Raw genomic sequence first — 72,089 nt, 5'->3', positions numbered from 1 at the left:
GTTATATAAAGGCTCCCTTGAGCCATTCGGGCTGACGAGCTCTGGACCAGCACCTGCGCGCCATGAGAGATACTCTACCTGTTTTTACGTTACTGGCAGTCAACGCGGCACCCCTTTACACTTACCTGCTCCCTGCTGACGAGAGGCAACTACCTCGAAACACGTGTCCAGGGATGGCTAATGCGACACATACTTTTTTTCAACACTGTGGCATAGGCGTACTCGCCGTCGCCACTACAATGACCAGAGTTCCTTGGGGTAACATGCTGGTGTGACGAGCAGTGTGCGACCAACTGGATTTGTTATATAAAGGCTCCCTTGAGCCATTCGGGCTGACGAACTCTGGACCAGCACCTGCGCGCCATGAGAGGTACTCTACCTGTTTTTACGTTACTGGCAGTCCACGCGGCACCCCTTTACACTTACCTGCTCCCTGCTGACGAGAGGCAACTACCTCGAAACACATGTCCAGGGATGGCTAATGCGACACATACTTTTTTTCAACACTGTGGCATAGGCGTACTCGCCGTCGCCACTACAATGACCAGAGTTCCTTGGGGTAACATGCTGGAGTGACGAGCAGTGTGCGGCCAACTGGAATTGTTATATAAAGGCTCCCTTGAGCCATTCGGGCTGAGGAGCTCTGGACCAGCACCTGCGCGCCATGAGAGGTACTCTACCTGTTTTTACGTTACTGGCAGTCCACGCGGCACCCCTTTACACTTACCTGCTCCCTGCTGACGAGAGGCAACTACCTCGAAACACGTGTCCCGGGATGGCTAATGCGACACATACTTTTTTTGAAAACCGTGGCATAGGCGTACTCGCCGTCGCCACTACAATGACCAGAGTTCCTTGGGGTAACATGCTGGTGTGACGAGCAGTGTGCGGCCAACTGGATTTGTTATATAAAGGCTCCCTTGAGCCATTCGGGCTGACGAGCTCTGGACCAGCACCTGCGTGCCATGAGAGGTACTCTACCTGTTTTTACGTTACTGGCAGTCCACGCGGCACCCCTTTACACTTACCTGCTCCCTGCTGACGAGAGGCAACTACCTCGAAACACGTGTCCAGGGATGGCTAATGCGACACATACTTTTTTTCAACACTGTGGCATAGGCGTACTCGCCGTCGCCACTACAATGACCAGAGTTCCTTGGGGTAACATGCTGGTGTGACGAGCAGTGTGCGGCCAACTGGATTTGTTATATAAAGGCTCCCTTGAGCCATTCGGGCTGACGAACTCTGGACCAGCACCTGTGCGCCATGAGAGGTACTCTACCTGTTTTTACGTTACTGGCAGTCCACGCGGCACCCCTTTACACTTACCTGCTCCCTGCTGACGAGAGGCAACTACCTCGAAACACGTGTCCAGGGATGGCTAATGCGACACATACTTTTTTTCAACACTGTGGCATAGGCGTACTCGCCGTCGCCACTACAATGACCAGAGTTCCTTGGGGTAACATGCTGGTGTGACGAGCAGTGTGCGGCCAACTGGATTTGTTATATAAAGGCTCCCTTGAGCCATTCGGGCTGACGAGCTCTGGACCAGCACCTGCGTGCCATGAGAGGTACTCTACCTGTTTTTACGTTACTGGCAGTCCACGCGGCACCCCTTTACACTTACCTGCTCCCTGCTGACGAGAGGCAACTACCTCGAAACACGTGTCCAGGGATGGCTAATGCGACACATACTTTTTTTCAACACTGTGGCATAGGCGTACTCGCCGTCGCCACTACAATGACCAGAGTTCCTTGGGGTAACATGCTGGTGTGACGAGCAGTGTGCGGCCAACTGGATTTGTTATATAAAGGCTCCCTTGAGCCATTCGGGCTGACGAGCTCTGGACCAGCACCTGCGCGCCATGAGAGGTACTCTACTTGTTTTTACGTTACTGGCAGTCCACGCGGCACCCCTTTACACTTACCTGCTCCCTGCTGACGAGAGGCAACTACCTCGAAACACGTGTCCAGGGATGGCTAATGCGACACATACTTTTTTTCAACACTGTGGCATAGGCGTACTCGCCGTCGCCACTACAATGACCAGAGTTCCTTGGGGTAACATGCTGGTGTGAAGAGCAGTGTGCGGCCAACTGGATTTGGTATATAAAGGCTCCCTTGAGCCATTCGGGCTGCCGAGCTCTGGACCAGCACCTGTGCGCCATGAGAGGTACTCTACCTGTTTTTACGTTACTGGCAGTCCACGCGGCACCCCTTTACACTTACCTGCTCCCTGCTGACGAGAGGCAACTACCTCGAAACACGTGTCCAGGGATGGCTAATGCGACACATACTTTTTTTCAACACTGTGGCATAGGCGTACTCGCCGTCGCCACTACAATGACCAGAGTTCCTTGAGGTAACATGCTGGTGTGACGAGCAGTGTGCGGCCAACTGGATTTGTTATATAAAGGATCCCTTGAGCCATTCGGGCTGACGAGCTCTGGACCAGCACCTGGCACCATGAGAGGTACTCTACCTGTTTTTACGTTACTGGCAGTCCACGTGGCACCCCTTTACACTTACCTGCTCCTTGCTGACGAGAGGCAACTACCTCGAAACACGTGTCCAGGGATGGCTAATGCGACACATACTTTTTTTCAACACTGTGGCATAGGCGTACTCGCCGTCGCCACTACAATGACCAGAGTTCCTTGGGGTAACATGCTGGTGTGACGAGCAGTGTGCGGCCAACTGGATTTGTTATATAAAGGCTCCCTTGAGCCATTCAGGCTGACGAGCTCTGGACCAGCACCTGCGCGCCATGAGAGGTACTCTACCTGTTTTTACGTTACTGGCAGTCCATGCGGCACCCCTTTACACTTACCTGCTCCCTGCTGACGAGAGGCAACTACCTCAAAACACCTGTCCAGTGATGGCTAATGCGACACATACTTTTTTTCAACACTGTGGCATAGGCGTACTCGCCGTCGCCACTACAATGACCAGAGTTCCTTGGGGTAACATGCTGGTGTGACGAGCAGTGTGCGGCCAACTGGATTTGTTATATAAAGGCTCCCTTGAGCCATTCGGGCTGACGAGCTCTGGACCAGCACCTGCGCGCCATTAGAGGTACTCTACCTGTTTTTACGTTACTGGCAGTCCACGCGGCACCCCTTTACACTTACCTGCTCCCTGCTGACGAGAGGCAACTACCTCGAAACACGTGTCCAGGGATGGCTAATGCGACACATACTTTTTTTCAACACTGTGGCATAGGCGTACTCGCCGTCGCCACTACAATGACCAGAGTTCCTTGGGGTAACATGCTGGTGTGACGAGCAGTGTGCGGCCAACTGGATTTGTTATATAAAGGCTCCCTTGAGCCATTCGGGCTGTCGAGCTCTGGACCAGCACCTGCGCGCCATGAGAGGTACTCTACCTGTTTTTACGTTACTGGCAGTCCACGCGGCACCCTTTTACACTTACCTGCTCCCTGCTGACGAGAGGCAACTACCTCGAAACACGTGTCCAGGGATGGCTAATGCGACACATACTTTTTTTCAACACTTTGGCATAGGCGTACTCGCCGTCGCCACTACAATGACCAGAGTTCCTTGGGGTAACATGCTGGTGTGACGAGCAGTGTGCGGCCAACTGGATTTGTTATATAAAGGCTCCCTTGAGCCATTCGGGCTGACGAGCTCTGGACCAGCACCTGCGCGCCATGAGAGGTACTCTACCTGTTTTTGCGTTACTGGCAGTCCACGCGGCACCCCTTTACACTTACCTGCTCCCTGCTGACGAGAGGCAACTACCTCGAAACACGTGTCCAGGGATGGCTAATGCGACACATACTTTTTTTTAACACTGTGGCATAGGCGTACTCGCCGTCGCCACTACAATGACCAGAGTTCCTTGGGGTAACATGCTGGAGTGACGAGCAGTGTGCGGCCAACTGGAATTGTTATATAAAGGCTCCCTTGAGCCATTCGGGCTGAGGAGCTCTGGACCAGCACCTGCGCGCCATGAGAGGTACTCTACCTGTTTTTACGTTACTGGCAGTCCACGCGGCACCCCTTTACACTTACCTGCTCCCTGCTGACGAGAGGCAACTACCTCGAAACACGTGTCCCGGGATGGCTAATGCGACACATACTTTTTTTGAAAACCGTGGCATAGGCGTACTCGCCGTCGCCACTACAATGACCAGAGTTCCTTGGGGTAACATGCTGGTGTGACGAGCAGTGTGCGGCCAACTGGATTTGTTATATAAAGGCTCCCTTGAGCCATTCGGGCTGACGAGCTCTGGACCAGCACCTGCGTGCCATGAGAGGTACTCTACCTGTTTTTACGTTACTGGCAGTCCACGCGGCACCCCTTTACACTTACCTGCTCCCTGCTGACGAGAGGCAACTACCTCGAAACACGTGTCCAGGGATGGCTAATGCGACACATACTTTTTTTCAACACTGTGGCATAGGCGTACTCGCCGTCGCCACTACAATGACCAGAGTTCCTTGGGGTAACATGCTGGTGTGACGAGCAGTGTGCGGCCAACTGGATTTGTTATATAAAGGCTCCCTTGAGCCATTCGGGCTGACGAACTCTGGACCAGCACCTGTGCGCCATGAGAGGTACTCTACCTGTTTTTACGTTACTGGCAGTCCACGCGGCACCCCTTTACACTTACCTGCTCCCTGCTGACGAGAGGCAACTACCTCGAAACACGTGTCCAGGGATGGCTAATGCGACACATACTTTTTTTCAACACTGTGGCATAGGCGTACTCGCCGTCGCCACTACAATGACCAGAGTTCCTTGGGGTAACATGCTGGTGTGACGAGCAGTGTGCGGCCAACTGGATTTGTTATATAAAGGCTCCCTTGAGCCATTCGGGCTGACGAGCTCTGGACCAGCACCTGCGTGCCATGAGAGGTACTCTACCTGTTTTTACGTTACTGGCAGTCCACGCGGCACCCCTTTACACTTACCTGCTCCCTGCTGACGAGAGGCAACTACCTCGAAACACGTGTCCAGGGATGGCTAATGCGACACATACTTTTTTTCAACACTGTGGCATAGGCGTACTCGCCGTCGCCACTACAATGACCAGAGTTCCTTGGGGTAACATGCTGGTGTGACGAGCAGTGTGCGGCCAACTGGATTTGTTATATAAAGGCTCCCTTGAGCCATTCGGGCTGACGAGCTCTGGACCAGCACCTGCGCGCCATGAGAGGTACTCTACTTGTTTTTACGTTACTGGCAGTCCACGCGGCACCCCTTTACACTTACCTGCTCCCTGCTGACGAGAGGCAACTACCTCGAAACACGTGTCCAGGGATGGCTAATGCGACACATACTTTTTTTCAACACTGTGGCATAGGCGTACTCGCCGTCGCCACTACAATGACCAGAGTTCCTTGGGGTAACATGCTGGTGTGAAGAGCAGTGTGCGGCCAACTGGATTTGGTATATAAAGGCTCCCTTGAGCCATTCGGGCTGCCGAGCTCTGGACCAGCACCTGTGCGCCATGAGAGGTACTCTACCTGTTTTTACGTTACTGGCAGTCCACGCGGCACCCCTTTACACTTACCTGCTCCCTGCTGACGAGAGGCAACTACCTCGAAACACGTGTCCAGGGATGGCTAATGCGACACATACTTTTTTTCAACACTGTGGCATAGGCGTACTCGCCGTCGCCACTACAATGACCAGAGTTCCTTGAGGTAACATGCTGGTGTGACGAGCAGTGTGCGGCCAACTGGATTTGTTATATAAAGGATCCCTTGAGCCATTCGGGCTGACGAGCTCTGGACCAGCACCTGGCACCATGAGAGGTACTCTACCTGTTTTTACGTTACTGGCAGTCCACGTGGCACCCCTTTACACTTACCTGCTCCTTGCTGACGAGAGGCAACTACCTCGAAACACGTGTCCAGGGATGGCTAATGCGACACATACTTTTTTTCAACACTGTGGCATAGGCGTACTCGCCGTCGCCACTACAATGACCAGAGTTCCTTGGGGTAACATGCTGGTGTGACGAGCAGTGTGCGGCCAACTGGATTTGTTATATAAAGGCTCCCTTGAGCCATTCAGGCTGACGAGCTCTGGACCAGCACCTGCGCGCCATGAGAGGTACTCTACCTGTTTTTACGTTACTGGCAGTCCATGCGGCACCCCTTTACACTTACCTGCTCCCTGCTGACGAGAGGCAACTACCTCAAAACACCTGTCCAGTGATGGCTAATGCGACACATACTTTTTTTCAACACTGTGGCATAGGCGTACTCGCCGTCGCCACTACAATGACCAGAGTTCCTTGGGGTAACATGCTGGTGTGACGAGCAGTGTGCGGCCAACTGGATTTGTTATATAAAGGCTCCCTTGAGCCATTCGGGCTGACGAGCTCTGGACCAGCACCTGCGCGCCATTAGAGGTACTCTACCTGTTTTTACGTTACTGGCAGTCCACGCGGCACCCCTTTACACTTACCTGCTCCCTGCTGACGAGAGGCAACTACCTCGAAACACGTGTCCAGGGATGGCTAATGCGACACATACTTTTTTTCAACACTGTGGCATAGGCGTACTCGCCGTCGCCACTACAATGACCAGAGTTCCTTGGGGTAACATGCTGGTGTGACGAGCAGTGTGCGGCCAACTGGATTTGTTATATAAAGGCTCCCTTGAGCCATTCGGGCTGTCGAGCTCTGGACCAGCACCTGCGCGCCATGAGAGGTACTCTACCTGTTTTTACGTTACTGGCAGTCCACGCGGCACCCTTTTACACTTACCTGCTCCCTGCTGACGAGAGGCAACTACCTCGAAACACGTGTCCAGGGATGGCTAATGCGACACATACTTTTTTTCAACACTTTGGCATAGGCGTACTCGCCGTCGCCACTACAATGACCAGAGTTCCTTGGGGTAACATGCTGGTGTGACGAGCAGTGTGCGGCCAACTGGATTTGTTATATAAAGGCTCCCTTGAGCCATTCGGGCTGACGAGCTCTGGACCAGCACCTGCGCGCCATGAGAGGTACTCTACCTGTTTTTGCGTTACTGGCAGTCCACGCGGCACCCCTTTACACTTACCTGCTCCCTGCTGACGAGAGGCAACTACCTCGAAACACGTGTCCAGGGATGGCTAATGCGACACATACTTTTTTTTAACACTGTGGCATAGGCGTACTCGCCGTCGCCACTACAATGACCAGAGTTCCTTGGGGTAACATGCTGGTGTGACGAGCAGTGTGCGGCCAACTGGATTAGTTATATAAAGGCTCCCTTGAGCCATTCGGGCTGACGAGCTCTGGACCAGCACCTGCGCGCCATGAGAGATACTCTACCTGTTTTTACGTTACTGGCAGTCAACGCGGCACCCCTTTACACTTACCTGCTCCCTGCTGACGAGAGGCAACTACCTCGAAACACGTGTCCAGGGATGGCTAATGCGACACATACTTTTTTTCAACACTGTGGCATAGGCGTACTCGCCGTCGCCACTACAATGACCAGAGTTCCTTGGGGTAACATGCTGGTGTGGCGAGCAGTGTGCGACCAACTGGATTTGTTATATAAAGGCTCCCTTGAGCCATTCGGGCTGACGAGCTCTGGACCAGCACCTGCGCGCCATGAGAGGTACTCTACCTGTTTTTACGTTACTGGCAGTCCACGCGGCACCCCTTTACACTTACCTGCTCCCTGCTGACGAGAGGCAACTACCTCGAAACACATGTCCAGGGATGGCTAATGCGACACATACTTTTTTTCAACACTGTGGCATAGGCGTACTCGCCGTCGCCACTACAATGACCAGAGTTCCTTGGGGTAACATGCTGGAGTGACGGGCAGTGTGCGGCCAACTGGATTTGTTATATAAAGGCTCCCTTGAGCCATTCGTGCTGACGAGCTCTGGACCAGCACCTGCGCGCCATGAGAGGTACTCTACCTGTTTTTACGTTACTGGCAGTCCACGCGGCACCCCTTTACACTTACCTGCTCCCTGCTGACGAGAGGCAACTACCTCGAAACACGTGTCCCGGGATGGCTAATGCGACACATACTTTTTTTGAACACTGTGGCATAGGCGTACTCGCCGTCGCCACTACAATGACCAGAGTTCCTTGGGGTAACATGCTGGTGTGACGAGCAGTGTGCGGCCAACTGGATTTGTTATATAAAGGCTCCCTTGAGCCATTCGGGCTGACGAGCTCTGGACCAGCACCTGCGTGCCATGAGAGGTACTCTACCTGTTTTTACGTTACTGGCAGTCCACGCGGCACCCCTTTACACTTACCTGCTCCCTGCTGACGAGAGGCAACTACCTCGAAACACGTGTCCAGGGATGGCTAATGCGAGACATACTTTTTTTCAACACTGTGGAATAGGCGTACTCGCCGTCGCCACTACAATGACCAGAGTTCCTTGGGGTAACATGCTGGTCTGACGAGCAGTGTGCGGCCAACTGGATTTGTTATATAAAGGCTCCCTTGAGCCATTCGGGCTGACGAACTCTGGACCAGCACCTGTGCGCCATGAGAGGTACTCTACCTGTTTTTACGTTACTGGCAGTCCACGCGGCACCCCTTTACACTTACCTGCTCCCTGCTGACGAGAGGCAACTACCTCGAAACACGTGTCCAGGGATGGCTAATGCGACACATACTTTTTTTCAACACTGTGGCATAGGCGTACTCGCCGTCGCCACTACAATGACCAGAGTTCCTTGGGGTAACATGCTGGTGTGACGAGCAGTGTGCGGCCAACTGGATTTGTTATATAAAGGCTCCCTTGAGCCATTCGGGCTGACGAGCTCTGGACCAGCACCTGCGTGCCATGAGAGGTACTCTACCTGTTTTTACGTTACTGGCAGTCCACGCGGCACCCCTTTACACTTACCTGCTCCCTGCTGACGAGAGGCAACTACCTCGAAACACGTGTCCAGGGATGGCTAATGCGAAACATACTTTTTTTCAACACTGTGGCATAGGCGTACTCGCTGTCACCACTACAATGACCAGAGTTCCTTGGGGTAACATGCTGGTGTGACGAGCAGTGTGCGGCCAACTGGATTTGTTATATAAAGGCTCCCTTGAGCCATTCGGGCTGACGAGCTCTGGACCAGCACCTGCGCGCCATGAGAGGTACTCTACTTGTTTTTACGTTACTGGCAGTCCACGCGGCACCCCTTTACACTTACCTGCTCCCTGCTGACGAGAGGCAACTACCTCGAAACACGTGTCCAGGGATGGCTAATGCGACACACACTTTTTTTCAACACTGTGGCATAGGCATACTCGCCGTCGCCACTACAATGACCAGAGTTCCTTGGGGTAACATGCTGGTGTGACGAGCAGTGTGCGGCCAACTGGATTTGTTATAACATAATAAGTAATTTAGAAAACACAGTCATATGCCCAACACAAAAAACTGTAAAATACAATACATATACCAAATTCATACATGTAAAGACAACAGTGAACAAAAATAACACAATACAATATAGCATACATAAAACACAGTAAATCAAGCAAATAGAGTGCCGACGCGCGTTTCGGAAATCCCAAAATATTTTGCAATGTGCTCCTTCCTCAGGGCGCAATTGACATATCAGTCTTAATGACAATGCTCCAAATAATTAGTTTGAGACTGAATGCTAATTTACATGTCGGACTTCGGGCACATATGTACGTGGTCGGTTTAGAAGGAGAGCGATATCTCAGCAAGACTAGTAATTCACTGGTGTGCGCATAGCTTAAACACCTAGTACATCATTTAGAGGCTGGAAACTCAAGCCGGTGAACGCCTACTCAGCAATAAAAAGCTCCAGAAGATTGTAATGGGCTAGTTGATGAATCGGTGGGTCAAATAAAGATCAAAGTCAAAGAAGCACAGGGTCCACCAGACATCGTATTCGGCTCGGTAGTGTCCCCAGGTCGGAATCGTATCACGAGAATCCCCAAGCCGGTATCCTAGGAAGGATACAGAATCCCCAGTTCACCAATTAAAACTCCAGAGGGAAAGAAATTGGCTATTCGATGATATGAGAGGATCAGATACAAATTCAGAAGGCGCAGGGTCCCATAGACATCGTTTACGGCTCGCGTATGTCCCCGGACTGATATCAAACCGCAAGAGCCCTCAAACCGGTGTCCTGATGAGAATACGGAGTCCCGCAGCTTACCGCCAATAGCTATCAAAATTGACCCCTCCAGACCCCACCACCGCTTGAAATGCGGACTTCACCCATCTTGCATGGACTTGCCACAAACTGCAGACATACTGGGAACAAATTCATGACACATTGAGAGCCATGACAGCGCTGACACTTATCCCCACGCCAGAAATTGCACTCCTGGGAATCACAGTTAACTTTCCCAAGAAGGTTAGGCGATTTGCAGCCCTTGGGCTACTGCTGGCTAAACGGGAAATAGCGCTGCTATGGGGTCAACGTACTGTACATACCCTGCAGAGATGGCTACGTAGCCTGTCCTATTGTAACGTGAACTGAGAACTATATGCCTCCCTCATGCCAAGTTCGTCGCGCCCTAAGGACATATGGGGCCCATGCAAGGCATACACTAAAGGGCACGCCAGAAATCTGTCTCTCGAGTAGAAAGTGGAATAGTCCCGGAGGGGGTGGGATGATGGAACATGACTTCTAACATGCTAATACCTCATTATCTGATTTGCTTCCAAACTATTCTTCATGTACCCTGTTGGGGATCCCTACATAACTGATGGTTTTTAGACAAGGTCTAGATATGGATGGTCCCTGCAATTTTGAGGGATGGGCCGGGCGGGCCGGGGGGGCTGACACGAAAGAAATGTGTTGCTATGGACGTCATAACTACCGATGTGCCTGAGCTTAATTTTATAATACTGCATGTATGTGACGATTGCTCTGTGATATGATACCTGACAGTGTACTACTCTGAATCCTTTCTGTTTATTAATGTATAAGAAAATTTGAAAATAAAGATTTAAAAAAAAAAAAGAATGGTGATAATCAGAGTAAAATGGGAAGATTTGGTAGAATTATTACCAAACCTAAAAGATATGATGATTTTGTTAGTGCCGTTCTAGCATGATTGCAATTTTTTTTATTGTTGGTATTATTTCGAATGTATCATAAGTACAGTGACAACTGTATTGTGTAGTATTTTTAGATTATGCTTTAATTTTGGATTTCCTATTTTGTTTTTTAAGGCATAAGTGATAGTGTATGGTATTGGTTTTTTAGTCAATAGTTTTCTAAAATATTGTATTTTAAAACATTTATGAAAGGGAGATGTGTTATTATGTTATAGCATGGGCCTGGCTGGTGCCATGTCATCATGAGGTATGTTACATACTATGTGTCACCATTGGTTAAGTAAAGTAGCTGTTGTGCATATGTTCTAAAAGTGGCAGTTAAATGGTTGCGGAGTCAACAGCAGTGGTAATTTGGATGCCGTTGAAGAACAACGTGTCTAGGGCTGTAAGAAATAAACGTACTTGTGAACCTAGCTCAAGTTGTCATGCAGTCCTTTACTACAAGTGGCACAATTGACGTCCAGGATGGACGGACCAATGTGGTCCAGACAACCAGCCACCTTATATCCTAAAGGGTCGGCAGCGGGATCCGGTAGGGTACCAAAGATTTTCTCCGCAGCCTCTCTGAGCTGGCGGAGTTCATCAGCTGTGGCTGTTCACTCAAGGGGAATTGGGAGTGGGAGCACTGCTGGAGTCCGTTACACCAAACAGATCTGCGGCCTTGAGGTACCCAGGTCATCGTGCGAGTATGAATGTTGCGAGTGGTTGGACAACGAAGACCCATGCTTCAACTTCTTATGCTTCTGATGGGATCATTTTGACTTACCTGAGCTCTGCGACTTAGATTTGGAACACTCATGTGAGTGCCTCGGAACAAGAGCGCAAACGCATCATTGACCTCAATCGAGGCTTCTTCTTCTTCTTATGGAGTTCAGCTATAGAAAACTTGGCTTCTCAGTCAGAAATGGCTTTGTGATTCATCCTACCGTAGCAAGGACATGGCCCGAGTTATGTTAGGTACTGAGGCACCAGAGGCAGACGTTGTGGGTGTCTGTCACTGACATCTGTTGGTGACAGTCATGGAAGGCCTAAAAACCTGTTGCTTTAGGGCCCACATTTTGCATAGTTTGAAGTGTTTAGACGGAAAAAGAAAGTTTTCCTGAGGGATAAAGCATTTCAAAATCTAGCACTGTTAGCTCCAGATCTGCATCGGATGACGGAGTGGACGTATCGGACATGGAGCTACATGACACCACTCGTGGATGCATGAGGAAATTGTTGAAAAGTTTCTGGATCAAGTCTCATGCATGAGGAAATTTCCAAGGGGAAGAATGTGTGGTTAAAAGTCTCTATCAGAAAGACAATGCATCCCTGGCATCACCATGGAGGCTTTCTAGAGCTCTGACAACTTCTGAAGATAATGTCATAAAGGTCTATCATTGTAACCTAGCCATGCCATTGATCCTGCTGCCTTCGGAGAGGGCGCTGAGATTCCACAAACACTTCCATGGAGCCATGTACTGAAAGAAAGAGTTGATGGCTTACACAGCCATAAACAAAAACTGTCAAAATCTACTGACATAGTCAAATAGGCTTAGCAGAAATATCAAAGCTAGGATAACTATTTGAGGAATGCACCCTACACATATTTTTTATAATTCTTTCTATTGGCATGTTGAATACAAAAATTCAATGAATCACATATCTAATTTTCAATCATAATCCTAGACCCCTCTGTAGATACATCAATGTTAGTATGTATATTTTGAGATATATATAAGAAAAATAAAAACAAAAACAAAAATAAGATTAAGAAAGAGGAAATGAAAGCGTACCAGTCCGCATATAGTGAAGTAGAATTGACAAAAATTGATTCCCAAATTGAGTATGAATTTGCATGAATTGGATCAAACCACTGTGGATTGTATAAAACAAGAAACAAAAAAAGAGCTTAGGAATGAATAAATAATTTGATTTAGTCCACTTATTCTTATGATTTTGGGTAAAATAATTATTGATAACATGCAATTAAGTAATAAGATACAAAAATGGTTATTTCGAAACAGTATGCATTCATTATACTTGAAGAATATTTGTGGGATATTGAATTTCTAGACAAAATAGCTCAGTATAAATCAAGAGTTAATATATTGTCCTACTTGGTGGATTCAGTAGGGCAGTAGTTAGAAATCAAGTGAAGCAATTGTTAATACATGTTCAGTGATATGCCCATAAGCCACTAAGGCGTAATGAAATGTACCAGTTTTGCATGATTAAGGAAGATTAGGAATGATGTTGTTCAACAATGCTTAATGCAACACAAGACCAAAATAAATTGGTGCTTGAAAAGACAGGAAAGAGAATTCTAAAATCAAATGAAATTATATTAAATTACTTTGAAATGTTTTGAGATGTTTTACAAAGATTTAATTTTGTTTCAGTAACAATCTACAATACATAAAACATTTGTGAGAAAAAAACAAATTTGTGAAAAATTTGTGAAACTTTTCTTTTATGTCTAGCTGATGTGCATCGTCAATCCATAAAAAGGAAGCTGTAACATGAGTGTGTCATGTAAACGCGTTATGGTGGACAGAGCTGAAAACATTTCAATAAGAAAATCTGCCGTTAGTGTCCGTTCCAGTTGTGTTTGGATATTCAGGATTGGTTTCGGGAATAAAAAATGCGTTTTCTGTGGAAACGTGGTCCTAACTGAAACTACCCAGTGGCAACTGCCACTCAATCAATCAGAATTTGTATAGCACAGCACTGTCACCCCTAGTGTATATATATATAAATGTACCCTAAAAAAGGGTATTGTTTTCACTTATACTGGGTGCTCCCTTGTGTCTGGATAAAAGCCACTCCTCTCCGAACAGCTCTAATAAGAACAATAAACATGTCAGGTGTTGCTTTTATTCATTCCAGGTTGGCTTGGATGGTATTTTACAAATCCAAAGATGTAATACTGTGCCTGGAGTGGTAAAAGCCTTTTGTCATTTTTCAGCTCGGCATGAATGGCGCTAGCTAATCCTATGTAGATGTTGCCGGTAACCTCAAACATGACTCTAATTCCCAATGAATTTGTGGAAACAGATCTAACACTTTCATTTGTCACTTTTGCATGCTCAAGGTTTCACAAAGAAAAGATACACGTCATTGTTATAAGCATTATTAGAATGGTGAAAAACACAAACAATTCAACCATATTAATTGTTTATAATGTTACTAAGCTTACTCCTATCTATCACGAATAACTCTATGCTAAACAGAGCATGTCGGGAGTACCCATTTCCCAAACCTGTTGGAATGATCTAACCCAATACCTTGAACAGTGTGTCAGGAAGCTGGTACCAGTGCATTAACAAATGCACCGCCATCTGAGTGCAGCCCTGCACACTTCTCTTGCATGGCTATCTTATGAACGTCTGGGACGGAGGAGCTGCATCTCAGTCACAGCTCACAGCAGCTCCATGATACCACCGGTGGGAAGTGAAGCACGTCTTACCAACTTCAGCATGGACTCTGTTTAAATAATCAAATGAAAAAAGAGGTACCCGCAATAGGGAAAGAAGCCACAACTAAAGCACAATATCCTATGTGGCCTGTATGTCTTCTATATTGGCTCTAAGTGCCCAAAGCCCTGACCATAAGCAACTTCAAAACATGTGACTGTGTTATATATATTTTTTATTTTATATTCATTTTAGCCATAGTGGATATCCTACCATACTTTGAAAATGGCATGGTCTAAACACCATGTACAGTTGTTTTAACCATATAGTTTTGAATTTTTCAATAACTGACAATACAGTTAAGCAAAAACAAAGCAGGGGGGCGTGGCCAAGAGGTCCGACATGGCGGACGCTTCCTACACGAGATCCGTGGGCTCGATCATAATCCTGCACATATCCTGGTCACTGGCGGTGCAATAGCCCTCTCCAACCCTCTTATGGCCTGCCGGTACCGCTGAGGAGCAGCTGGGAGCCCGTATCGTGAAGCTTGCCGCAGCTCACCCGGAGATTGACTCGCGGCCGTTCAGGGCTTGCTTGCGCCGGAGGCCTGACGCTGCCCCCTGGAGCTCGAGGAAGGAAGAGAAGAGCTTCCGACTGTCCGGGCCGCCTTAATCCATCATTGGGCGGTGGGGGTTGGCTGAATTGGTGCCGGCGTGTCCCGCGCCCTGGAAACCTGCTGAGGCCGGCCGGGCTGGTGGCGATCTCCCGGGCGAGTGGCCATTTTTTAACTTCTATGACCACGTAGCGGTCCGCGGCGGAGGGCCGGCCCCTTGGAGGCCCGATAGAGATCCATGCTAGGCCCACTCCTGGACTTCTGCTCACACACCCTGGCTGAGCACGACTGGGGGCGCTGGATGGCGCCTGACCCCTGCGGCAAACTTTGAATTCCGCCAGTCGAGCCGGGGTGGACCCCTGGGCGACATGTTGGTGAGTGCCTTGGGCTCCCTGGGGACGCCGGTGGCGTGGGGGCTTGTGATGTGGCCTGCCTGAGACTGCTGCAGCGAGATTGGGGCTCCCCCTCTGCAGGAAAATTATCCCAGGGCCCTTGGCTGTTCCTGGCGCCCTCCCTCCTCACCATTGAGGGAGGTTGGTGGCAAACTGTGTTGGCCGGAGGCAGTGGCGGTGCAGCGGCCCGGGTCTGTGGTTGGGCGACTGGCCGGGGATCCCGGTTTGGGCCTCTTCATGGCCAGTGATCCCTATAGATAGCAGACAAGTGAGACCTCTCCCTGGATCTTGCGGGGGTCGTCTCGCCGGGGGCCCGTACAGTGGACAGGTGGATGGGTGACACCCATTAGGGCGGCTCGGGGGCACCTGTGCGTGGAGGCAGTCGGTTGGCTCCCGGTGCGGCTTTTACGCAGATTGCCTCGGGGCTTGTCTGCCCGCCTAATCAACACGGAACGAAGCAGTGGACGCCCCTTTCGCATATTGACCGGAGCCGTGAGTCTGGGGCTGAATTTCCCTGCTGTTGCTGCATTCTTCCCTGCTGGGCCCTAACCTGCTTGACGTCCTCACAATGACCAGGGACAAAGTTTTGAAGCAGAGCATCCTGGATCGATATGTGGGGCCGGGGGCGCACGTGCCTGAAACTTCAGGCTCGGTCCCCACCGGGCTGGATAATGCGGCTTTGATAACAGCGATAACCCTGTCCCAGGAGGCGCTTGAGGCCAAAATTGGAGAGGTAGGATCGGACGTTGCCCTTGTCCATCAGGATCTGCATAAAGTGGTGGATAGGATCACCGAGGCCGAAACTCGCATCTCCACCGTGGAAGATACCACAAAGTCACTCCAGGCACGGTGACCTCGTTGGAATCCATCATGAAGGGTCTGGCGATCAGAGCCGAGGACGCAGAGGGCAGGGCTCAGAGGAACAATCAGAAGAACAATCTTCGCTTTGTAGGCTTTCCGGAGGGCTGCGAGGGCATCAACATGGAGCAGTTCCTTACGAAGTGGTTTTCAAGCTGGATCCCCGATGTCATTGTCGCAGTGCTTCATAATTGAACATGCACATAGCTCCCTCATGCAAAAACCACCACCTGGGGCCCACCCGCGTCCTGTTATTGCAAGACTATTGAATTTCCATGATCGCAATGCCATCCTTTCACAGGCCAGGTTGGCCGGTAAGCTCCACTTCGACTCTCACCACAGCCTAATATTTCCGGACTATATTCACATGGTGCAGCAACAACGCCAATCCTTCACTGCTGCTAAAGCCCGGTTGCGAGACCTTAAAATTCAGTATGCGCTTCTTTACCCGGTCAGATTGAGAGTTATATACAAGTCACGCACCCTTTTTTTCGAAACTCCAGAGGAGGTTTTCGCCTGGACGGATGAGAGACAGAGACATAGGCCGCATACTCCGCTGCAATTCGACTCGGAGAGACGGCGCGACAAGTGGTCGAGAAGCCGCTCTAAATCACGGAGTGCTTCTACATCACGGATAGAGGAGACTCGGCGAAATCCGTCGCCGACTTGATCTAAGGTTGGAGAACTTTCATTACAATGGATGCTGCGCCAGCGGCGTCTACTGTGCCACGGGCCTACGGGAGGCCCAAACCCATAACTCTTTTCTCAGTATCTGAGAACTTTATCAATGTTTGGGGATTTTTCTTTGGGGAACTCTTGGTATGGGGATGTGCCCTGCTCCCGTTGGGGCATCGGCGTGACACATACCACGACAGATGCTTCAATTGTTGTGAGGTATTGGGTGGGGCGGGGATGGGTTTGTTGAATGTTGTTTATTACACTATGTCCCTTTTGCTTTCATCAATGATTTGTATGCCCTGCGATGGCCCAGAATTTTACACTTCTATTCGATGCCTAGCCCTGTAACTGACCCCGCAGGTAGGCTCCAAGTAGTAAGGTGGAACGTATGGGGGGCACTAAATAAGTTCAAACGAGGTGCGGTCCTGCGACATGCCAAGCGGGCCTTGGCCGATGTTCTACTATTGCAGGAGACCCATCTGCTGGGCACTAAAGTGTTGTGTCTCGCTCGCTTTGGACACGTACAAGTTTTTCATGCGGGGTTCACCAGGAGTTCTCTTGTGGTTGCCATACTCATTCACTGTCGAATCCCTTATAATTATTCCAAAACATGGTCTGACCCCCACGGTAGATATATCATTATTTCAGGGACATTGCATGGGGAAATTATAACACTGGGCAACGTTTACGCAACTCCCCCACTCTCGGACACGTTTGTAGAGTGCTTGTCAGTAAAACTGCTGGAAATAACCGGTTCTTGGTGGGGATTGGAATGATGTGGCCAATGTGGCACAGGATAGATGGCGCTTGTGAGGGACACCTGAGATATCGAGACCCACACGGCTGCACACGTTCATGGGAGATATGGGGCGGTTGGATACTTGGTGGCATATGCACCCAGCTACAAACGGTTACACGTATTATTCGGCAGTCCATGATTCGTTTTCAAGGCTGGATTACGTGTTCATACCAAACTCCTACTATTTTCGGATCGCAGCAGCAGATATCTTACCTAGAGGTCTGTCCGGTCACTCTCCGGTGGCCCTCACACTCCAGCTGGAGGTGGCGTATCTCCCCTTTCGATAGAGTTTGTCGATGTGGCATTTCCAAGACCCACAGTACACGTCCCACCTACAACGAGCCCTTTTGGCATATTTCGCTGAGAACTCAGGCATGGTAGATTCTCAGGCCATGCTATGGGAGGCGATGAAGCCCACCATCAGGGGAGTGGACATCGCTTACTGTGCCGCTCGACGGAAAAAGAAACGGGAGGCCTTGGGCCAGACTGAGGCCCACATTTTACTCCTAGAACAGAAATGTAGGGGCGAACATGGCGGGACACACCGTCGCCAATTGCGCCTTCTACAACAAACTTATGCAGACACCCTTCTCGATGAGGCCAGACAGGCTTGGTTGGCATCTTGTAGTAGAATATATCAGTGGGGCGATAAATTGACCTCGCTTCTACATCGCTTGTGCCAGTGAGCACTCCGCCCAGTGAGTATACCGGGTATTCTTGACGGGGATGGCCAGACACTCACTGACCCTGCCCGAATCGCTGTCAGTTTTGCGGTGTACTATGCAGAGCTATACGCTCCCCAGGACGCCCTCCCGGATCCTCTGGTCCACCAATATCTTGATGATTTGCCTCCCAAGGTTATTTTGGACAGCGCAAGGGAAGATTTAGATGTCCCATTCACTGTTGACAAGTTGGGCACTGCCCTGATCGACTTGCGGTCCGGGGAAGCAACAGGGCCAAACGGTTTCCCCTGCGAGTTTTTAAAATAATTTCAAACCCACTTTCTTCCCCATTACTTGGCGATACATGCAGCCCTTGAAGAAGGGAAGCTTCCTCCAGACTGGCGGCATGCTGAAATTGTGATATTTCCCAAGCCTGGCCGGCCCCCGGATCAGCACTCCTCATATCGCCCCATCTCTTTGTTAAACTTCGAGGCAAAATTGTTGGCCAAAGCGCTGGCCACATGTATCCTTCCCTATATGTCTGAACTGGTTCATCCAGATCAGGCCAGCTTCATGCCCCAGCGGGCTACCCGTCATAACATCAAACGTGGACATAACGTGGTTACGGCTATCGATCGCCTTCAGGGCCCAGCAGCCCTGCTCTTAGCTGATATCGATAGAGCGTTTGACTCGCTGGGATGGATTTATCTGTTTGCACTATTACAACGTTTACATTTTGGTCCACGCCTTATCTCCTATATTAAACTTCTTTATACTGACCTTTAGGCCTCGGTCAAAATCACTGGTGCTGTGTCTGATCCCTTCCCTATAGGACGTGGTACTCGACAGGGTTGCCCCCTTTCCCCATATTTGTTTGCCTTAGCTATGGAACCATTAGCCGCCTGGGTTCGTATTGATGCACAGGTTATGGGCTTTGAGTGGCCGGGGGGGTTTTCAGATCGGATTGCTCTCTATGCCGACGACATCATGTTTTTTCTTATGGATCCCCACCAGTCAGGTCCTCGCATTATGCAGATCTTCGGCCAACACACCGGCTTATATATGAATGCCAAGAAATCCGACCTTTGGCCCGTGCGTGGGGGCACGTATATGGGTACCTGGACGGCAGAGGTGACGGTGGCTATGACCGGTCTGAAATATCTCGGCGTCTATATTTCGGATTCACCATCGATATCATGGGATAAAAATATCGCCCTTTATTGGACACGCACACAGGCGGAGATGGAGGCGTGGTCGCGGATGTCCCTATCTATACTGGGCAGGTCTGCAATCTTTAAAATGGTGTAACTCCCTCGTATCCTTTACCAATTACAGAATCACCCTTTTCAGATACCACCTTCCTGGTTCTGACAGCTAAATTCCCGGCTGAGCCGCTTTTTGTGGCAGGACCAGACTGCTAGAGTGTCCCTCAGAACGTGCTTCCAGTCGACCTTTTGTGGGGGTATAGCGATTCCTGATCTCCGATCTTACCATGCGGCATCCCACCTCTTGGTCTTGATCGATTGGAGGTATAGTATTAGTAACGACCTGGCCTATCGAGTGCAGAAGTGGCTGATGGGGGATTTGTTGCCACACAGACTGCTCTGTGCGAGGAAAGAGCAGTGTAGGCTGCCGCCAGCTACTTGGGTTGTGTTTGGTGTGTGGATGGACTCACTACGCCGGGTGGGATGGTCGTGGGTGTTAACGAGGGAGACCGGCAGAGCGGCCTTATGCCACAGGTGACCGCGTTAGTTGGATTTAAACAAGGGGACACCATTGGTATATCCATGCTCGGAAATGTGATGCGTGGCACTACAATGAAATCTTTTCAGCACCTCAGGCTTGAATATGACATGCTGCATGCTCATTCCTCTTAATACCTGCAATTAAGACATGCCTTAACTCCTTATATCTCACACCTAGACTCCCTTCCCAATTTCCACCCGATCGAGGTGAACGTTTTTATGGGGGACTTGGGTGATCACAAAACCACAAAGATATACCAAACGCTAGTAACAGATCTCTCCACAACCTTAGATCCCCTCCAGGATAAATGGCAGACAGATTTGGGCCCCCTAGATAGCGATGACTGGCGAGAAGCCTTGGAATCCCCGAGATATGCGGTGATTGCGTACCCTGAGCCCTACACCAACCTTAGTTTCAGAATTAACATCTTCAGGATTGGTGTTCAGACTCACACCCTCGCAGGGTTGGTGTGGGGCTCAGGGTGCGCAGACCTCCAGTGTATCTGCAAGATTATGTTACTGTTTGAACTCATATTTTGAGTAACTGTTGTTTGAACTCAAGTTATTTTGTTATTGTTTGGCTGTCTTCATTTGTTCATTTTTCATCGTTTTCATAACGTTGCAAGGTAAACTTGCACTTCTGCTTTGGTATTTATTGACTATTACGGTGTTTTCTTTTAGGCACTCTACACATCCTGTTTACGCTGTCCTAATAACCTGTGTTTCTTCCTCTCCATTACTGCCAGATAGGTGGGTCTAATGTAAACCTTCCCTTCGGTGCTCCTTATACCAAAAGTAATGGAGCAAAACATATAACCTAAAATGTCAATAGTCTGACCTTGATATCCAACAGCATTGATGTCCTTATTGGATAAAGAAACACCCTTCTACAATGAAGTAAACAAAGATTCAGGAATGATTGTAAACATGGAACCTGAGTCTACCATAAAAGAAACATTCTGCCCACACACATTGAATTCAGCAGTTGGTCTTGTTAATCTACGAACATCTTGATTAACTTCTCCTGCAAGACAGTCTGTAGATTCTTGTACAACTAACACTCTATTTACGTTTTGTTTATGATGTGTGGATTGTTGTATCACATTAACTTTAGACCTATTTTTATCCAGACCATCAACTTGTTTGCACATCTGTGAATAATGTCCTTTACGACCACACTTCCTACAAATTTGCTCTAAGGCATAACACTTTTTGAAATCAGCCAAATGGTACTGACTGCCACACGGCAAACACTCTATGTCCTTAATCTTGGGAGCAGAAGTAGAGGCACTATTGCCTTTTGTAAATTTTTTAGAGACTGCATTAACATCAGCATCTTCCTCTTTGGAATCCACCTCAATGTTGCCAATTTGAGATAAACATTTGTCCCTTCTCTCTAACTCCTTTATACATTTTTGGGATTCCTCAATAACTTTGGCCATGTCCACAGCATCTTTTAACGAGGGGTCCTTGGCAGCCCAAAGTCTTTCTTGAATCTTTCTATGACGAAATTGTACTATAAGCTGATCACGGATCAGTTCATCAGTCATGTTTCCAAACCCGCGTTTCACAGAAAGTTCACGTAATCTGGAAACAAAATCATCGATACTTTCACGCTCAGCTTGTGGTTGAGTGTAAAACCTATATCTGGTCATAACTAAATTGACTTCTTTGGCAAATCTTGTTTCAAGTCTCTTAAGGGCTTCTTTGTACACATCATCCATGGGTTGACCATTGGGACCCATGGCTACTGGTAAATATTTAAATATACGCTGTCCTTCACTACCTAGAGTACTGAGTAATAGTGCTTTTTACCTATCAGGTGAAAAATTCTGACCATTAAGGGCAATAATATAGTTGTCTAACATTTCCACCCAATCTTCCCAGACTATGACAGGAGTGCCTGGAAGAGGGAGGAACATTGGAGGTGTGACAACATTGGAATTCATGGCAGTAATGGAGAGGAAGAAACACAGGTTATAAAGACAGCGTAAACGGGATGTGCAGAGTGCATAAAAAAAAACCACCGTAATAGTCAATAAATACCAAAGCAGAAGTGCAAGTTTACCTTGAAACGTTATGAAAATGATGAAAAATGAACAAATGAAGAAAGCCAAACAAATAACACAAAGTACTTGAATAAATGACAAGGTGTGCAAATCACCGTGAATATGGTTGCACAAAAGTCAAGGCCAGGATATAAATCACCGTGGATAAATTATGCCGTAAATACCTTTCTTTTTGAAGAAGGAGAAAGGGAATGCCAATCGAAAATTGACTCGAGCGTGAAGCGCTTTGCAAGAAATAACTCACAAGATGGCAGCACGTCGATGATGTCATAACGTTGAGCATGGTGTACGTGATACACGTACTGGAAGGCTAGCAAAAACACTGTGCGTTCCAGTGACAACATAAAGTGATGAGGAAAGCTGACGTAGAGACGCGCGATTCCGCCATTGGACAGGGAAGGCTTGAGCAGGAGCTCGCGATCCAAACGGCAGCGCGGAAGTCCAAAACAGGGAAACAAAGTCAACAGTACCTCAAAATGTTTCTGAGACAGGGAGCCAAGTCAAAGGAGATGCCGGGAGATGCAGGAAACGAAGTATGGAGGAGTCATCAAGAGACAGCAATGCGATGGCCAATCACCAGGTTGTTCTATAAATCCACAGGAACACGCGGAGGCACAAGATCGTCGCCAAAATTGTTGTAATGAATCGTGGACACAATAGACAGGAATCAGGATCCTTCAAAGGTAAGTTTAATCCTCAGCACAACCTGGCATCCGACCAACTCGACAGTCCAGCAGCAACTGACAACTGTCGAGTGCCGTTAACCTCACATTCTATGGAACACAGAAGAGAGAACGTGCATGACATAGAAATGAAGCTCCACGAGGGAAGAGCTGGCTTCACTCAGGTAAGTGACATCATAACAGACATACACCACAAATCACAACAGTGAAAAATCTTTAATGTCTACCGTTGTGTTGTGGACTAGAATCTGTCAGAAGGCAGTCAATGTACATTTCGATGGGTGAAAGATGTTAACAATCCATCTTATTCAGGACCACACAATAAGCATCATGTACTACGGTGGGCCAATATGGGAAAATCTGTCTCTCTCATTTTATGGCCACATCCCTCTCATCATATAATACTGTTACATCAAATTGTAATTTACGTATGTAGGCCACTGAACCCGGCGGGAGCCCGTGTCAGCATCAGGCATCTCCTTGGAGTATTTCCAACAGGCTGTCCTTCTGATACACGCACTCTGGGGCCTATTACGATGTCGGGAGGATGCACCGTCTTGGAAACAGGACCAACCGACCTCCGGTTGGCGGTCCCAACCGCCTGATTAGGATGTGACCGAATACTGTTTGGTCGCATTCTGACATTTCCCTATGGGAGCATGTGTTACGGCCGTAAATCGGCCATAGTACATGCTCCCATAGGGAAATGGGAGGTGGTGTTTATCCCTGCACTGCCCGGGGTGCAGGGATTTACATGGGGGCACCATAGGTACACCTTCTGCCCCCAACAGGAGGCCACAGAGGCAAGGGGGCCCTGCAAGGGGCCCCCCTACTCACTCTCAAACAGGCTTTCCATGTCAGAAAGCCCGGCATGGAAAGCCTGCCGGAGACCGAGTATCATAATCCCAAGGGCGGAAAGGCCACCCTTTGGGATTACGGGCCAGCCTTCAACTAGCTGATGGGCTCCATGCATCCGTCGGAAGCCAGCCGGAATGACCAGCCAGTTTCAATTCCGACCGGCTGAATCAAAATCAGCCGGTTGGAATTAAAACCAACGATGAGACCAGTAAAGCCTCGGACCACACTTCGGAAGCTTTACGGGTCTCATCATTATTGGCATCCTCTGTATCCAAGCACCCTGGAAGAAGTTGTATCCAAGCACCCTGGACGAAGATGTGTAAACTCTGAAGCTCCATACATATCAGTCCATTTCAGAGGACACCTGAACTCAATATTTGATATACCTCTTTTGAAAGAACAGAAACCCTTCAAATTACAATTTGATGTATTGTATGACGAGATGGATGTGGCCATAAAATGAGAAATACAGATTACCCCATATTGGGCCACCATAGTACATGGTGCTTATTGTGTGGTCCTGAAGAATTAATCAATCAATAATCACTTATAGTTCGCACAGCTACCTCAAATAGAGGTGTCATGGCACTACGTGGAGATTGCATAAGAGGACTAGCCAGCCCGTAGAGCTACCCTTGACTAAAGAGGCAGGTTTTTAGGGTCTTCCTGAACTTAACATAGCCAGGGACACAGAGCAGACACTGGTAGTTAGATCTCAAAGTCCGTGCCTGATCTTAAGGAAACCTGGACCCAAGTAACGGATGGCTCAAAAGGCCAAGGTCAGTGCCTTGAATTCTATCCTCTTGGCTACCGGGAGCCAGTGTAACTGCCTCAAATGTGGGGAAATATGATGGCGGAAAGGGACCCGTCGAATTAGTCTTGCCGTCGCGTAGTCTATAAATCAGGAAGGCTGGCAGCCCCAGATATAGACTATTGGTGTAGTCCAATTGAGAAGTTACCATCCTGCGACTGTCCTCCGGCAGTAAGTAAAGGAACTTAATTATGATTCTCAGCTTCGCAAAGCACGCTGAAGAGATCTGAAGTACTTGAGCGGTAAAAGATAGATCCATTTCCCACTTGATGCCTAGATTGCTTGCTCTCGTCGCTGGGACCGGCGGTGAACCCAGTACTGCAGGCCACCAGAGGCAATCAGGGGGAGGGGATGTCTGACTAAGAAACAGGACCTCCGTCTTGTCTGGTTTTAATTTCAGGCAATTACTGTTCATCCATTTAGAAATGTCCTTCAGGCACTCCTTGAATCTATAGAAGGCAGCCTCTGAGAACACCAACTGAGTATCATCCACATAGGAAACTACTTTCACCCCCCATGATGCAATGAGAGTAGAGAGTGGCATCAAGTAGATATTAAAGAGCAGTGGGCTCAAAACAGAGCCCTGAGGCACTCCACACCGTAAGGGTTTTAATGCAGACCAAAGGTGGATTGTTACCATCTTTCTCCCACCGAAACGTACGTTGACTGACTTCTAAAGATCTTAGTCCACAACACAACAACGGCACAAATTGGAGAACTTGCCCCGTTGTAATCTGTAGTGTACGTCATATGTGGCTAGGATAGGAATGAGTGGTATCCATGAGAGAATGTGTCTGTTTTGTGTAATAGTGAGAGAGTGGATTGCGCTATATGGGGTTGTGTAAAAAATATAAATTTGTGAATACAATTGACAGGCACATTGTAAAAAGTTTATATGCAAAATACATGAAATAATTCCTTCTTAATGTTTTTGCATAAATGTATTTTCGACAGTTAAAAAATTCAAATGTATATGATTAAAATAAAATGTAAATAATGTTTAGAACATGCCAAATGAAAAGTATGGTAGGCTATCCACTATGGCTAAAATGAATATAAAATAAAAATATATAAAACAGTCACATGATTTGAAGTTGCTTATGGTCAGGACTTTGGGCACATAGAGCCAAAATAAAAGACATGCAGGACACATGGGATATCGTATCTTTCGCTGTTCAAATAATAAAATAGCAAGCTCATTGTACTGTGCCAGAGGTGCCGAACAACGTCATTAATCAGTCTAGGGAGAAAGAGTGGTCTCCAACAAGCAAAATAAAACAAGGAATGGCGTTCTAATATGTGTGACCATGGAACTAAATGTACAGACCAAAGGGCGACAATGTCTAACAGGAATAAATGCTTGTTTAGCACATTCTCATATTAGGGTAAAACATGTGCAAACCACTGTTAGAAAAGATGCTAAGTTAAAATGGAAAGATAAAATTGAGGCTAAAGGTAAGGTCTACAACAATGGGGACAGAGCCCTCATGTCCTGTAACAGCAGCTGCAACATTTTCTTTGTGTTGCAGCCAGCCAAACAGATTGCAAGCTCCTGCAGGAATCTCAGGACTGAGGTGGCCAATCTGGGAAAAAAAGCCCTTTTGGTCAATCATTTTGCTGTATTATTTGAAGTTGTGTGCTTGCGGAATGTTAACTACGGAATGGATTTACACCAAATCACAAAACACCACACTTTCCGGGTAACGGTCCAGCTTTCTGCCAAATTTATTTAATCCTGTTCAGCTGTTCTGGCTGCAAAACTGTTAAAAAAATCCACGTGGAAATTGCATGGGGAAATTGGGTAATGAATCACATAGAAAAGTTCCATGAGGGGGCTGAGTTCGAAGAACATTTTTGGGAACATTTTGTGAGGATTAATCAAATGGCAAAGTTATTAGCAAATTAATAAAATCAATTTCCTCTGGTAACTAGGTTCCTAATTTTGACTACACAGTTGCGACTGCCGTTGTGCAATATATATAATCTTTGGGATCACCTTGAGCAGTGCCACTCGTCCCATAAAGGATATCGGCAGAGTCGACGATTAGAGAGTGTCTACGTATGCTGTCAAGTAGGGGTGTGATGTTGGCAATCCTAGCCAGGGTTTCATTGTTTGCAATTTGTATCCCCAAGTATTTAAAGCTTGTTCTAGTAACATTCCAGCCCAGTTCATCCATGTATCCATCTGGGTCATGTTGCCAATTGGAACAATCTACTTTTGCCCTGTAAGAAATTGGATTATTATTGGGTGTGGACGACTTCCCACCTCAAGGAATAATCACAACTCTTGTCCGGGTCATCCCTTAAAGTCACTAAATTAACTTGAGGTCAACCCCCTAATAGCAATGACACAGAGTAGACAGGCTTAACTAAGAAAACTGTAAAGTATTTATGTAGTAGCAAAACAGTAATAACGTCAAAACACAAAGTAATAAACACCCCGAAACAAATTAGAAAAATATATTACAATTTGATGTATAAAATGACAAAAATCCAATAAGGGGAATCAAAGATATGTTTTTTTTTATTTAATGGAAAAAGCACTAATAATCTCAAAGCGCTGATGCTAGTCATTGGTCGTGGTAGACTGGTATCTAGGCATGATTTCAGGCTGATTCAGACGGAGTAAGGGTTGAATACACCAATCAGGTTCAACCCGGTTGGAGGTTTTACCTTGGGACTGAGGGCTTGATTTATATGTGGCAGTGTGTATACTCCATCACAATCACGAAGAAGTATACACACCACAAACATGATGGTCAGTCTGCTTGCTTTAATTGCGGGTGGCCATAGGTTTGGCTACAGCAGTGACTACTCCATGACTGCCATTTATTTATTTATTTATTTATTTATTTATTTATTTATACATTTATATAGCGCCTGGTTACACCTACCGGTGTGTCCCCGCGCTTAAAGAGAGTTCAAAGAGAAGAGAGATGGGTTTCTGCACGCCTGACCGTTGAAAGGGATATAACGGAAAAATTATACCAGAGATGGATGAACAAACAGCCATGTTTTAAGTAGCTTACGAAACTTAATTTCGCATAGTTCTCTTCTTAAGTTAACAGGAAGACTGTTCCATAATTTTGCAGCTCGGTACCTGAATGAACGTTCGCCCATTCTGGCTCTAAAGATTCTTGGTATGATCACCAAGTCCTTATCTAATGATCTAAGGCAGCGCCCTGGTATGTATTTCGTGATTAACGGTTGCAGATACCTAGGACCTTTCTTTAGCAGAATTCTATGGCAATGACACATTGCCTTAAATACTACTCGCTTCTCCACCGGAAGCCAGTGGAGAGCTGTCAGTGATTTTTTTGCATTTGTTCTTCGTGGCAGCCCCAGCACCAGCCGAGCTGCTGCATTCTGTACTCTCTGCAGTCTGGCCATGTCCCTCTTGGTGGCTCCAAGATATAAAACATTTCCATAATCCAATTGCGAAGTTACCACAGAGTGAACAATGGTCTTCCTGGTATTAGATGGTAATAAGTCTAGTATTTTTTGCAAGGTTTTTATTGTGGCATAGCATTTTCCAGCTACCTTCCTGATTTGGCTTTCGAAAGTCAAATCAGAATCGAACCATATTCCAAGATTTTTTACTTCCGCCTTAGGAATAGGTAGTGTGCCCAGAGCGTCAGGCCACCATGCACTTGACCAAATGGATGGTGTTTTCCCTACGACCAAGACCTCAGTTTTGCTGCCATTTAGTTTAAGGCACTGATTTGTCATCCAGAGTGCTATTTCCTTTAGACATTCAGAAAAACGAACAGCTGCTTGGTCCTTGTTTTGAGAGAGCAAGACAATCAACTGCGTATCGTCTGCGTAAGACACTATTGATACCTCATATTTCTCCACTTTTTCTGCCAGAGGTGCCACGTACACATTAAAAAGAGTAGGGCTCAGTGCTGATCCCTGTGGTACTCCCTGCAACAAGGGACAACTCTTCGAGTAATATGATTGTTGTGAAACTTGAAAACTTCTTGACGAGAGGAACGATTCTAGCCATAGCCAAAGCTCTCAGACGGCCTGACGGAGTAAGGGACGTCGGAGAAATGGCTACATGTCTGCATACCCAATCAGGATGGGCAGACATGTAGCCATTTATTTACTGTCCGAATGTTCTCGCCGCCATTGGATATGACTCCCATAGCCAGGGAAGTACTACTTTTTTATTTTCAAAAAGAAAATCCTGTTTCAGGATTTTCTTTTTGAAAAAACAAAAATATATACTGCTGATGCAGCCCTGCACGAAACAGAGTATTGCATTGATAGAAACCGCCGTGACAGCACTTTTTGCCAAATGCTTATGAATGACGTCTTGCTGGGCGAACATTTTTAAATTTGACAAATGGGCACCCCATCATTGGGATGGAGGTATTTACTCTGTACCCATGACAGAACGGTGGGCCGTCCACCTTAGTCTCTTTTTTGGAACAGGATGAAGGCAGTCGCCACCTGGATGAAGGACATGTGCCTCAAGCTCAACTCAGGCAAGACTGAAGTCCTCATCCTGGGCTCAGAACTCTCCCCAACACCGAAGGACCAGACACGAAACCTCGGCATCATCCTGGATTCCTTGCTCTCGATGAACTGCCAGATCAACACCATCTCGTCCTCCTGCTTCCACAGGCTCCACCTGCTTCAGAGGATCTTCAAGTAGATCACTACTGAGTCCAGGAAAATGGTCACCCATTTGCTTGTCAGCAGCAGATTTGGCTATAGCAATGAACTCTACGCCAGCTCCACCCAAAAACTTCTAAAGATACTGCAGAACATTCAGAACGCCTCTGCCAGACTCATCCTGAACATCCCCTGCCACAGCCACATCACCGATCACCTGAAAGACCTTCACTGGCTACTTATCAACAAAAGAATTACCTTCAAGCTCCTCTCGCATGCCTGCAAACCCCTCCACAACGCCAAACCTGCATACCTCAACCACTGCCTCTTCTTCTAGACTCCCACCAGACATCTCCGCTCCAACCAATTGGCCCTGGCCACCATCCCACAGGTCCGCAAAAGCACAGCTGGAGGAAGATCATTCTCCTACCTCGCTGCAAAGACCTAGAACTTCCTGCCTCTACATCTCAGGCAATCAGCGTCACTGACTCAATTCTGGAAGGACCTCAAGACCTGGCTCTTTGATTGAACATCCCCCACTGACCCCCCCAGCACCTTGAGACCCTAACGGAGGAGTAGTCGCTCTATACATGAATCCTGATTGATTGACTGATTGATGTGGCTATCCTTCAGCAGGTCAAGGCAGCAGGGTGTACCCAAAGACGCCCTCTTGAAGTCAGATACACAAGGGACAAAGTCCCGCTGAAGCCATTGGTTTTGGGAGTTAAAGCTTTGAATGGGAGAAATTCTAATTTTGTGCCCAGAGAAGTCCTCACACTAGCCTCACTTTTGGTACCTTCGCCCAGTCAAGATTTTTATCTTCGGTCTTAGGGGGTCATTTATATCTTAGCAGGTGGTATGCGGTTCTGCCATGTGGAAGGAGTAAATACCTTCATCACCACGATGGAGGGACTCCCGCCAAATTTATAAATGACCACCCAGCAGTCGGTCATAAGGCCTTGGCAGGAATCGCCTTCACAGTGGTTTTCTGACAATGCAATCGGCTATTTGGTGCAGGGCTGCATCAGAATGATGCAACCTTGCCCCAAACAGCATTCTTTTTTATTTTCGAAAAGAAAATCCTGGATCAGGATTTTCTTTTTGAAGAAAAAAAAAAGAAATGAGTCATCTCCCATGGCAGGGGGGCCATTAAATGCTTTTTACTGTCTCTCACCGCCAGAGTTTGCCTGGATGTGACAGAAAGTAAAATAAATGGCTAATTATCCCACATCCTGATTGGGTCGGCAGACATGTATCTATTTCTCCGAAGGCCCTTACTCCATCGGGCCGTGGGAGAGGTTTGGCTATAGCAGTGACAGAGTAGTCACCACCGTAGCCAAACCTATGGTGTGCCCACAATTAAATCTGACGGGCGGACCATTGGTGGTGTGTATACTCCGTGGCTGTTGCAACGGAGTATACCAAACCGCAACATATGAATCTGGCACTTAGTACCTGTTTTGGAGCTCGGAATCCTCCAGCGGGTCAATGCTGCAGGTAATATCCGATGAGGGGTTCCACAAGGCCGGATACTTTCACCTCACGGGTCAGCTGAATCGAATTGGCTGCTGTGGTGAAGCTGTGAGGAAGAGAATTCTGTTTTAATAGCTCTGCGAGGTCCCGCTTTGGCTGGATAGGCAGGGATGGTTCGTCACTGTCTTCCTAATGTCTGGAAGTCCAAAAAGCTTCTAAGTCTCAGCATTTCAGGGGTGGTAAAAGAAGTCCAGTTAGACATAGGCAGGGGTCCCAGGACCTTACGAACAACCCTTCCAGTTTAGGACTCATTCCAGCACAGGCTTCCAGCATTGTTCAGGTCAGGTCCAATTAGTACTGGTCATTTCAAACCAGTTCTGGGGCCAGCTTTCCCTCCGCTGGGTTTGGTGCCAGCCTGACTAGAAGGATAAAAGCTGTGGCCTTTCTGAGTGCCACCTAAGATTTCTTGTGACAGGGGAGGCCGATTTGAAGTAAATTAAGTTGCTGGACCACCCCAACTAAGTATTCAAAAGAAGTATTAAAAAGAAGTACTAAGTATAAAAAGGAATGTTTCAACCATGTGTTTAGCTAGTGCAAACCAAGAGCTAGCAGAACTAATGTTTAATCTTGCTTCCCAATGTTTCTTTATGGGCCAGCCATAACCTCCTTGCAGTGAAAATAACTTTCACAGCCTTGTCAATGTAGGGACATGTAACAATATATTTTTACATGTCTCACTGTTAAATACCATGCTCTCTACCTTGTGGACTACAAGGCTTACATAGAGGTGAATAATCACTATTTAAAAGGGAGGTTTCACCTGTCAAAAAGGGTTATTCTAACAGGTCATTCTACCAGAGAGAATAGGTATTTCCACAAAACGCTATCAAAGGCCTTTTCAAAGTCTGCAAGTATTATTGTCAAAGTCTCCTGCAATCTCGGATCGTTCATCATAGCACTGAAAAGTCTTTTATTGTTATGCCCAGTTGACTGGTGCGGCATAAAACCACTTTCCATATACAGTTTTGGGGATTTTAGGCAAACTTTTACTTTACCAGTAGACCATTTCTTATATACATATATTTGATCAGGGTGCTTCAGCAGGTATAGGTAATAGGGAGTTGGTGTAGGAGAGTAGGGTCTGCAATCCTATGATCACCCAGATTTTTTGCTTTTGCTTCATTGGTTTACGACTTTCCCCGGCTGCGGGCCTGCCAATCAGACCCACAGCCTAGCTCTTCTCTCTCGAAATTAACACACATGTACATTAGGTGCATCCACTAATTGGAACTGGGCCGCCTTATCAGTCCCTGTATCAGCATACCACAGGTATCCAGGGCATCGGTGTACCCAGGGCCTACCAGGGGCTGCAGCATGTATTATGCCACCCCTGGATGGCCGCCCAAATCTGACACAACTGGCTGCACGACAGCTGGGGCAAGGTGGTGTAATCACCCGTTGCTGTAGGTGTAGTACTCCTATACCTAACCCTGAAATGGACGCATGGATTCCTGTCAGTCACTCCTATGGCAGGCCTTATCAATCCTGAAGGCAGAGTGCTGGGAATCATGCGAGATGGTGCTCTGGCGCGAGCTGAGCCCGTCGACGGCTTGCGGAACCAAATCCTAATAGCCGTTCCATGGTGACGCGGGCCAACTACCTTAAAGTGCATTATAATCCTCGCGGTTATTTGCTAACTTTGGCATCGCATCACCCAAACATGTCGAGTAAGGTGTCATACGAATTGGAATACGAACCCCTCGCCAGTTCTGGCGACGGGGTTAGCATTCCACCCTTCTAGAGGGACACGACATGGAAGTAACCTTGAACCCCGGTTAAAGTTGACTCAAGCCTCAGCATCACAAAATGGATGCTGCCACCAGACACAAGTCTGACCTCCTGCTGCTGGGAGACCTTCCAGCGAGGGGAGCTTGGACAAAGGGTTTCCTGTCGAGGGCGGTGTTAGCACCATCCCAGACAGGGTTTGTGTATCCCAGGTAGGCAGGGCTGAAAGGAAGGTGATTGCAAGTGGCACCCCGGTGCTCACTGTGCATAGCCCGGCTCAAACCAGTTTCGGGGGCACACCAGCCCCTGAGCGGGGGCGAAGCCGGACAAAGGATAGGGGTGTAACCACCCCCCTCCTGGTCCCACCCATAGGTAGGACCTAGTCACGGGCCAGCCCCTTTTTCCTAGAATAAAGGTGGGAGTGGGTCCCCTTCCCAAATTGGATAATTCTGAATCTTGAACTACTTTCCACGAAAGGAACTCTTGACTTTTTCTGAAGACTCTCCCTTGTGGCTAAGGAGTAGCCACCCTGCACCAGCAGGCACCACCTAAGCGCTTGCGGTTTGCTGTACGTCTCTCCCACGGATCAAGACTGCCCAGCTCGACGAGACCCGGGTTCCCTGCCATCTCTGACCTCTACCTACATCATCAGCCCAGCTGAGATTCGTAGGTGTGACGAGACCTGCGGGACCGGCCATCTTCAGAACCTGCACGACGCTTATCTAGCACGCCCACCGAGGGACCCTCGAGTGAGTGCACCTAGGGTTTGAGAAGCCCTAACCCTGAGCGGCTCCAGCACCGAAGTCTGCCTCCCCAGCATCCACGAGATCTGTGTGGGGGCCCTTCTGCTCCTTGTTGCTCACCGCGTTGTCCGACCACTCGCCGACCGGCTTGTGGCCCTCTTCACGACGCACCACGACAGACTTTCATCACTGGTCTGGTTGCTCCAGACTGGCTCTTGCTCCCCTTCAACAGAGGAGTACCTCGGACCCTCCTGGTCCACTCCCGACGCCATCTTGACTCCACCGCGTGGGTTTGCCACTGCCAAGACCTGCTGCCCCATTCCTGGGCCCAGCATCATCGACAGCAGACACCTTCGTGGGACAGCTCGCCCTCCATCCTGGTCGCCGCCACGCCTCCTGGTCCGAGGAACAGCCGAGTCCGACGTCATCCACTCACCTGGTCGAGGTGACTTCAGCCGGTACCTTCCTGGTACCCACACGATCGCTGGCTAGCGGTTGAGAACTGAGTCCCCTCTGCTTTCAGGTTTTTCTTCATCACCGATCCAGGCTTGGATCACTCTGAACATCAAACACTGGTCGCCTGCCAGCAACTGCTTCTTTCAGGCTCCTGAGACTACAACGAGGACTCCCGACATCTTGCTGAACCCCACGCAGCCGCAGCCTCTGGGCTAGGTAACTCGAGCATCTCGGTGCTCCATCGTAGGTTCACTCTACAAGTGTCCAGTCCCTTTTTCGTTTAGTCCCACTGATCGGATTCCTCCGGAATCAGTAACTTTAAACTATCTAACCTTTCCCATTCCACTTGCAGTGTAAATGGTTTCGTGCCCTTCGGGCATTTGTGTAAATTGTGCAACCAGAAGTATTTTCATAAGAGTTTTGTAGTGTGCTTAGCTCCCTGACTCATAAAGAGCCAGGGTAGTCTTGTTATAAATAAATATCCTTTATTTTCATAACAACTTGTGTGGTGTCCTTTCACTTGGTGTTCAAGGGGTATATGTGATGGTAAACAGCTGGCTTAACACGCCCTCTAGAGTTTAGCCTGAAGACTGCTCTTGTCCACGCTACTAGGATAGCTGGTCTATAAGGTTGACTTACAACCAATCATCAATAAGGGTCGTTTGGAATGATACACAGTGATCACTAGAATAGTGAGCACTACATATCAGGCCAACTTCTCACATTGGTGAGCAGCGGTTGGGATTTGAGCTTGCTGTTGTTTTACCACACACGTATCCTAAGAATATCGAGTTGAAAGATCACATAAGTACCCAGGTACATATAACTTAACTTAGAATACTCTGAGTTCTACTGAACTAGCTGTTATAGTGAAACAGGGACTAGCACACCCTGACTATAACTCTTAGCAAGGGATCAGTAGAGAAACACATAGTGTAGGTAGGTGCATGACTTACACCTCACTAGAAAGCATGTCGGTCCACGGAGAGTCCGCAGAGACTCCCTTAGTGGTCATCGACCCTCCACAGGTCGTGTCACGATATGCAGCTCTTAGCTTCACGGAGATGAGACAGCTGTGTGCCTCCAGGAAGCTAAACCAGGGTTCTAACCCTACCATCGCATTTCTGATAGGTCTCTTAGAGACTTACGATGCTAGGAGGTCCTCTAAAACAGGCCCCCCTAATGCTGATGGGAACATGCCTCCCTTAGAGGGAACCCTTGGTGACCCTGACCTCGACCTCAATGGTGAGGAGGAAGAGGAAGAAGAGTTAGAAGGGGACGAGGCAGACGGAGGTCCCGTAGTAGTCAGTAGGCTCACAAGGACCAACTTAAGCAGGCATGAGAATGGAACTGGGGGAGCCCCGGGCCCACGCTTAAGCAGGCTTAACCTTGGGAACGGACGAGTTAGGTCTCTCTCGAGAGGCTCTAACAGATCTGTTCGAACACATGTTTCTCAGGCATCTTCTCAGAGAGGGATGACGTCCCCTCAGAGAAGGGAGCACGAAGCGAAGATGAGGGAAGTCAATCTGAGGATCGAGCGGGAAGAACTTGCCCTCGCCAAAGAAAGACTTGCCTTGGCCCGAGAGCAGAAATTGAGTGGGTTAGATCCCACTGGTGGCAGCATTCTCATTAGAGAGAAAGACAGGGGTATAGACACTAGACACCTGAGTAAAATAGTGCCCCCCTTTAAGCAAGGGGATGACATCCACAAGTGGATAACTGCCTTGGAGAGGGCTTGCACTGTCCAGTGCGTCCCCCCAAGTCAGTGGGCAGCTATACTGTGGCTCTCCTTTGAAGGTAAAGGACGAGACAAGCTCCTCACTACGAGAGCTGAGGATGCTAGCAACTACCAAGTCCTGAAGAATACACTGATTGATGGGTTCGGCTTAACCACCGAGCAGTACCGGGTGCTGTTCAGGGACACCCAGAAAATTCAGTCTCAGGATTGGGCTGACTTTGTCGATTGTGCCACTAAGGCTTTAGAAGGTTGGTTGCTGGGTAGCAAGGTTACTGATTACACAGGATTGTACAATCTTATCATGAGAGAACAGATTTTAAACAACTGTCAGAACCAATTGTTGCATCAGCACCTTGTCGACTCGGAGCTGACCTCTCCCCAAGAATTGGGAAAGAAGGCATACAGATGGGTCAGAACAAGGGTCAAGCAGAACCAGACTCAGAACCAGGGTGGTCAGAAGAAAGCAGACCAAAAGGGTAGTAACAAGAACGAACAAAATGACCAGAAGTCTTCGACAGGCCCCCAACAAACCAAAGAGGGTGGGGGTCAGGCTTCACAGCAGAAAAAGAAGACTCCAGAAGGCCAGTCGAAAAGGTGGTGCCAATACTGTAAAAGTAAGACTCACTGGTTTAGTGAGTGCACCAAGAAAGGAGGGCAAACTCCTGCCACTGCAGCCCCTAAGGCACCTGCACCCCCTAGTACAGTCAGCAGTGGTAGTGCGCCTCCCAAGGCATTAGTTGGGTTAACCTTGGGAACTGAGGGGAGTGACGACTTAGTTGGCACGCTCACTCAGGCCGTCCTTGTCTGTACAGGGGATATGGATATGTCCCCTGATGCCAGTCCCAATACTTTGGGCAAATACAGGCAGACGCCTTTGATCAATGGAAAAGTGGCTCAGGCCTACAGGGACACTTGTGCCAGTGTCACCATAGTGACGCCTAACTTTGTGGACCCTGGACAGATCATGCTAGGTACCGATTACCTAGTGACCAATGCCAGCAATGTCACTACCAATCACAGTATGGCAGTTGTTGATTTCTCCTGGGGAGGGGTAAGTGGCCCGAAGAAAGTTGTGGTTAGTTCAGACCTCCCCGTAGAATGTCTGTTGGGCAATGATTTGGAAACGTCACAATGGTCAGAAGTGGAGCAGAGGACTCACATGGAAATGTTAGGCTTGCCAGCACATGTCCTTGCTGTGACCAGGTCACAGGCCAAAAGATGCCCCACTGAACAGGTGCTGGATCCTGGAAGAACGGACCAGACACCATCCAAGAAAAGGAGCAGTAAGGGTAAGGCCTCGCCTTCCCCCTTGCCCCAGGTCGTGGATCAAGTCTCTGAGGAGGCTGACCTTAAGGAACTGTGGGAAACTGAGCCACAAGAGCTTGAACCTGGTCAGGTTGAGTTTCTGGGCTCAGGGGGACCCTCTAGGGAAGACCTGGGGAAGGCACAGTTAGACTGCCCCTCACTTGAACCCCTCAGACAGCAGGCTGCTGCTGAGGCTGCAGGGAACGCCACAGGTACCCACAAAGTGTACTGGGACGATGGACTCCTGTACTCCGAGGCAAGAGACCCCAAGCCTGGCGCGACCAGGAGGCTGGTCTTCCCCTTGTCTCTGAGAGGTTTCCTCCTTACCTTGGCCCACGAGATTCCCCTTGCAGGTCACTTAGGCCAGAATAAGACTTGGGACAGAATTGTTCCACACTTTCACTGGCCCCACATGTCCGAAGATACGAAGGAGTTTTGCCGCTCCTGTGTCACGTGCCAAGCCAGTGGTAAGTCAGGTGGCACGACAAAGGCCCCCCTCATACCACTGCCGGTGGTGGGGGTACCCTTTGAACGAGTGGGGATCGACATTGTCGGACCAATGGAACCCCAGACAGCATCAGGGCACAAGTTTATACTGGTGGTGGTGGACCACGCCACCAGGTATCCTGAAGCTATTCCCCTTAGGACCACTACAGCGCCCGTTGTGGCACGAGCCCTAGTTGGAGTGTTCTCCAGAGTGGGCTTCCCTAAGGAGGTCGTCTCTAAACCAAAGTCATTGAGGTCTGTTATGAAGTACTCCGCATTACTTGATCTGTGTGACCCATGGCGATTGAAATTTCCTCATAAACAAGAATTTAGTTACTGGTCGGGAAGACATAGATCCTCCTCTCGTATTGATTTTTTTCTGGCCTCCAATTCATTAGAATTTTCATATCAGAAATTTTTGCATAATGGCTTTTCAGACCACGCAATGTTGGTTATTGAGTTTACAGTAGGGGAAGAAATTAAGTCCCCTAAGAGATGGATATTTAATAAAATGTACCTACAAGATAGCATCTGGGTATCCTTTTTAAAATCCGAAATTGCTGACTTTATTGCTCGTAATTCTCACACGGCCCCATTACATATTATTTGGGACTCACTAAAAGCCTTTGTTCGTGGTATTATTATCGCCAAAGACGCAGAAGAATGGCGTACTATTAAACAGACTAGGACCTTACTCTATCAAAGAATCTGTTCTCTGACTCAGCTTCGACAATCAAATTTCTCTAGTCTTGCGCAAAAAAAATTAAACGAGGCCAAACGTGAATTAAGTACGCTTTTTGCTACACAGAGTGAACAGCAATTCCTTATACAATCTCAAAGGAGTTATGAGGAGAGTAATTTTTCTGGCAAACTCCTTGCTTGGCAGGCTAAGGAGCAAGCCGCTGCAAATTCAATTCGTACTTTGAAATCTCCTACCACTCTGTTAGACACATCACAGCTTGATCTTATTGGTACTATAATGCTTTCTCACTATAAACAGATATATAGCCATCATCAGGAAATAGACCATTCTAGGCTTTTAAATTTCTTAGCAAGATATGATATGCCTTCTTTATCTCAGGCAGATAGTGGAGCAATGATGAGTTTATTTTCAAAGTCAGAGCTGGAATTAGTGGTAAAGAACCTCCCAATCGGTAAGGCCTGCGGCCCAGATGGCCTCCCCGCTGAATTTTTTAAGGTTTTCTTCTGCGCCTTTTCGGATTTGCTACTACAATTAGTTAATTATATGTTAATGGGTGGGCAAGTTCCAGATTCTTTTGGGGAGGGCACAGTTGTGAGTTTTCCTAAAAAAGGCAAAGATCCCAAAGATCCCAATTCATATAGGCCTATTACATTACTTAACACTGATTATAAGATCCTTACCAAATTATTATCAATACGTTTCAATCATATTGCTAAGGATCTTATTCACCCGGATCAGAACGGCTTTGTGGCAGGTCGACAATTAGCCACAAATACACATTTTCTCGTTGAGGCTTTAGATTATTTTCAGACCAATAAAATTTCCGCTTTAATTTTATTATTAGACGCGGAAAAAGCTTTTGACTTAGTGGTATGGACAACTTTATTTGTTATTTTAAATCACTTTGGAATTCCTCCACAGATTATTAGCTTAATTAAAAATTTGTACACGGGTGCCAAAGCAAATATAATCATTAACTCAGTCATGGTTGGTAAAGTATCGGTTCAGCGGGGCACCAGGCAAGGTTGCCCCTTGTCCCCTATTCTTTTTGCTTTTTTTATTGAACCATTAGCCATAGCTATCAGGGAATCCGAAAATATCTCTCCTCCTATTTCCTCTATGGCAAAAATCAAACTATATGCCGACGATATTTTATTACTGATTAAGTCGGATATTCAATCTCAAACTGCCGCTCTTCAACTTTTTGAGGAATTCGAACATCTGGGTGGTTATCACATTAATAAAAATAAAACTGAAATACTAGTCTGTGGGGGGGGGGTGAGGTTGAGCTACATACTGATTTATCCGGCTGTATTAATCCTAGACCGAAGAGGTATCTAGGAATTATGTACTCGGTTTTTGTCTCCGAGTTAGTTATGTTAAACTTTGATCCTCTTCTACGCAAGGTTCAATCTTTATTTAATAGATGGGAATCGTTGCCATTTTCCATCCTAGGGCGAGTGGCACTTATAAAAATGTCTATTCTGCCGCTATTTAACTTTTTATTTTCTGCCATTCCTTGTTTTTTGCCCAGTAGCTTTTTTTCAAAAGTACAATCACTATTCACAGGGTTCATATGGGCAAAAAAAAGTCCCAGGATCGCAATGCGGATCCTTTACGCCGATACAGATTTGGGAGGTTTAGCGGTACCCAATATTAAAGATTACTATAGCGCATATTTTGCCCAATATTTAGAGCGGTTTAAATCCGGAACGCAGACCCCAACTGTGTTTATTAATTTCTTTATTAATAGAATTTGTCATGAGGTTCAGATTCCTTCTCCGTTACAGATTCCTAAATTACCGAAACTTACTCGTTATAAGACGATGCTCTGGTTTTTTAAGCGTCAGGATGTCTTTCTTAAAAGATATTCTCTCCCGCAATTTAATCTTAGAACTCCCTTAAGGAATGCTCTTCTTTATTTAGGAATACAAATTGGAGTTGATACTGTATTACAATGGGCACTTTTGGGATTTCACTCTTTGTCAGATTTTTTGAGGGAAGGGACATGGTTGTTACCTGGAGAGATGCAGCTTCTAATTCCTGGGAACTTTATGTTACTTGGTTTGTATGCTTTTATTTTTAAAACGTTGGTACAAGTTGAACCAGTCAGCATTGGTTCCTCTAATCAACTATCGGACGATTTGTTCACGATTTGTAGGACGAGGAAGCCAGGGGTATGGAAACGTGTTCTTGCAGAATATACTGCGGATGATCTTAGTCAAAAAGCAATGAAAAAATGGCAAGAACAGGAGAATCATGTACTCACTATTAATACTTGGAAAATGATAAATAAACTGAATTTCAGTGTTCTTCGAGGATCTAATTGGAGAAGAATGCTGTTTTTCAGTAAATGGCTTCTGTACCGTACCCCTGCTGCCATTGCTAAAATGTTTCCCAATACTACTGCCACTTGTTTTAGATGCCAGCAATATACTCCTGCAAACTGGTCCCACACTATAGCTAACTGTGTTAAAATAATCCCGTTTTGGAATGAGATATTCGAATATATGCAAAAGTATTGTGGGATTCGGATTACTTATAATGTTAAATTAATATTGTATGGCTTCGATTCCGATCTTGGTTTGACAGAACAGTGGGTTAAACTATTATTTATTGCAATGGCAGTTGCAAGGTCATTAATCCTGCAGAACTGGAAGTCAGTTCATGTCCCTCTCTTTACTGCCTGGTTGCAAAAAATTAGGAATGTTAGAAAGTCTGAAATGCGATATGCACAGCGAATAGGCGGGATTACGAAGTTTGATAGAATTTGGAATCTTTACTTTGTGTAATGGTTGATTTCCGTATTGTGTAAATTATTTTCTTCATGTAATTCTGTATTTTTTTTTCTTTCTGCTTGCCAATTTATATTCTTTCTTTGTGTGCCAATTTATGGTTGTATTAATTGTATTTTTGACACAAGATTTTCAATAAAAAATTATAAAAAAAAAATAAAAAAAAGGAGGTCGTCTCCGACAGAGATGCAAACTTCATGTCGGGATATCTGACTGCTATGTGGAAGGAGTGCGGTGTCAACTACAAATTCACCACACCCTATCACCCACAATGCAATGGGCTTGTTGAGAGATTCAACAGGACCCTAAAAGGGATGATTCATGGACTACCTGAAAAGCTTCGGCGGAGATGGGATGTCCTGATACCCTGCCTCTTGTTCGCCTACAGAGAGGTCCCACAGAAGGGGGTTGGCTACAGCCCTTTTGAACTTCTGTTCGGACATCCTGTAAGGGGACCCCTTTGTTTGGTAAAGGAAGGATGGGAGAGACCTCTCAAAAAGCCGGCATCAAACATTGTGGACTATGTGCTCGGTCTCCGCTCGCGGATGGCTGAGTACATGGAAAAGGCATCTAAAAACCTTGAGGCGAGCCAAGAATTACAGAAAGCTTGGCACGACCAAAAGGCTGTCCTGACTGTGTATCAGCCTGGGCAGAAGGTGTGGGTGCTGGAGCCAGTGGCCCCAGCAGCACTCAAAGACAAATGGTCTGGGCCCCACACGATCATTGAGCAAAAGGGAGAGGTCACCTACTTGGTAGACCTGGGAACTCCCCGGAGCCCCCACCGGGTGCTCCATGTAAACAGGCTCAAGGCATATGTCGACAGGGAGGGCATGGGCTTGCTCATGGCCACAGATGAGGGACAGGAGGAGGAGAGTGACCCTCTCCCGGACCTGCTCTCTCAGAACCCTGACGATGGGTCAGTAGATGGTGTTGTCTTTTGTGGCAGCCTCTCTGGACATCAACAACAGGATTGTAAACAGGTTCTTCAATCCTTCCGACATATGTTCTCTCTGACACCCAGTCAGACCAATTGGTGTACCCATGAGGTCGACACTGGGGACAGTCTGCCCGTAAAGAGTAAAATCTATTGACAGCCTGATCATGTCAGAGACTGCATCAAGACTGAGGTGCAGAAAATGTTGGAGCTGGGAGTCATTGAGCCCTCGGACAGCCCCTGGGCTAGTCCAGTAGTTCTCGTGCCAAAACCTCACACCCAGGGCGGTAAGAAAGAGATGAGGTTTTGCGTGGACTACAGAGGCCTCAATGCAGTCACTAAGACTGACGCCCACCCGATACCAAGAGCAGATGAACTTATAGACCGGTTGGCTTCGGCCAACTACTTAAGTACATTTGACCTGACAGCTGGGTATTGGCAAATCAGGTTAGCTGAGGAGGCCAAGCCCAAAACAGCATTTTCTACCCCGGGTGGGCATTATCAGTTCGTGGTAATGCCCTTTGGTTTGAAAAATGCACCTGCCACCTTCCAAAGGCTGGTGAATCAAGTTCTCACTGGGTTGGACGACTTCTGCGCGGCGTATCTGGACGATATCGCTGTCTTTAGCTCCACCTGGGAGGATCACCTGGTCCACCTGAGGAAAGTGTTAGAAGCTCTGCAGAAGGCAGGCCTCACTATCAAGGCCACTAAGTGCCAGATAGGGCAGACACAGGTTGTATACCTGGGCCACCTTGTAGGTGGAGGCCAGGTTCAGCCATTGGAGAGCAAAATACAGGCCATCCAGACTGGGCTCCTCCAACTACCCAGACTCAGGTTCGAGCTTTCTTGGGCCTGACTGGTTATTCCCAGAAATTTGTCAGAAATTATGGATCCATTGTGACCCCGCTAAACGATCTGACAAGTAAGAAGATGCCAAAAAAAGTTCAGTGGACAGTCAGCTGTCAAAAGGCATTCGATGGCCTAAAGCAGGCCATGTGCACAGCGCCTATCCTAAAGAGTCCAGACTACTCCAAAACATTCATTGTCCAAACAGACGCTTCGGAGTTGGGTGTGGGAGCTGTTCTATCTCAGCTGAATTTTGATGGTCATGACCAGCCCATAGCTTTCATTAGCAGGAGGCTGACCCCCAGAGAGAAGAATTGGTCAGCTATTGAGAGGGAGGCCTTTGCTGTGGTTTGGGCCCTGAAGAAGTTGAGGCCATACTTGTTTGGCACTCACTTCAAGATTCAGACCGACCATAAGCCCCTCTTGTGGCTAAATCAAATGAAGGGTGAAAACCCCAAACTACTTAGGTGGTCCATTTCCCTACAGGGGATGGACTTCACAGTGGAGCATAGACCTGGCACTGATCATGGCAATGCAGATGGGCTCTCCAGGTATTTCCACTTAGAGCAAGAAGACTCACCTGGTCAAGGTTAGCTTATTGTCCCAAAGTTTGGGGGGGGGTCATGTAGGAGAGTAGGGTCTGCAATCCTATGATCACCCAGATTTTTTGCTTTTGCTTCATTGGTTTACGACTTTCCCCGGCTGCGGGCCTGCCATTCAGACACACAGCCTAGATGTTCTCTCTCGAAATTAACACACATGTACATTAGGTGCATCCACTAATTGGAACTGGGCCGCCTTATCAGTCCCTGTATCAGCATACCACAGGTATCCAGGGCATCGGTGTACCCAGGGCCTACCAGGGGCTGCAGCATGTATTATGCCACCCCTGGATGGCCGCCCAAATCGGACACAACTGGCTGCACGACAGCTGGGGCAAGGTGGTGTAATCACCCGTTGCTGTAGGTGTAGTATTCCTATACCTAACCCTGAAATGGACGCATGGATTCCTGTCAGTCACTCCTATGGCAGGCCTTATCAATCCTGAAGGCAGAGTGCTGGGAATCATGCGAGATGGTGCTCTGGCGCGAGCTGAGCCCGTCGACGGCTTGCGGAACCAAATCCTAATAGCCGTTCCATGGTGACGTGGGCCAACTACCTTAAAGTGCATTATAATCCTCGCGGTTATTTGCTAACTTTGGCATCGCATCACCCAAACATGTCGAGTAAGGTGTCATACGAATTGGAATACGAACCCCTCGCCAGTTCTGGCGACGGGGTTAGCATTCCACCCTTCTAGAGGGACACGACATGGAAGTAACCTTGAACCCCGGTTAAAGTTGACTCAAGCCTCAGCATCACAAAATGGATGCTGCCACCAGACACAAGTCTGACCTCCTGCTGCTGGGAGACCTTCCAGCGAGGGGAGCTTGGACAAAGGGTTTCCTGTCGAGGGCGGTGTTAGCACCATCCCAGACAGGGTTTGTGTATCCCAGGTAGGCAGGGCTGAAAGGAAGGTGATTGCAAGTGGCACCCCGGTGCTCACTGTGCATAGCCCGGCTCAAACCAGTTTCGGGGGCACACCAGCCCCTGAGCGGGGGCGAAGCCGGACAAAGGATAGGGGTGTAACCACCCCCCTCCTGGTCCCACCCATAGGTAGGACCTAGTCACGGGCCAGCCCCTTTTTCCTAGAATAAAGGTGGGAGCGGGTCCCCTTCCCAAATTGGATAATTCTGAATCTTGAACTACTTTCCACGAAAGGAACTCTTGACTTTTTCTGAAGACTCTCCCTTGTGGCTAAGGAGTAGCCACCCTGCACCAGCAGGCACCACCTAAGCGCTTGCGGTTTGCTGTACGTCTCTCCCACGGATCAAGACTGCCCAGCTCGACGAGACCCGGGTTCCCTGCCATCTCTGACCTCTACCTACATCATCAGCCCAGCTGAGATTCGTAGGTGTGACGAGACCTGCGGGACCGGCCATCTTCAGAACCTGCACGACGCTTATCTAGCACGCCCACCGAGGGACCCTCGAGTGAGTGCACCTAGGGTTTGAGAAGCCCTAACCCTGAGCGGCTCCAGCACCGAAGTCTGCCTCCCCAGCATCCACGAGATCTGTGTGGGGGCCCTTCTGCTCCTTGTTGCTCACCGCGTTGTCCGACCACTCGCCGACCGGCTTGTGGCCCTCTTCACGACGCACCACGACAGACTTTCATCACTGGTCTGGTTGCTCCAGACTGGCTCTTGCTCCCCTTCAACAGAGGAGTACCTCGGACCCTCCTGGTCCACTCCCGACGCCATCTTGACTCCACCGCGTGGGTTTGCCACTGCCAAGACCTGCTGCCCCATTCCTGGGCCCAGCATCATCGACAGCAGACACCTTCGTGGGACAGCTCGCCCTCCATCCTGGTCGCCGCCGCGCCTCCTGGTCCGAGGAACAGCCGAGTCCGACGTCATCCACTCACCTGGTCGAGGTGACTTCAGCCGGTACCTTCCTGGTACCCACACGATCGCTGGCTAGCGGTTGAGAACTGAGTCCCCTCTGCTTTCAGGTTTTTCTTCATCACCGATCCAGGCTTGGATCACTCTGAACATCAAACACTGGTCGCCTGCCAGCAACTGCTTCTTTCAGGCTCCTGAGACTACAACGAGGACTCCCGACATCTTGCTGAACCCCACGCAGCCGCAGCCTCTGGGCTAGGTAACTCGAGCATCTCGGTGCTCCATCGTAGGTTCACTCTACAAGTGTCCAGTCCCTTTTTCGTTTAGTCCCACTGATCGGATTCCTCCGGAATCAGTAACTTTAAACTATCTAACCTTTCCCATTCCACTTGCAGTGTAAATGGTTTCGTGCCCTTCGGGCATTTGTGTAAATTGTGCAACCAGAAGTATTTTCATAAGAGTTTTGTAGTGTGCTTAGCTCCCTGACTCATAAAGAGCCAGGGTATTCTTGTTATAAATAAATATCCTTTATTTTCATAACAACTTGTGTGGTGTCCTTTCACTTGGTGTTCAAGGGGTATATGTGATGGCAAACAGCTGGCTTAACACGCCCTCTAGAGTTTAGCCTGAAGACTGCTCTTGTCCACGCTACTAGGATAGCTGGTCTATAAGGTTGACTTACAACCAATCATCAATAAGGGTCGTTTGGAATGATACACAGTGATCACTAGAATAGTGACCACTACATATCAGGCCAACTTCTCACAGTTGGTACATCAGAGCCCCCAACACATGCAGCATCAAATATGGTTCTTAACCTAGACAGCACAAATAGGGGATACGGGGATAGCAATGGGCTCTCTTAAGATAAACTTGAGCAAGATATTTAGAAAGAGAATGAACAGTTGGTGAGTATACTCATTATTCCAGAACTTTTTACCTACCCAAGTAGTGACATTAATCAAAAAGACTCAGGGGCATATTCACAAGGAGCTATCACCGAATTAACTGCACTTTACCGAGGCCAAAGTAGTGATAAATTTACCTCCCCATTCACAAGCTGGTGCTAACAGCCCACAGCACCAGTTCACCCGCGATAGCAGTCGCAAAAAACATTGCCACAGAGGCCCCCCGCAACTATCGCTAATGAGATGCAGAGTGGGCGTTCCCGTGCCAAAAGCTGTGACAACATCACACCTCAACATTCTCAACGACCAGACAGATCTGCGATAAAAACACAAAAGGGGCGATAAGGGGCGTTAGCACCAGGAAATCTACACCTGCTCAGACCTGGTGTAAAGTCAGATGGCAGCCTGCACCACAAAAGGGAGCACAGCCCAGGGCCACATCGGAAGGGCAACAGATGTCATGGAGCCACCCATCATGCGGCCGGACACCCAAGATGGCCACAACACCCACCGACACCACCCCAGGACCACAACCCACACCCGGAACACACCCCCCCCCCCGGACCACCACAGACGCAACGCAGACAAAGACAGCGGACCCCCAGGAAGCGTACCAGCTGCCCAGACCCAACCTCTGACAATTTCACCGTCCATCACAGGCTGAAAGGGACAACCATCCCACGCATCCCGAGCATCATCGCCTAACAGGCCTACGGCACCAACACAGCAGGTAACCAACATCCCACCCACACCAAGCTGCTGGCTTGGCTGCACCTGTTGGCCCCTGGCACCCGCCAACCAACACCCGCCAGAGTCAGAGGAGTCTCACAGCCAGCCATATCCAAATCCCTCACACCTGTCCTGGACATCACCATCACCCTGGTACCCCATATACATGGCGACACACACCTCTGGTGTATGGAGTGTGGTGGACAGTGGATGCAACCATGTCACCACAGCCAGTGGGGGACCTTGGAAAATCTTGCCTGTTACGCCCCCCCTAAGCGTGACCAGAGTGGGATGGCCCGGCGTATGCCACACCAGCGTAGGGGTGTGAATAAGAAGCACGTAGCCCTGGGCATGGTCCTCTTCCGGAAAGCCCAACGTCTCTGCCAGGGCGGCGCCTCTCACCCCGCCACGAGGCCGACGCCGTCCTCTTGAGAGGAGTTGCCTGCGACGCTGTACGCCTGCCGGACCCCGGCATGCTGGACCACGAACCCGTCAGGCCTGCCCCTGCGCAGCCAGGCCTCACTGACCACCTGCCGACACTGGAGTGTGTCAAGAAGGGCCCACTATGTTCCGGCGCAAGATCCAGGCCCGTGTCCCGCAACCTTGGCAGCCTCCTCAGACCATCACAGCCTCCATGACACAGGTTCGCTTCAGTCCTTTTTCGTTGACGTACTCTACTGCCGCCTCAGGCCTACTATTCGACCCAGTAGGTCCCATATGTGAAACTGTGTCCTGAGTCATGAAAGGCAGTGACCCAAAATCCGGGCCAGCGGCAACAGCAACCGGCTCCACCCGATCAGTGAGGCATAGTTCCATATGGGCTTCTTGCGACACGTGGTGCCACTAACCTTGTTCAATGCCAGCCGGCGACACGTTGTGCCACTAACCCTGTTCAACACCAGCCGGCGACACGTGGTGCCACTAACCCTGTTCAACACCAGCCGGCGATACGTGGATGAGGGACCAGGACTACCCTGCGGACCAGTAGGTCCCACATCCAGCACCTGGGCGCAAATCACGAATGGCAGAGTCCACACCAGTGGTCGCACGGAGAGGAATAAGAGGAAGATGCGGCTCAGTCTGGACGAAACCCGGGTCACATACACGGAGGTGTCCGAACACGTGGTGCCACTGAACCTGAACTATGCAGGCCGGTGGGGCCATCCAACCTATGCCAGCAACACTCGATGAATGGGCCATGCTGACCGCTGCCTCCGGCCCACAGTGCGGTCCAGTAGGTCACAGTCTTGATTTGGCAATGGTGGAGTTCATGTCAGTGTACCGGCATCATCGCAGTCTGCATCCCCACTCAGCACCTGTGCCACTAAGTCTGTTCCCCGACATTCATGGACACTCTCTGATCGTACATTGGTGGCGTCTGAGTCTATGGACTAAGGACTAGTTTTTCATCCTCATGTAGCTGATACCGAATTGGTGGTGAAAACAAGGCTGGTACTTTCCACTCCTCCATTTGCAGCTGCCTGATGACATCAGACCTTCCGCATCCTGCCCTGGAGGGCACCTTCCTCTGTCCCCCGCAAGCCTACGCCACATTCACCTTGGACATCGATGAGGACCCGTCCACTGCGCATGGACCTACCTCAGTGAACCGCAAATCACTGTCCCGTGGCAGGGTGCCTGTGCCGGCCGCAGTGCATCCGGGGCCACTAACTCTGTGCTGCTCAGATCTGGGACCCCTTCTTCTGATATATTGGATGACCTCTGTGACGGTGGTCTAGGGGTCATCAACGCCATGTGTCTGTGGCCCTGCGCTGTCTGCAGGCACCGCCCTCAACTGCGGGCCACTAGGGCCCACACATAGATTTGGGTCCTGACCGGCCCGGATTTCGCATCACTGCAGGAGGCACACGCAACCACCGCAAGGACCACCTCCAACCGCCATCTGCCAGAGTTGATACGGTGGTCCTGACAGACCTACAGAGTTGCTCAGACATGTCGTGGATGCCATCATCGGCCTGATACCCTGCTCAGCACTCCAGGTGCCAGTGACTCAGGGCACCGCAAGCCATTGTCCGTTAGTGATTGAGTTTAGTGCTGTGGAGATGTTGCACAGCTATGTCACCTCGTGCAGTGTGGAAGACCTGGGAATATGATGGTGAAGATGTGTCAAGTGTGCGTACGGGAGATGACACAGACAATGGGAGGGCAGGAGGCAACAACCTCAAGGCAGGAATGCAGACTGGAGGTGGTAGTCAAGCTGCACACCTGGAACCATTACTGGGTATTGCGCTGTGGACTGCGGACGCAACAGTCACCTCAGGCAGTGTGGGAGACCTGGGACGTTGATGAGGAAGTTGATGCAGGTGTAACACACCCCACTGCATCTGCATCAGGACTAATCCGAAGGGACACAATCCTAGCAATTCCTTCACATGAGCGCGCTCATCTCTAGTGCCCCTACCTCAGTGCACTGCAACTCACGGAACCTCCTGACTGAATATTGGGGACCTCTGTCCTTACTCCGGCTCCCACCATGTTGCTGTGCAGTTGCCTCTGTTATGCATGTGTTTTCTTTTTCCGTTGCACTGGTGTCCAGTGTTCAAGTTGTTGCCAGCACCAAGCATTCCGTGCTGACAGGCTTACACCCACCCCACACACATCCAGCACAGGTGCCACTGTACATGTGGCCCGGCCAATAAAGGAGCCGGGCACACGTGCCCGTAGCCAGTGCGACATGATATCTACGTTTGTCCCTGTGGTCTTGTATGCATGAGGGCCCTGGGCCCTAGGACATTACAGTGTGCTGTGTACATCGGATGCAGACATGTCACCGCAGGCAGCGGGTTGGCGCTCTTGGACATGTAGCTTTGTTGTCACCCACTCAGTGCGTAAGGAGAGTGGCCAGGGCCGTCGGACACCGCGCCAATGTTGGTGTGTGACTGCTATTTGTGTGCCCCTGGGCGTGGTTGTGTACTGTGAATGTGCATCTGCATGTGTCTCTATGGCAGTGTAGGTCTCCTTTGTGGGGGTGTGGGTGGTCCCTGAGGGTGATAGACACCAACGTATTTGTTCTAGCTCGCCTTCCATGGGTTCGGTACCCACCCCCACCTGTTGGGCTACCTCCTTTTGGCGTGATGACACATGGCATTAGGGTGCCCTGTGTGGGTGGGTGAAGTGTTGTGTGCCAGCTATGCTTGCGTGTGCTTCCTGCTGTGTGGTCTGTTGCAGGGGCTGTGTTCTCCTCTGAGTAGCTTGTTTGCCCTGATCCTGGTGGTGGTTTGCGTGGGATATCCATGGGCTTTTGTAGGGCGTCGGTGTCGACGGTGTGGTGGTCCTCTCCAGCATCACGGATGTGTTGTCTTCTGTGCTCTGCTGGAGGAGTTGTGTGCCCCTCTGCAATGTGAAGGGGGGATGCATGTTTTTTTTGTTTAAATGTTTTTTATTGAGAGTTTTATTTTCCATGGTACATCATTATACATTTGCAAGTACGACGTTATGCCAGGTGTACACAGGTAGTCAGACAATATAACCACATTATGGAGCATCCATCTCATTATACATCATATAGTTCAAGTAAGAAACAGCAAATTGTACATGGATATTACCCCTCTAGTGATCTGGTGCGAGATGTGGTGGGCTGACTATTGCCAGGTGCCTGAATATGTGGGTTTCCGCAAGGGTGCGGGTTGATATGTAGACCCCCACTCTATCCTGGTGTACCTCTTTGATTAATGCCCATGTTTGTGCTCCCAATGTATAGGAGCCTACTCTGTGGTGCCAGGGGGTAAACATGAAACTGTGAACTGAGAAAGGGGGTGGGAGGGGGATAGGAGGGGTCCGGGGAGTCTACAGAAAAGATATTTTGTGGTAGGTGTCTGTTTTGTGGTTGGTCCCAGTTCATCTCCGAGATGTCTGCGGCATCAGCGTTGGGGAGAGAGGGAAGTCTAAAGGGGGCTGTATCTCCCATCAGTAGTCGGGGTAGTAGTCTGGTGGGACCCTATTGCATGATCGGCCTTTCAATGATACAGCTATTACGTAGTGACATTTGTTTGCGCTATTGGGGACAGGGGTGGAGTTTGGAACTGGGATGGTGTAGCCCTGGGTGAGTCTTCTTGTGTTGTCTCTTGTGTGAACTGGAACAGGAGTTGTGCCCATTCCATAGAGATGGGATGTTTTCGAATCCCCTTCACCTCCTCATCTCTCAATATGGCTTCCTCCCCTGCCCCCCATTTTTTTACCGCGCCTATCCAGGCTGCCTCTGGGGGTCCTGCCAGTGCTCTCCAATACATGGCTATTCCCCGTTTCGCCAGGAGTAAGGCTGAGGACGCAAACCTGCACTGCACCTTTTCTGTCTTCCGCCTGCGGAAGACCCCCAGGGCACATGCCTCCCATGAGGTAATGTGCATGAGGTGGACCGCCGCCTCTAGAACCCGATTTATCCTGCCCCAATATGGCTGGATTACGGGACAGGCCCAGAACATATGTTTGAAGTTCGCTTCGGGGGTTTGGCATCTGGGGCATGCAAAATGTGTATCAGGGTAGAATCGGTGGAGCTTATGCGGTGTTAAGTATACGCGGTGTAAAATGTTGAATCGAATGTTTTTCAACCGTGCGTTCCGTGAAACTTTCTTTGGGTACTCAAGGGCCTTTTCCCATTCTCGGTCATTGAGCCCTATCTCGTCTTCCCATTTTTGGCATAGGGCCAGTAGTGGGGCCGTAATCAGTTCCCTTATTGCCTTAGAGTAACAAGTGACTAAATGTCTGCATCATGTATTTGCGGGCAATCGACACCTGTAAGGGATGTGTACACGTTAGCTTGGTTCCCGGCATCAGCAGTCTCCGGATGGCTGGGAGAGGTATCCGACTGTCGTTAGTGAATGTCTCCTCTATATGGCATTCTGCTGTCCAATGGGACAGCCACTGAATCTGTGCCTCGAAGGAGGGGGCCCCTAAACCCCCTTATGTTGTGGGTAAGTAGAGGGTTCGTAAGGCTACTCTATGTCTACCACCTCCCCATATCAATGTCGTGAGTAGTGTGTCTAGTTCTTGAAAAAAGGAGCGAGGTGGTATCACTGGGAGATTGGTAAAGGAGTAGAGTAGTCTGGGCACCGTAATAATCTTCGCTACGGCTACACACCCTATGGGAGCCAAGGGAAGGGTCTTCCAGAAGGTAACTGCCGTTCGAAGCCCTGCTAATGTTTTGCGGTGGTTCCCCTCGTAGAGGTTTTCAGGCGAGTGATATAGTCTCACTCCCAGGTATCGGGGTGCCGCAGCACTCTAACCAAGAGTCTGGGGTCCTATCATGATCTCCGAGGGAGGTAGGTGAGGGCAAAGAGGAAAGATCGTTGATTTTCCCCAATTGACTTTAAGTCCGGAGACCTCTGCGAAGTTCTGCAATATTGTCCATATTGGCGTAAGATCGCTTGTGACATCCCGCACATAGATCAAAAGATCATCGGCATATAACGATACACAGTGAACCGTGCCCGCAATTGGAATACCCCAGGATTCTTTAAAGGCATTACTCATATGTTTCCTCCTGTCCCCTTCGTAATGCCTCAGTGGGATTTGAACCTGGTGTTAACCTATCTGATGTGCGCTCATTTTGAGCCACTTCATAATTGTCCTCTTCGTCTTCTGACTCTTAAGACTGCTTTCCTGGTTGCCATCACCTCTGCTAGACGGGTGAGTGAGCTCCAGGCTCTCTCTTCTAAGCCTCCTTTCCTCTCTGTCCATCCGGACAAGGTTGTTCTCAGTACTCGTCCTTCCTTTCTCCCTAAGGTGGTAACTGCCTTTCACATTGGCCAGTCTGTTACATTGCCCACCTTCTTTTTGCCTCCGTATCCCTCGAAAGAGGAAGAGAGGCTCCACCGTCTGGACCCAAAACGAGCACTGTCCTTCTATCTGGACCGTACGAAACAGTTCCGGGTGGACGACCAACTCTTCGTTGGTTACGTGGGCGCTAAGAAGGGGTGGGCAGTGCACAAGCGGACCATCTCTCGGTGTGTCGTCTTGTGCATTAAGGCCTGTTATTCCTTTGCTAAGCATTACTGCATGGACAGCCAAGTCTGGAGGGACGGCTTCTTTGGCCGTTCTGTCCTCCAGGACTTCCTGGTGTGATCTTGGTTCGCCGACCCACCACCGGGGTTGGTATTGCTGGGGTATCTATTCTAAGGTAAGGAATCTAACTAACGTGTTTCTTTCAGATGAACAAGTTACTTACCTTCGGTAACGATATATCTGTAAGAAACATTAGTTAGTTAGATTCCTTACCGCCCCACCCATCCTCCCTGTTCTGCGAACTGATGTCTAGGGTTAAGGTCATCCCTTTCAGGGCCCTAGATTCATGGCACCAGTGTCGGTCTCTTGCATGGCTCTGCGTTCCTGGCGCGGAAAGCTATGTACAAGAACTGACGTCAGCGCGCGAGAGCGACGTATAAGTACTCCGACGACATCATCCCGGCGATCACGATGCTGACGACAGACGCGGAGCCGCAGACGCCGCCTAGCGACGCGGAAGGGTATTGCTGATGAAAATCTTTCCGGATCCAGCCTGACGCCTGGGGATATTCTAAGGTAAGGAATCTAACTAACGTGTTTCTTTCAGATATTTAATGTTACAACTTTCAGGTCTGTGTTAGGGATCCTAGCCGTCATATTTCCTGATGGCTGGGTGGTGTTTCACGTAGTTTAACGCCCCCTGCCTCTCCCATGTCCCCCCCTCGTCCGAGTGCCCGCCTCTGTTAACCATACCACCATTCTGCATATCGCGTGTTCGGTCCCCCGGGAATGTGGAAGGGATATGTAACTGGGGGGAAGTAAAGTGAATCAATGGGATACGATCCCAACTAAAAGGACATATCGCTCGGGGCGGTACGTCCAAACTGCACAACATGTGCTAACTCTAGTTCATTACGTAGGGTAAGTGGTCCTCGGCCTCCACCAGCCGCTGTCGCTGCAGCCGCCCGCTCATTGTCTATGCTGTGATGGCTGGCCGTCTAGCTCACCAGGTGCAGGATTGGCTACTCCAGCCATGATGAGCAAACTCTCCTAGAGTAGGAGGCATGCAGAACTCGAAGGCTCCCTTTCTCCAGGGTATGGCATACCGGACTGGGAGTGTCATATCAAAGTGTCTGCTGTTTGGGGGGTCACTATTGGCGGAGTCATTGAGCCATCTCCCGGGGTGTTTCCGCCACTGCCCTCCTCTTCTGATGTGAATATGTGCGGGCCCCTCTCGCTGTCCGAGCTGTCCCCCGTGAGCCCCACCTCCGCAGCTGCTTGAAGTGCTTTGCGGCGTTCTGCGATAATTTGAGAAAGATCCGGAGAGTTCTTACTGGAGGAATCCGAGCGTGAGTTTAGCTGGGTGAGTGTGACTTTTTTCTGCTGTCGCCGTTGGCGGCCTGGTGGTCGATTGGTCTGGGACTTTCTGGCATTGGTCAAGGTTGCCAGGTGTTGTTCAACCCAGTCGCTGGCCACCGCGGGGTCCGAGAAAAAGTGCGTGGTTCCATCGTGAATGATCGTAAGACGAGCTGGGAACAGGAGTGCGTATTGGACATTCTTCTGGCGCAGGATGCGCTTGACCGCCCAAAAAGGTGGATCTTTGTTGTTGTACTGCCCTTGAGCCTTGAGTAGTCCAGGAATAGCATGACCTGCTTGTCCTCCACTCTGATTACACCCTGTCTCCTTGCGGCCCGAAGGATAGTGTCTCTGTCCTGGTAATGGAGCAATTTCAGAAGAAATGGTCTCGGAGGTGACCCTGGTGGTGGTTTACGGGTCAGCATTCTGTGTGCCCGTTCAATGGAGAAAAAAGGGGTCAGTTCTCCTGCTGGAGTGAACGTCGCGATCCATGCTGCGATGTAGCTAAGAGGATTGGTTCTCTCCACTCCTTCCGGTAGATTAATAATGCGAATGTTACTTCTCCGGAATCGTCCTTCTAAATCATCCGTTCTGCCCTCTAGGATCTTCACCCGCGACTGTAGGTCCTTCAGGGTGTCTTGTTGTTGTTGCACTTGCGGTTCCAGAGTTTGTAGCATTTTTTCTCCTTGCTTTACCTTGTCCGCCAGCTTCCTGTGGTCATCCCGGACGAAGTTAAGATCCGTGGCCAGCTCTCCGAACTTGTGCTCCATGGTCACTCTTGAGTGTTCAATTGCCGCTAAGACTTTGTCCAGTTTGGTCGACATGGAGTCCGAGCTTGCGGATTCCCCTCCCGGTTGTATGGTGTGAGGTGTCGGGGACGGTGCCCTTGGGGGCCCCGCGGCCTGCACCGTGCCCGTTTGCATCCCATGATGACTGCGTCCTTCGCCAACCATCTCCGGCGGTCACCAGCGGCACTCCCCCTGTGTAATGTCCTCGTTGCTGGTGGTCAGTTGCGGTCGCTATGATGCCTCGGGGGTCTCCCCTGTGCTTAGTCCAGTTGCTGCTCGCGGTTGCCACCCGGACTCATCTTAGCGCCTTCCCCAGGCTACCCGAAGCGTGTCCCGATCGGGTCCGTGGAGGACAATACCTTGATAAGTGAGGACACTGGGTGCCCGGACACCCCCCGGTACGGTGCCTGCTATGGTCAGTGGGGGTCCGCTGGCGGCCGGGGCACACGGGAGCGTCCCCCGCAACTTACGGTCCCACGGCCATGGGCTCGACTCCCACCGGCGGGGCACCGGGTCTCCAGGAGCGTGGGATGTGCCGTGGGATATGCAGGCTCCGCCAGGCGAGGGGGGGCCAGTTGTCCGGTCCGAGGTTTCTCAGGGTCTCATGTGTGGCGGAGGTCAGTAACATACACTCACTATCGTTCAGACCACGTTTGCAACCCTCCCGGCCTGAGAGGGGTCACGGGTGAGTGTCAGAGGAGCCGCTGGTCTGTAGACCCAGGCTGTCCCAGTCGGGGTGGCTTCAGCGTTGCGTCTCAAGGGCCCCCTGTGTAGGCCGCCTATGGATACGACAACTTTGCCACGCCCAAATGGCCACGGACCCGGCTCTCACAATGATGGGACACCGCTGTGGCAGGGCCTCAAAGCCCGGCGCCGTTGCAGGGGAGGGGGTGTCTCTGCATGGGGGAGGGTACCTCAGCGTAGGCCTGCCAGACACCCCCCACCGGCATCGTCAGTGTTGTGGCCCCTGTGGTGTGTAGCGAGGAGTTGTGGGGGTTCCCCGATGTCGCTGTGGGGTTACTTAGGGTCTCATTTATGGCGTAAAAACAGTCACATAGGCCTGTTGGCGCTCAAACCGCGCCTTCGCCCCACCTGGTCTTTGAGGGGTCACAGGTTAGTTTCAGGGGAGTTGCCGGTCCGTGGCCGCTGGTCTGCCCCTATCCAGAGTGGCTCCGATGTCGTGTCGCCGGGCCCCCCCGGTCAGGCCGCCGACAGATGCGGTAGCTGTGCCTCGCCCCATAGGCCGCGGATCCAATCCCTGCTATGCTATGCAGGCTGCTGTGGGAGAGTGTCTCATCCGACGGCCGCGGGAATCCCGGCCTGTCGTCCCTTGCTGTCTCGTTTATTGGGCCCGCACTCTGGTCTTATGTTCTACCCCGCGCGCCTCGAGGCCCGGTGCCGCTGCCGGGGAGGGGGTGTCTCTGCGTGCATGAGGGAATCTCAGCGTAGGCCCGCCAGGCACCTCTCTCAGGTGTCGTCGGTATGGTGCCCCCTGTGGTGCGGTGCAGGAAGGTGCGGGGTCGTTGCAATGCTCCCTGATGTAGGTGCGCTGTCCCCGTCAATGAGGGCCCCCTCCTGTGCGGAAGTTTCAGCTGTGCAGGGGTCCGCGAGCGGCCACAGCAACGCTCTCACCTGCCCTCCTCTGGTCTATGCCACCGTCTGGATGGTCGCCGGATCCCTCGTAGGGAACGCTGACAGGGTCGGGGGACAGTGCCGGACGGGCCATGCTACCAGTCCTGGCCCGGCCTCGGGAGCACCCGGGCCTCACAGGACGCCACCATTTTGAGGTCTCTGTCGCAAACCTCATCGGGGCCTCCTACGTTCCCATCCGCTTCTCCCCGGCCGCTCTGTCGGGGACGGTGAATGCCCCCCGTGGTCACCTTGGCTGCGCTGGGTCTTACAATGTTGTGCGATGGATTTAGGGCATATTAGTGGCGGATAACGCAGGCTGCCGTGCGGAGCGCTAGAGGAGTGCTGCTGCCATCTTGGCTTGCTTGGCCACGCCCCCCAAGGGGAGATGCATGTTGACATTGTGTTGACATGTATGTTGGCACATTGTTCTGGTTTGCATGCAGACTGTTTGGCATTGTACATTGTGACTGTTTGTGAGGTGCTCGATTCTTCTGGGGGACAGTGTAGATTTGGACTACATGACGGATGTGAGGTCGTACGCGTACATTTTCATTTCACAGTTTCCTGCTCTGTCAGATGTGGTAGGCATGTTTCTGTGCATGTGCGGAGCCTGTTGTGTCCTCTGTTCTGCAGTGTCGGCTATGCGCATTGTACCACGTTGTCGTCGATGTGGGTGTGCTGTTCTTGCTATGTGTGTGTGCTGCAGTGTGCCAAGGAGATGTGCGACATGATCCTGGGTAATTGCGGGTGTGCAGTGTGCTACGCCCCATTGTGCATGTGTGTTATTGTGCCCCTCTCCCCCCCCCGGCCACCCAGTCCCTGTCCGTTACTTTCCCTGTTGATGTTGTAAGGTCCCCTCGAGCTGTGTCTGTACTCCCTACTCCTTGCACCGTCTCCACACTGATGACTGTGGCCTGGGTTTCCTCCAGCTCCTCCAGAGGCGCTGGATTGCCACCTCCTGTCGCCATTGCTTCCTTCCTGTTGGCAGCGGGTTTGTACCTGGTTTAGGTTATCACATCCTGCCGGCGCCTCATGGCCTCCTCCGTTGGCCTCCTCGACACTCCGGCTGCATTCACGGTAGTCTGCTTTTGGGTCAGTTGCTGGTAGTGTTTTATCACCTCCGTGGTTTTGTTTTCCTGCGGTCTGCACCCCGTCTTCCTCTCCCTTTTCTCCTTGGCCTTTCCAGAGCCCGTTGTTCCTTGCTGATGGTCTGTGGGGGTTGTGGGGTTCGCGTTGTCCTCTGTGCTGGGTCAGGGTGCATCCATGTTGCTCCGTGCTTAGGCTTGTTTCTGGTGTGTTGTTTCTGTGGTTTTTTTTTTTGATAAGCAAATTTTTATTCCTTTATAGAAAGCAAAATCAAGGATGACATACAACAGTCTGATCAACTTGGCATCAATAAAACCTATCACGGAAACATTGACAATCAATTGCAAGACCCTTCCCTCCTCCCCGACACCCCGCCCCAGTCCCCCATACTCCCCCCCCCTTAAAACAGGCCCCCAAGCCATTTCCCCCATACTCTGCGGAATTTTTTGGGGCGGCCCCGAGCAGCGTACAACGTCCGCTCCTGAGCGGCACACCAGTCCACCCCTCTTCTCCAAGTAGCACCTCTGGGAGGTTCGATTTGTTTCCATGCAGCCGCGATATCTCTTTTAGCCCCCACCAGAGCAGTAGTTAGAAAATACTTTTCGTTACGGGACCCGTCTAGTCCATCTGTTATCCCCAACAAAGCCATTCTAGGGTCATGGGGAATCTCCCATCCCAGGACCTCAGTTAATTCGGTTTCAATCTCGGCCCAATAGCTCCCCACGCGTGAACAAGACCATACCATATGGAAGAAGTCCGCCGGATCTACCCCACATCGAGCGCATGAAGCGTCCTGACGGAGGCCCGCACGATATAGGCGGTCCGGGGTCAGATATGCGGCGTGGAGGTAGTAAAGCTGGATGAGCCGCAGTCTAGCCGATGTGGTAAGCGTTCTGGGTGCCATAAGGGCGTCCCTCCAGTCAGTTTCATCCAGAGGACCCACCCAGGCCTCCCACCGCTGCCTCAATCCGTTCCAATCCACCGGGGTATTGTTGATCAGGGACTTGTAAATACGGGATATTCCCCCCCCTTCCAAGACATCCCAGCATCACCTGAGCCTCAGGCGGACTATGAGCGGGTAGTCTGGACTCGAGAGGGACATGGGACTGGACCGCATGGCGCAGCTGGAGGTACCTATAGAATTGCGAAGTCGGTAAAGAGAACCGGGCCTGAAGCTCCTGGAAGGAACACATGTGGCTCCCCTGCCAGATATCACCCGAGCAGGAGATCCCCAGAAGATCCCACGCTCGAAATCCCTCAAGCCCCGCCACCTCCCGCAGCCAAGTCCCGTGCCACAGTGGTGTGACCAAGGTCACCGTTCCCGACCAACGGGTATGCCGCAAGGCGGCGCGCCACGCCAGAAAAGGGGCCCTCACAACATCCAGAAGCGACCGGGAGACCGTCGCCCCATAGAGCATATTCTGAATAGATGAGAACCCAGTGAGTTGCACCTCAAGTCTATAGGCCGGATCATCCCAACCGCCCGAGAACCAGTCATGAACCACCAGCAGCTGAGTGGCCAAATAGTACAAGTAAAGATTAGTCATGCTCAGGCCTCTGTCATAGGAAGGTACCCGACATCGGTCCAAGGCCAGACGGGGTCTGCCGCAACCCCAAAGAAATTTAGTCGCCATCTTATCCAGGTCCCGGAACCACGGGCGAGGGAAGGAGCACGGAGGGCCCGATTCACAGAACGGACTGAAGACAAAATCCTAAACTTACTACCATTTTGGTATTCACAGAATGCACTTACTCATTTTGGTATTCACAGAAGGCACTTACTCATTTCGGTATTCACAGAAGTTAGGAGTCCTAACTTTAGGACTCCTAAATGCCTTCTGTGAATACCGAAAGTCTTAAAATAAGGATTTTTCTCAATTTAGTAGTAGTAAAGTTAGGACTCCTAACTTTAGGACTCCTAAAGGCCTTCTGTGAATACCGAAAGCCTTAAAATTAGGATTTTTCTCAGTTTAGTAGTAGTAAAGTTAGGAGTCCTAACTTTAGGACTCCTAAACTGAGAAAAATCCTAATTTTAAGACTTTCGGTATTCACAGAAGGCATATAGGAGTCCTAAAGTTAGGACTCCTAACTTCTGTGAATACCGAAGTGAGTAAGTGTCTTCTGTGAATACCAAAATGAGTAAGTGCCTTCTGTGAATACGAAAATGGTAGTAAGTTTAGGATTTTGTCTTAAGTTAGTTCTGTGAATTGGGCCCGGAGTGTTTTGTAGCATGTATAGGAACTTGGGAAGGATCATCATCTTATACAGAGCGATCCTCCCCAATGGGTTCAACGGGAGCGACTGCCACCTACTCATATCTGATCTGGTCTTATTGACCACAGGGGCCACATTGAGAGCCCAGCAGAGCTCCAGTAGAAGGGTGACCCAGATCCCCAGATATTTAAAGGAGAGCCTCCGGAGGGGAATATCAGACTGCCAGTCGGAGCACTCCCTCGACGGGCGCAGCGGGACCATTACGGATTACTTAGGGTTCAGATGAAGACCCGACGCTTGACCAAACCGGCAAAGAATCCGGCGGACCCGAGGCCCCGAGACCGCCGGATCAGAGAGATAGAGAAGGACGTCGTCTGCGTATAAAGCAATTTTGTCAGGGGCCATACCCGGCCAGTCCCACCCAAGGAGAGTGGGGTCCGACCGGATCAGCACAGCCAGGGGCTCCATTGCTAGGGCGAAAAGGAGGGGCGAGAGCGGGCAGCCCTTTCGCGTCCCCCGTCCTATGAGAAACGGGGGGGATAGAGCCCCATTGACCAACACACGGGCTCGTGGGCTCGAGTACAGGACACAGACCATGACGTGAAACCGGGGGCCGAAGTCCATACGTTCCAAGGTATCTCCCAGGTAGTCCCACCCCACCAAGTCAAAGGCGTTCTCGAAGTCAACCAGCAGAAGGGCCAGATAGGGAGAAAGGCGCTCCCAGTGTGCCAGGGCGAGATGCAAGCACCGCAGGCAGTGTCTGGTCCCCCGGTTTGGCATAAATCCACATTGGTCCGGGTGGACCAATGTGGCAAGGAGCGGGCGCAACCACTGCGCCAGGACAGTGGCATATATCTTAAGCTCTGTATTAATGAGGGATATCGGCCGGTAATTCGAGCAGGACTGTGATGGGGGTTCTGTCTTGGGAAGGACAACTATAGTGGCTGTGTCTGTTTCCTGCGGGAACGAGCCCCTCTCCACTACTTCTGCAAATAGGTCCCGATGCCTCGGGGCCAGGGTCTCACGGTAATCATCATAGTATTCCTGTGGAAAACCATCTGGTCCCGGGGTCTTCCTGGGCGCCAGGCGGCTAATCGCCTCTTCAATTTCTTGCAGCGTGATGGGCAAGTCAAGGGTCTTACACGCCTCCTGTCCCAACCGCCCGAGAACCGCCCCGCTCGCCCCTAGCAGTTCCGCAAGGGAGATCCCCGATATCCAAGCCCGGTACAGTTGGGAGTAGTAGTCAGCAAAGGTCTGGGTCATTGCCACCGAGACCGTATGGGTCTCGCCTGCGGAGTCTTTGATGGCAGGAATGATCCTGCCTACCCGGGGGTAAGTAGCCAGTCGGTGGAGGAGTGTACCATTTTTGTCTCCCCATCCGTAAACCCTGGGCTACCGAGGAGCGCCAAAGAGTCTTCGCCGCCTCCAGAGAGTGCAGGCGTATCTCCTCCCGCAGAAAGGCCAGTCGGCGTGCACGCGCGGCATCTCCCAACGCCCCCTGGTTCCGCTCTAGCTCCAAGGCCTGTGCTTCGCAAGCCGCGAGTTGTTGGATTTGTCTACGTCGCTGCTGTTGCACATGCCCTTTAGCAGCCCCCCTAACAGTCGCCTTGCCGGCCTCCCAAAGGATGGCTGCGGAGGAAACGGAGCCCGCATTGTGAAAGTAGTAATTAGTTATCTCACCTTCCACCACGTTACGAAAAGCTTTGTCTTGAAGGAACCAAGCATTGAGACGCCATATCGGGCGGGCAGAGAAGGGAGGCGGGCCAAGAGCCAGGAGCACTGGCGAGTGGTCAGCCAGTCCCCTCGGAAGAATGCGAGCATCCTGCACCCCTGCGCATTTGGTTGACGGGACGAAAAGGAGATCGATCCGGGTGTGAGAGTGGTGTGCCGTCGAAGTGTGGGTGTATTGGGGAGCCTGTGGGTGCCAAACCCGCCAGACATCACACAGGCCCTGAGATTCGGCCCAATTCGACAGCTGCTTTGCGCAAGCGGCTCTGGCAAGGGAGATCGGACCTGTCGAGTCCAGATGGGGCGTGTAGACAGCATTAAAGTCTCCTCCTAAAACGAGCGAGCCCGCCGGAAGCGTCGGGAGGAGCCCCGCGGTGTAGGAAAGGGCAGCCGGTAGAAGGGACGGTGCTGCATAGAGGGACAACAAGGTGAGGGGTCGCCCCTCAAGAGTACCACAAACCGCAACAGCCATCCCCTGTGGGTCTAGATGGACCTGAGCCAATACGAAGGGAAAGGACCGCCGAAGCAAGATAGCCACGCCCCGGGATCCCCTCGCAAAGCCTGAGTGCCACACCCTATCGTAGCCGTAACGGGCGAGAAAGGGATATTTATTACCAAGAAGATGGGTCTCCTGAAGGAGGAGCACATCGATCTCAGCACGTTGTGCATATTTAAGGACTGCCATGCGTTTAAAACGATCTAGAAGACCGTTTACATTCCAGGACAATACGCGCATGGCGGCCTTAGGAACGGGTGTGTCAGCCATGGTTATAGACATAAGAAGGGGTTGAGGGAGGCGCGGCAGCGCGAGCTCCCAGATGGGAGGGACAACGGGAAATCGGACTGGAGAGCAGGTCAAAGGTCACATGATGCCGTGGAACAACAACAGGAGGGAGTTTACCCCCCACCGACAGAACCCTCCCCAGGAGGAAAAGACAACCAAAAACCAACCCCAACCCCCCACCCCCCACCCTACACTTCGAAAACAGAAGCATCTGTTGCCCTAATGAAACGGAACAACAACCAAGCTAAAACGCTCGGGCTTGAGCACCAGTGGACCCCCTAATGTAGCAGAACAAGCCTGATTCACCTGCCCTGGCCGAGAGCAACCAGCACAACGGAGCACTCCAGCCCAGTTCCGAGCGCCTCCAGCTTGGTGAGCAGATCCCAATCCCCCCTCCCGACAAAAACACGGACAACAAAAGGAAGTCAAATGGTAGGGCTGTGGGAAAGGTCCGAGGTGTCCATTTGCACGGCAGGCCGGGCCGCGGAACCCGCCCGCCGGGGTGACGCGGCCCGCCGCCCAGCAGTCGCGGGACTGGTGGGCGCAGCAGAGGAGACAGAAGAGACCCCAGACCCCCGGCGTGGCCGCCCCATGGAGCGCGTGTTGACCACCTCTCCTTCTGTGCACCCCCGGGGCAGCGTGCGGCGCCGTCGACGGGCTCTTGACGACCGGGGCATCTCCCGCCCCCCCCCGCCCACCCACAGGTGATCCTTGTCCAGAGCGGTGCAGGGGACGTTCCTCCTCTAACCAGGACCAGGCCGCTCGTGGTGTATCAAAGAATAATGTCTTATGCTGGAAGATGACTCAAAGGGGGCTGGAAACTGAAGCTGGTATTGGAGGCCCAGGGATCGCATCTTCTGTTTCACCTCAGTATAGGATCGTCGCAGTTCTTGGACCTCTCGGGTGTAGTCAGGGAAAATCATGATGTTGTGGTTTTGATACTTGAGGGTTTCTGCGCGCCGGGCCTCGCGCAGAATTGCATCTCTGTCCCGGAAATTAAGGATCATTAGAATAAAGGGCCGGGGGGCGCTCCCGGAGGCCTAGGGGCCAAGGAGCGATGGGCCCTCTCCACCACGAATGAGGCAGACAGGCTGTCCGCCGGCATCCAGGATTTAAACCAGCGCTCCATAAAGTCATCTGCGCAGTCCGACTCGGCCCCCTCCGGAAATCCCACCAGGCGGGGGTTACTGCCCCGGGCGCGGTTTTCTGCATCTTCGACCCGGCGGTGGAATTCCTTAGAGTGGGTGGTCAGTTCTCGTACTTGGTCCTGCAGCTGGCAGATATCATCCTCAGCGGTTGATATTCTCAATTCCGCTTCCAAGATGCGGGTGGTGGCGTTACGCAAATCTTGCCGGAGAAGGGCGATGTCCACCTTCACCTCTCCCACCATACCTTCCAGGGTGGCGCCGGACGAATTTATGGCTTGCAGGATGGCAGTAAGGTCCGTGGCGGGGGCCGGAGCCGGCTCGCCGGTGGGGCCCGCTCCCCTCTCGGAGGTCGTAAATTGGTCCATCCTGGTTTGGGTGGCTGTGGGCGTCTGTTTGGCTGCCTTGTCTTTTCCCATGGTGGTGGCACCCCGGACACTGAGACCGCCGAGGCTAGACGCTGGGCGATGTAGGCACCTCCAGTGCTGCCACGAGGCTCAAGGAGGCGAAAGGCAGGAGGAAGGAGGAGCTGTCAGGGCAGCCTGCGTAGTTAGAAGGCCAGGCACCACAAGAGTCGCAGATCATTCCCCAGCGAGCCGCCCACCACGGCAGACGATTCTCTCCTGGAGACCTTCACCAAACCATCGCCCGCCACTATCCCCGGCCGGGGCGAGGCTGCGCACCCCAAGTCAATGCCCTGGGCTCAAACACCCTCCAGCGACTCTTCAACAGGCGATAGGCCTCCAAGGCACAGGCGGATGCGCTCACTCATGCTGGTGATCCCTCTCAGCGAGCCCCTCACCACCACGGGCGATGTCCAGCTCGAAATGGGTTCCAGTACAGTTCGGGCCTCTTCCCCTGGGCGTCCCGGTCACTTCGCCCCCAACAGAGCCAACCTCGGAGCAACGAGAGGAGGGGGAGGTGGGGGGGAAAGGGGGGGCAAAAGGCACACACTTCTTGACCGCCGATCCGCGGCCCGAATCTGGAAGGTGACTTCGGGCCGTCCGGATCACCCCAGCTGGCTGTAGTAGACTGGATCCGGAGCCAGCGCTGCAGGCGGGAGGAGGAAGGGAGGGGAGCCGGCCCCCGGCCGCCGACAGCCGGCCCGATGGGGGGGTGTGTCTCCACCGCTCCCGGCCCCCACAGCAGCTCCAACAAATCCGTCGATGTCTCCCCTGCCGCCGCAGTCACCGCCTGATCCACTGCGCAATTCTGCCTCCAAGGGCCAGCTCTACGCCTCCAGAGCCCCTACAGGCGGACACCGGGCAGGAGCCTTGCCTTCTCTCCCTCGGTGGGGCCCACAACGGCCACGGGCTGCCCCTCCTCACCTGCCGGCAAAACTCAGGCCTACACCCCTCGTAGGCGCCGCGGGTTCGATTGGTAGCCTGCCCACGCCGCAGTACCAGGACCTCTGCCTTCCCCCGCCGGTCCGCTGCTGAAGCACCAGGACAAGCCCCGCAGGGACAGAGGCACCTCAAACCTGAGCCAGGGACAGCGAGACAGCTCCGCACTCCGATGGGCACGGAGGGAGCCGGCCAGGGCAGCCCAGGGCGGAGCGCGAAGGATTCGTGGGGTCCGGCGCCTGGAGCCTCACCGCAAGGCGGCCATGCTGGTCCGGCGCCACCTAGCGCTCTGTTGTTTCTGTGGTTTTTATGGTGCATTTTCCCGCAAGACGCGTGGGATTTGCAGGCCTGTGGCTGGTTTTCGCTACTTTTTGTACCGCGATTGGCCTCATCGCATGAATGTTCGCGTTTCGCATTTTATGCGGCGTGGCGTTGATTTTGATGCTGACATTTGACGCATTATCTGGTGTCTATCGCATGGTACCGCCTTGTTGTTAATTCCACATTGATACGGGGTTATTTTCCCGCGATGGGCTGCAATATTGAAAGTTGCGTTAGGCTACTCTTGCGGTAGTCATCACACGTTCTTGTGAATATACCCCTCAGAAAGGTGACTAAAGATACAGCTGAGGATTGAAAGTACAGCTGAGAAAACGTCTGCAATTGTTTCCAAGAGAAGCCAAAAACATTCATCTTTAATGATACTGTTTTATCTTTATTTCTAAATGGCATTTTCACTTCGCTGTTTCTTTTAAATTTGATGTAAATTTGAATTGCTTTTCTAGAGCCATCACCTTAAAAGTATATCCAGTGGTCCAGGACCACACGTATAAATACAGATATTTTGTATTTATAAACATTGAAGGCGCTATGATACAAAAGAGTGCCTCAAACTAATTACTTTAATGCAATGTGCTTTGTTCAATTTTTAAGTAATGCCTGGAGGAAGCATTCTTATGAGTGTGGTCCATGGCTCATTTTGACCAAAGTTGTGCTCTTACTTAAAGCGCCATCAAAATATCGTAGTTCGCTTTACATTTTTGATTGCTGCTTTAAGGAATTTGATGAACTAGAGCTTTGCATTTAAGTAAATGCCATCAAATGATTGTATCTGCTCGCCTCAATGCTTATTTCGACAATGTTTTCACACTTGGCTGTATCTTCAAAAATAAAGACCGATTGACTGACCAACAGTTGATACAGTTCAATTAATTTTAAGTTGTGCTATCAAAGGGATTAAAGTAAGAAAGATAACAAGTACCATATTAAAATTTTCCAGAAGCAAAACCTTTCAGGCCATAATAGCATTTATGGTACAGTGCAACCTTCGAACCTTCTATGCACCTTGAAGCTGATATTCCTTAGCATTTACTTGTGCATTACAAATGTGACACAAACAAGAAACACGAATGTGAAGTTTTTAAAGGTCGTAAACGTACAACACCAGAGCTATCCACGAGTAATGGCGTAATTAGTACAAGAAATTCTTCCTAACAACATCCAGATCGATAGGCACCATGATCAATAAATCCCACCAAATTCTGAAGTAATTAATTCCAACGATATACAAAGAACAGTTGCTATGGTTACTTAGTTTCTTCTATATCGAAGTGGGTGTGAAACTATCAACTATTTAAGTACATTCATAAAGTAAAAGTATAAAGTGTAAACATCAAATGAATACTGGGTGGCTAATAGACAGCTCCTCCTCCCTACCGTCAATTGTACTCCCAAGACTTCAACTAGCTGCAGTGACTCCATTGTGCTTTTAACAAGAGCTACAAAAAATATAGAGAATCGAAAAAGTGTAGAAATAAAATATTTAATATTACAAAATGCTGAAAAATGACTTTAATACATGTACTTAAAATTACTGACAAATCTGGATGTAACAATTACTCTTTGATGTTGAGTCGTAACAATGCATTAGATGCATACCATGCCAATCATAATTTTGCTACTATCAATGCCAGTAATAGACAAATGATGGTAAAGAAATGGTGTCACATTATTTAAATTCTTCACAATTAATTAAACTCACAAGTTTAACAGACCCATTCTGGTGAATGGCCTCATTGTATTCTGAATCTGTTTTTGTTGGCTTTAGGACTCCGTGCACTGTACCACTGCTAACCAGTGCTTGTGCTCACTCCCTAAAACATGGTAACATTGGCTTACACCGGATTGGCATATTTAATTTACTTATAAGTTCCTAGTAAGGTAGTATAATATATACCCAGGGCTGGTAAATTACATGTGACTAAGGGGCCTGCAACACTTATTGTGCCACACACTTAAGTAGCCCCTGAAAACATGTCTCAGGCATTGCCATTGGCAAATATGGAGCTCTTTTCCCAGTTTCTATCTGATGTCTCCCTCGATTTTTTTATGGGCTTCGGCTACAGAGAACAAGTTACTTACCTTCGGTAACGTATTATCTGGTAGAGACACAGTCTAGCCACAGATTGCTTAACTTTGAATTCTCCCCAGGCATCAAACTTGGTGCGGAGGTTTTTCAGCAGTACCTCTGCACAGCGGAGGACGGCGCCATAAGTCCCCTCCGGCGTGCGGACATCAGTTTCTTCTGTGAAACCTTCTGTGCCATAACACGGAGCCACTATAGAAACTGGTTGCAGAAACAGTGTGCCAAAAAGATAAAAAATCTTAGAAATATTTAAAGAAGAAACAACAAATATTGTGTGATAATACCAGACTTGGATTTAAAAGAGAGACCCTAAAAGAATCAACTAAGTACGGAAGTATGTGAAACCACACCCTGGTGAATAACCAGCATGCAAGGGAAAGCACCTTACACTCTACAGACCATTCACTATTGGTAATGAATGGCATGGCAATGTCTAAACAAAACCTATTAAAACAACACCAAGCTGTTTGTTGAATCACACCATTACGGAAGACAGTGACAGTGCCAATACAATGGATGATAATACTAGACAAATACATTCAAAGAAATAATCAAATGAATCAACACTGCTCAATGTGGTTTATCCATTATGAAGGGGAAACATCCCGCACTCTACCGATCACTATCGGAAATGGATGGTATGGCAATATCTAAAGCATACCTATCTGGCAAGATGAAGAGGTCTGTTGTTCCCATGAGGCACAGGGTCAAGACTTATTTGCATATAGATGTGTCTGAACTGGGGTGGCAAAGTGAGCTAAAGAATGATGATGGATTCAACCCAGATCTGTGACTGGGAGTGAGTGTTTGAAAAGTTTCAGCACTCCGTCCACCATCTCCTTGTGTTTGCTTTGTTCGTCCTAAGTTGGCAGGGTATGCCCAGACGTGGGTCCCTTGCTCACTTTGCCACTGGATTCAAGCTAGCCTGGCTGAAGAGTGCTGTTAGCCTGAAACTAGTCCCAGGATGCTTGTTTCCGGTCCAGGGAAGACATGGCTTGACAGTTTGGGCTGGACTGTTCCCATGAGCACAGGGTCAAGACTGATTTGCATATAGCTGTGTCTAAACTGGAGTGGCAAAGTGAGCTAAAGAATGATGATGGATTCAACCCAGATCTGTGACTGGGAGTGAGTGTTTCAAAAGTTTCAGCACTCCGTCCACCATCTCCTTGTGTTTGCTTTGTTCGTCCTAAGTTGGCAGGGTATGCCCAGACGTGGGTCCCTTGCTCACTTTGCCACTGGATTCAAGCTAGCCTGGCTGAAGAGTGCTGTTAGCCTGAAACTAGTCCCAGGATGCTTGTTTCCGGTCCAGGGAAGACATGGCTTGACAGTTTGGGCTGGACTGTTCCCATGAGCACAGGGTCAATACTGATTTGCATATAGCTGTGTCTGAACTGGAGTGGCAAAGTGAGCTTAAGAATGATGATGGATTCAACCCAGATCTGTGACTGGGGGTGAGTGTTTGAAAAGTTTCAGCACTCCGTCCATCATCTCCTTGTCTTTGCTTTGTTCGCCCTAAGTTGGCAGGGTATGCCCAGATGTGGGTCCCTTGCTCACTTTGCCACTGGATTCATGCTAGCCTGGCTGAAGAGGGATGTTAGCCTGAACCCGGTCCCAGGATGCTTGTTTCCGCTCCAGGGAAGACATGGCTTGGCAGTTCGGGCTGGACTGTTCCTATGAGGCACAGTGTCAAGACTGATTTGCATATAGCTGTGTCTGAACTGGGGTGGCAAAGGGATCTAAAGAATGATGATGGATTCAACCCAGATCTGTGACTGAGAGTGAGTGTTTGAAAAGTTTCAGCACTCCGTCCATCATCTCCTTGTGTTTGCTTTGTTTGTCCTAAGTTGGCAGGGTATGCCCAGATGTGGGTCCCTTGCTCACTTTGCCACTGGATTCAAGCTAGCCTGGCTGAAGAGGGCTGTTAGCCCGAAACCAGTCCCAGGATGCTTGTTTCCGGTCCAGGGAAGACATGGCTTGGCAGTTCGGGCTGGACTGTTCCCATGAGGCACACTGATTTGCATATAGCTGTGTCTGAACTGGGGTGGCAAAGTGAGCTAAAGAATGATGATGGATTCAACCCAGATCTGTGACTGGGGGTGAGTGTTTGAAAAGTTTCAGCACTCCGTCCATCATCTCCTTGTGCTTGCAGAGGTCTGTTGAGCCCCAACATTTCGTGAGACAGCAATCACTGATTTATTAAACCAGGACTTAAAAGGGTTTAACTCTTACCTCATAGGTCATTCGCAGAGTGGGGAGGATGGGCAGGGCATTAAGGAATCTGCTGCTAGACTGCGTGTCTACTAGATAATACGTTACCTTTGAATTAAATACCATATCTATACCCACCCGGATAAGGGTCTGCAAACTAATCCTACAAAAGCTCTCCAAGAGTATCAGTTGGTCATAACCAATGACAGAACAAATATAGGAATAGAAGAAAAAGAGCCTGGGCTCTTAACAAAATTGTGACAATGGCCACAGACAATATAAAGAAGAAACAACCCCGCAGGCATGAAAGAACCAAGCCTAAGGGGAAACAGGATAAAAACCCTGAACAAGAACATCTGACAACAGTCAGACATTAGAAAATAACCCCAAAAGGGAAGGAAAACTCCTAGACCAGAAGGGCCAAGAACAAAACGAATGCCATGCCACCGCATTCTGTACCTCAATAAAGAATTATTTGAAGAAGAAGACCTGTCTCAATAAGTCCAGAAAGAATGACTTCTAGAGCTGATTTCCAATGAAACCAAGCTGAATAAACCATCATTGCAAGGTCTGGAGATACAATCCATGTACCAAGAACGATGAACAATAGTCCTGTAGGACCAGGGGTCACCAGGCCCTAAGGGGGTAACGTGAATCGAGCGGGTGGGCACCCGAAGGCTTAAGTGTAAAGCGACCATACAACACACACATCCCCTGAAGCAGGAAACGCACGCAATAACGGACACCACACAGTAAGTTCAATGGAAATCAATCTGTTTTATCTAATCACGTTAGATTCAAACGCAGTTCATTAGAGTGCAACGGGCATTACCTGAATACATTAGTGTCCGATTCAAGAGCAGTTCATTATCAGTTCATTATGGTTCACTTGGCGATACCTGAATGCATTAACATCAGATTCAAAAGCAATTCCTTATGGTTCAATTGGCAATACCTGAATACATTAACACCAGATTCAAAAGCAATTCCTCATGGTTCAATTGGCAATACCTGAATACATTAACACCAGATTCAAAAGCAATTCCTCATGGTTCAATTGGCAATACCTGAATACATTAACACCAGATTCAAAAGCAATTCCTCATGGTTCCATTGGCAATACCTGAATACCTTAAAGCGTCACCTGGTGATCCTGAGGGAGCGTCAAACACAGCGGTTGACCATAGCGCTGCGCACCTCCCACTACTAGTGCTTCAAAGCAGGGCTTGCGAACATAGCGCTCCACCTAGCAATCTAATAGCGCTTCAAAGTAGGGCTTGAGAACATTGCGCTACACATGCCAACTAATAGCACTTCAAAGCAGGGCTTGCAAACATAGCGCTCCACATGGCAACTAATAGCGCTTCAGGGCAGGGCTTACGAACATAGCGCTAGACAGTCAACGCATTAAACGGACGGTCCCCTTTGGCCAGGACTGGTCTTCACCCTTGATGTGGGTAGTACTCGGTAGTCTATGCAAGCGGGAGGGGTCGTCCCGCGCAATGATGCCGGAGTCTCTGTCGGGCCCAAAGGGAAGCGGCCGCCAGTTGGTGCGGTGCCGCTCCCGAACGAAAGGGGGCGCACCGGATCCTACACGGGCCTCCCCGGGGAGCAGGGTGAGTCCCAGGCCTCAGCGCGGCCGTCCACCACCCTCCTGTGGTAAATAAATCTATATTTACGCCAGGCAGAATTTCTATAATGATCAAATAATGAGTTGGGGAGTCCGTGGCGTTCGAGTTATAACAGGAACTTTATTTCAATAACTCGAGTTAAGGGAGAACAAACTCCATCACTGTGCAAGGTTCAGGAGTGGTCTGATTCTTTATTCACAGAGTACAATATATATACATTTTCAGCACACACTCTGGGTGGACCCCTCCTTTACATAATTAGAAAAAAACCAGTGCAGGACATCCTTCGCGGCTGAAGAAACAAGTTTTACGGCACAGTCTTGTGCGAGGTCAGAAAGTAACCTTATCTAAAACAAATATGTCTGGTTTATGTTTCCTTGGCAGTTTCCTGACCCGGAGCGAGCTCACAGGGACCCTTATCTTTATGCAACACGTCTGGGATCAGTTCCTGTTTCTTTAGCTCGAAGGTCTGTTTATTCTCCTCCCAAGGCCTGGAGGCTTGTTATTCTCGGGCTGTTGGCCTCACCATGAGAAAAGAATTTATATGTTAAAACGTTGATGGGCTCATAGGAGCGGGCTGGACAGAATGTCGGTGTATATACTAAAATGGTTGCTGTGTAGAACTGTTTTAGAGCAGCAAAGAAAAGGGAAGTGTGCGAGGGGACAGAACCGGGAAGTGATCTTTTTATTATTTTATTTTTCTCATTCCTCCTTGTCCCCAAGTGCGACTTAATTTTATTTTTAGGCCACTTTTATGGCCATGAGACCGTCCACATGGGCTTGCAGCATCATTTTCTCATTTTCTCTTGCTCTATTAATTGGTTTTGGGACGAGGCATGTAGCACAGAGACCGCATAAAGCGGGCCCGCATTGGACACAAAGGCAACATGATATTATGAGAGCAAGGACCAGCCCAAGTACGGACAACACTTTTCATCCCCAGCTTAGAACAAGGCTCCATAGCCAGTCCATCAGGGACCAAGAGCCTGTAGCCTGGTCGAGGCCCTTTGAAATTACATGAAGTTGGGAAATAGCTGCATACACCGTGGGTGCGTTATCAGGAATATAAATGCAGCAGCTAGAACTGATCAATTTGCATGCCCCCCCGCGGTCTGCTAGCATGATGTCTAAAATCATACGATTTTGTAACGTCATGAGTCTTTCGGCGGCCATTTCAGCAGTGATGTTGCCCAGCGCACCGGCCGTCTCGTCAACA

Source organism: Triturus cristatus, chromosome 2_2 (assembly GCF_964204655.1).
Source record: "Triturus cristatus chromosome 2_2, aTriCri1.1, whole genome shotgun sequence".
Taxonomy (NCBI): Eukaryota; Metazoa; Chordata; class Amphibia; order Caudata; family Salamandridae; genus Triturus; species Triturus cristatus.
This window is presented reverse-complemented; position numbering follows the sequence as displayed.